The sequence below is a fragment of the Lacerta agilis genome, chromosome 5 (genome assembly GCF_009819535.1).
Source record: "Lacerta agilis isolate rLacAgi1 chromosome 5, rLacAgi1.pri, whole genome shotgun sequence".
Taxonomy (NCBI): domain Eukaryota; kingdom Metazoa; phylum Chordata; class Lepidosauria; order Squamata; family Lacertidae; genus Lacerta; species Lacerta agilis.
This window is the reverse complement of record NC_046316.1, coordinates 32703391-32764338: the sequence shown is the minus strand read 5'-3', so window position 1 is coordinate 32764338 and position 60948 is coordinate 32703391. Positions and strand designations below refer to the sequence as shown.

At 42.8% G+C, this 60948-nt stretch overlaps 2 protein-coding genes and 1 long non-coding RNA gene across 4 annotated transcripts in view; all 3 read left to right on the top strand.

The window, feature by feature from the left end:
- The first annotated feature begins 1120 nt into the window (after positions 1-1120).
- LOC117046300 lies at positions 1121-6177 on the top strand. Its single transcript, XR_004426558.1, has 5 exons — positions 1121-1236; positions 2442-2550; positions 3253-3366; positions 3674-3740; positions 5778-6177. It is a non-coding gene; the product is annotated as an uncharacterized LOC117046300 (long non-coding RNA).
- Positions 6178-13416: 7239 nt separating this feature from the next.
- LOC117046811 (putative lysosomal acid lipase/cholesteryl ester hydrolase) lies at positions 13417-38755 on the top strand. The gene is made up of 9 exons (XM_033149223.1): positions 13417-13611; positions 14593-14710; positions 19141-19339; positions 20701-20810; positions 22214-22353; positions 23819-23965; positions 25900-25971; positions 34504-34575; positions 37366-38755. Exons 1-9 carry the CDS (start codon positions 13483-13485, stop codon positions 37597-37599), a joined length of 1221 nt encoding a protein of 406 aa, XP_033005114.1. The 5' UTR covers positions 13417-13482; the 3' UTR covers positions 37600-38755.
- Positions 38756-49947: 11192 nt separating this feature from the next.
- Positions 49948-60948, top strand: part of LOC117046807 (putative lysosomal acid lipase/cholesteryl ester hydrolase) — a 19391-nt gene continuing 8390 nt past the window's right edge. The window contains exons 1-6 of one of the 2 annotated variants that reach the window (XM_033149218.1): positions 49948-50138; positions 50898-51015; positions 51862-52060; positions 54223-54332; positions 55647-55786; positions 58942-59088. In XM_033149218.1, the coding sequence (XP_033005109.1) occupies positions 50010-50138; positions 50898-51015; positions 51862-52060; positions 54223-54332; positions 55647-55786; positions 58942-59088 (843 nt within the window). In that variant the 5' untranslated portion in view covers positions 49948-50009. Of the gene's footprint in view, positions 50139-50897; positions 51016-51855; positions 52061-54222; positions 54333-55646; positions 55787-58941; positions 59089-60948 lie in introns of both variants that reach the window. The other variant, XM_033149217.1, reaches the window with a different exon arrangement.

Below are 60948 nucleotides of genomic sequence, written 5' to 3'. Positions count from 1 at the left end.
TGTTTTAAGTAGCTACTGAGAGGTACATAGTGAAAGTGCCTTCCTTAGGTCAAAAGGCAGGGAGTTCCAGAGTCTAGGTGCTGCTACACTCAAATATATATTTCTTACAAGTACAATTTTACGGTTCCATACATGCAGACTGGTATTATGTGGTACATGAAAAGTGCAACAGGGCTGGTTCAATAGATCAAACTGTTGGAGTGGGTATATACCGTATGGGGAAAGGCAATCCTGGAAGTATACTGCTCCCTAGCTGTGACGGGCTTTATATAAAGTACAGTACTAATAGTGACACATTGAGCTTGGCCTCGTAGCAAATGTTGAAGCAGCGCTGATCTTTCGCCACAGGTGTTCTATGCTGACAGCATCTCATTCATGAACGCAGCACGTTGTAATACTACACAATCCAATGCAAACTTGGCGGGGAATAAGGGTCATCGAAAGCCACGGGACTTACTTCCAAGTCAGCGTGCAAGGGATTGCAGTACTGGCGGACTTGGCGGTGGGGGGGTGGTTGCTGGAGCCTCGTCTGTCCTTTCACCCCCGCACCCCCCCTTCCTATGCCACTGGTAGCTAGGTGAGGCGGGGGGGGGGGGCACTGGGCGCCACACCTCGGCGCCTGCAGCGTGCCTGAGCCATGCGTCGCGGGCGAACTGCCTGCAAGCTCCGCGCTGCTTTTTCGACCAACGCGCGGCTCGCCTCTGCCCACTGCCTCCAGAGAGGCTCCACGCAGCGCGCCCTGCCTTGGCAGCTCGCCCTGCCCGTGGCTGCAGCAGGACGCGCGCCCCGCCCCAGGCACTCGAGCGGCTACCTACTACGCCGCTGCGCGGAGGTGCTCGTGAGAGGCCGTCTCCCGGGGCGCATGGAAAATCCACCCGCCCCCTGCCTGCCTGCCTGCCTCTTTGCATGAAGGAGCCCGAGTGGCAGCGCCGCCTCTCCCTGCCTGCGCCGCGAGCAGCTTTCCTTTCCCCATGGGCAGCTTGAGTCTGCCTTTTGAGCGGCAGCTGCCAACGGGAAATGCGCTCCGACGGGGCGTGTCGGTCAGCAGCTCCTGTTCCCTCGAGCAGCGGGACTCAAGTGGCTTCTCTCTCTCTCTTCTCCCGAGCGGAGGAGCCGAGCGGGAGGAGCTTCTCGGGCAGGAGGGCTCGGAGGGAGCGTTGCTTGCTGAGGAGGCGAGAAACCGAAGGGGGAGAGCGAGCGAGCTTCTGAGGGCTCCCGCGGCAATTTTGACCAGAAGTAAGTCCCCTTCGGTTTCATGGGCTTGGGGTTGCCTTAGAAACGTGCCAGTGTACTGCCAAGGCAGGAGGCAAATAACGGGGTCGGGGGTGGGTGGGGAGGATTTCCAAATTTCGCACTACAACCCATACCATGTCTAATCCGAAGTGAATCCCATTCCCTGCAATGGGATTTACTGCTGGGTAGGTGGGGTGAAGTTGTAACCATGTTCAGTCAGAAGCCATCCCCACTCAGTTTGTAATGTGGCATGTAATTGCAGCCTTGTAGAAATGATAGGCCTAATCTCACCACTTTAAGGGGAAACTTAATTTTATAGCAACTGATTTTATTTTTAAGCGTTTGACGTTTCATTATGTTTTTATGTGTTGGAAGCCGCTCCGAGTTGCTGGGGCAACCCAGCCAGATGGGTGGGGTATAAATAGTAAAATAATAATAATAATAATAATAATAATTATTATTATTATTATTATTATTATTATTTATTTTATTATGTCTACTCAGAAGTGAGTCCCTCTGTGTCTTAATGGGGCCTATTCCTGAATAATTGAGCATAGAATTACATCCATAAAAACATATTGGAAGCTTTGGGCTTTGCTGGGCAATACTTACTGCTTAAAGTTGAAACGTGTCTCAACAGGTTTGCTCAAAAGTAACTTTTATCATTCAGCAGAGCTTGCTCTCAAGTAAATGTGCATATGATTGTAGCCTTATTTTTTATTCTTTCCTTTTTATCACACCTTTCCTAGAAAGAGCTCAAGACATCATACGTGCCCCTCCCCACCACATTCCAAATTAAGTCACATATCCATGCAATGTGAGCTCCAGTTTCCAAAAGCTGAAGCTATCACATTTGTTACTAAACCTATGCAATTTCAGCCACTATTGAATGCTTAACAACACAGGGGACGGGGGACGGGGGGACGGGAACAAGTATTTGGTCCTCCAGATGCTGCTGGAAATTGGGTAATGCCAAACTAATCATATTAATTGGAGAGAACTGGCTGGAGTTTCCCCCACCCCATCCAGGAAAGTGCTGTCTGTTCTTGACAAACAGTTGCAAGCTATGTAAGCCATGTTATCTGCCATTTCTTTCTGTGAAATATAATATAGCTTTCCGTGCATCTTTTTGACAGTTGGTTTAATCTAGCTGTGTGGAGGACCAGTCTTGTATATTTGTGCTGAAAGATGGATTTGTTTCCACGCAGATTAAGGATGTGGTTCCTCATAAGAGGGGCAGGTTTCGTCCAAGCCCTTGTTACTTCAAGAACACTTCCAAGAAGAAAATACCTGGATCCAGAAGCTGCTATGAATATTGTAAGCTATTTATCTTTTTGTGTGTTGTATTTGCTTTAGTTGAAGGCATATTTGGCAACAAGTGCTGGATTCTACAACTATTCACTCTATCTATCTATCTATCTATCTATCTGTCTGTCTGTCTCATTTCAAAATACTTTCCCTGCCCTCCAAATACAAATGCTCAAGACAGCTTACAGCATGTTTTCTTCTTTTTTCTAAGCAAGTCCAAAAGGGTTACCAATCTGTGTTCTAGTATGGTATATTGCAATTATTCAACAAAAGGCAGAAAAGTAATTTTGTAGTCCACACCGAGACCCTGAGCAATATTCAAGTGGTCAGGGGTTGGGAACCACTGCCAGCACAACAACACAACAGCAGAAATAGGCTGGGCTACAACAGAAGGCTCCTAATTCCAGCAGGGGGAGACAGGTGCCAGGAAAGGTCTCTGCCCTTGAATACCACACTGCCTTCTCTTTTGCTTCTGTCACCTGGCATTCGCAAAGACTGCTGATTTGACCACCACAATAGACTCCTAGACTTAGTTGTAACTGACAAATATTTTCACAGGGTTTTCACAGGTAGGTAGCCGTGTTGGTCTGCCATAGTTGAAACAAAATAAAACTGGAAGGAATTTTTTAATTTTGTTTCGATTAGGGTTTTCACAGTCACTTTCTAACTTACCCAATTGAACTCTGCCCATTGTTTTCTGTTCCCCTCCAGAGCGAAATTATTTCATTCAGAGGATATCCCAGTGAGGAATATGAAGTGGGAACAAATGATTGGTATATCCTGAGTATTAACAGAATCCCGATGGGAGAAAGAAGTGGAACAGGGGTGAGTGTGTGAGGTATAATTTCTGTGTACACGTATATACAAATGTCCAATACTGCAGGGATTTTTTTCTGCTAGGAAAAACGATGATTTCTTGCTTTGGAAAAGTTTGAGATGCCATCAGAATATGGGCAATTTGTTTGGTAACATATAGTTATTGTATCTCTTAAGTAATAGACAAGGTCAAGTGTGTTTTAGTTCCTTTTTGAACTAAGGGATTCCAGGTACTACAATTTAACTGCAACACTGTTTGAGTAGGAATATTTTATATAACAATAACAATAGCTAATCGTTTTCCTCTTTCTTACAGAGTTGATGTATATTTCTCTCACAGTCCAGCTGGGTTATCAGTCCAGACCATGCTTCACTGGGCTCAGGTAGCACCTAAATTCTCAGATACGTTAAAATAAGTTTTATGTATGTATTTCAGCTTTAAATGACTGATCATATTCATGAGAACAGGCTGATAAAAGAGGTGGAGGACTTCTTTGACCACATATGGCAAATTTCATGGACTTGTAGCAGTGAAGGATATGGATCTGTATTTCCTCTGCCCATGAGAATTTGAGTGTTTTTGTGGAGAGGTATTGGAAATTGGCTTGATTCTTTGGGCCACCTGGAGTTGTCTCTTCCTAAATGCTGCTTGCCATGAACCTCCTCTCTGTTTTGGATCAATTGTGGTGCTGTAGGATGATCCTTAGGGCTCTGGTTGGCTGCAGTAGGGCTTGAAGGAGTTGGTTTTTTCTGACTCTGATTCTGTGACTTGGGCTGCAATCTTAGACATGCTTCTCTGGGAGTAAGTCCCATTGAACTGTTTGGAATAGGCACGGAGAGATTTGTGCTAGTGGGGCTTATCCGCACCTCTGTTTGCTTCACCGCTTTCCCCCAGGGAAACCTGATCTTTAGAGCTGAATCAGAACAAACAGCAATCAGGTGTTTTGCAGATTGTCATTTGTTGTGATTTATAGCTAAAGAGCAGGTTTTCCTGTACCTAGAATGTGCAGGATAAACAGAAAACCTATTTTCTGTGCACGGGACAAGAGGAAGTGTGGACAGCCTTAGATTACAGTCCTAAATACACTTTGAAATGGCTCTGTTTAAGATTGTTATTCCTGTATGTCAGGATTGGGTACAGGGGCGTACCCAGGATCAAAACTAGGGGGGGGGCAAGCCATGGTCGTTCAGGTTGTGACATTTCAGCACGGAAAGGCAAATGAAACCAAAATTTTAGGAAAATTATATATAATTATAGCAGTGCTTTATTACGGTAGTTATTACAATTATTTGCTTGATTTTTTAAATTTTTTTTAATTCAAGTTACACGTCTTATACCAGGGGTGGCCAACTCCCAAGAGATTGTGATCTACTTTCAGCAGTGATCTACCCCCGTTTTTTGGGGTTCAGCTCAAAGTTGTTGACCTTTTTTGGGGATGAGGAATGCCCCGCTTTTTAGGGGTTCGGTTCATTTTTAGATTACTGACCACATTATGTAAACAGCAAACAAAAACAGCTTCAAAAAACAGAAAAACATTCCCTCCCCCCAAACAGAAAGCCCCAAATGGCTGAAAAACTCAGTTTCCCAGGATCCTCAGCCCTTGCAAAGGAACTACTCACCATGCAAGGTAACTCCGTTTCCAAAGCTCCCTTGCAAGGATCAGCTGGCACAAAACACACACACACACACACACACACACACAGTGTCGGCCAAGAGCTCAATTGTTATTGAGATTTTGGGAGGGGTAAAAGACCAGTAGTTGAGCTTTTTTAGGAGAGCTTTTTTTTACTTTTAGGCTGTCGATAACCATATAATTTTTTTATTTCATTTTTTGCTTCTGGTGGGGGGGGCAGTTGCCCCCCTGCCCCCCCCGGGTACGCCCATGATTGGGTAACATGTTTAGCTCCATACGCCAGATTCTTATCAAGATAAGTTTCATAGGCCAAAATTAAGAGTGGGGCAGGGCCACCCACTTGTCAGTAACCTGATGTAACAACGAATGACTTCAAAACACTTTGCACAATGCTCTTGAAATAATTCCCTCTTTGTTTTAGTTGGGGATTCCAATGCAAACCTCTTCCTGATTCATCTGAATGAAAACTCGTTACTCATTCAGGATCTGATTTACATGGGATCCCATTCATCAGCTTGCCTATCCTTAAGTATCCCTTAGTAAAATGGGGGACATAGGTGAATGAGCAATATAGAAGAACAACAAAAGCTTTACTAAGATCTGCTGCTTTCAGGTGGTTTTGTGCATCTTTGGGTGGTTAAAGCACCAACCTTTGTTTTCCTAAAGGGAAGAAGTTAATACATTATTGCATAACCTTATTTATAGCTTGAACATGGAAGTATCCACTGTCCTTGTAACAATTTGTTTGTTTGTTTGTTTTTAAAATTCAACACATCTCTTTTTCAGGGTGTGAAGACTGGGAAGTTCAATGCCTTTGACTTGGGGTAGCAAGGGAGAAAATCTGGCTCACTACAACCAGGTAAGAATTTATCAGTAATTGCTCATGTTCCTCCCTCTGTTTACATAATAGTAAAAAATGGAAATGTATCACAATAGCTACTGGTGACAAAGACTGCTGTCCAAACTTAAATTAATGTTATAATCAGGCTAAATACTAAATATTTAGTTGACTATAGAAACCTCTATAATACAGTAATGGAAATAGATGAAGCCATGAACTGAACACACACAATAGAGCCACAATGTGTGAGGAACCATGCAATAATCTGAATAAAAAGAAACAGCACATGGGATTCTCTCAATGTTCTTCAGTTAGATTTCCTAGATAACTGAAATGCAAAATGTATTTCAGCTCACAAGCCTTTTTCAGTGCGCTATTATTTTATGTAGCATCCTCTATGCATGAGCTCAGTCTGTCACAAATTTGTTTTATTTATTTTTAATATGTGTAATTAAAATCCAAATAAACCAATTGCTTAAACTAAAAATCACCTTAATCAGATCCAACTAGCTGCTTTGAGTCCAGGTCAAAAGGCAGTATCTCCAGTTCATACAGGTTTGCAGCAATTTGTAATCTGTGGAGGGAGCTGAAGGTTCAAGTAGCTACACATCAGCCTCAAAATCTTACTGACTTGGAGAGGATCTGCAAAGAGGAGTGGGACAAAATACCTCCTGAGTTGTGTGCAAACCTGGTGGCCACCTACAAGAAATGTCTGACCTCTGTAATTGCCAACAAGGGTTTTGCTACCAAGTACTAAGTCATCCTTTGCAAAGGGATCAAATGCTTATTTCACTCATTATAATGCACATCAATCTCTGACTTTTGTCTTCTGGGTTTCTGGGGTTTTTCCTGTTGTTATTTTGTCTCTCACAGCTACAATAAACCTACCATTAAAATTATGGACTGGTCATTTCTTCATCGGGGGCAAACGGGCAAATTTAGCAGGAGATCAAATACTTTCCCCCCTCACTGTAGAACTGTAACTGAAAAAAATGTAAAGATATCTGGCTGGGATGTGAAAATCTTTTAATTATTTGCAATTTCTGCAGAGTCTTAGCATTTAAAGATATGGGTGATTCCTTTTTTAAAAAAATGTCTAGGATGAGAAATATCATATTGCAAATAATAATTGGCATCTTTAGGTTTTCTATAGGAATTGGTCTCCAAATTCCCTTGATCATATCTAATTTCTATATCCAAAAAATATATATCTCGGATTTAAACTGGGATTTAAATTGTTGACATATCTGCTGAATTCCCAAAATCTGTCTTCAGGGCCCTGCCATATAATGAAGATACTGTCTAGATCTTTTTTTATATAGTAAGATGTTATGCCTATGAGGATTGCCTGCATTCAGCATGTATGTTCTTTCAAATTTTTCTATACATCGATTAGCTGACTCAGATGTAAATGTGATACTTGCCACAACAATGTTATTTAAACTGAAATTTTGTTTGGCTAGTGCTACTTCCGCTAAAGCACAAATGAAACTGGTGTGTATGTGTGTGATACACTATGTCAGGGGTCAGCAAACTTTTTAAGCAGGGGGCCTGTCCACTGTCCCTCAGACATTGTGGGGGGCCGGACTATATTTTGAAAAAAAAAAGGAATGATGCAAGAGCACCATGAGCCCCGGTGGCTGCTTACCTGTGTCTTGCGAGCAGCACGGGCTGGCGGTGGCAGGATGATGATCGGCACACGAAAGGGCTCCAGAGAGGTGCTGCTTAAAATGGCGGCTGCTCAAGTGCTGCTGCTGCTGCTGACACCAACAAAGCCCAGCCCCCTTCCTCCTCTAGGCAGGGAGTGGAAAAGCTAGGAGGAGGGAGGGAGGAGGTGCTGCTGCCACCGCCGTGTGATGGAGAGGGGGGGAGAGGGACAGAACGCATGCGCTGGTGATCCATGCAGTGATTCCCGGACCATCCGTGGGCCGGATCCAGAAGTCAATTGGGCCTGATCCGGCCCACGGGCCTTAGTTTGCCTCCCCATGCACTATGCAAACCCTGACAACCAGCTGACTGCGAGGGCTTCCAAAGAGCTGTGGACAAGGCTCTGTAGGTGTTAATGGCTGGCTGATTGGCAGAGTCTGCAACTACCTTTGGTCTAGTCCTTTCTTTACCTTCCCCACACTTGAGGCATATGGCAGGCTTTGCTAATCTGGCCCCACGGGTCAGATAGGGAGAATTGGCAGGCCTTATTAGGCATGAAGGCTGGAGACTCCCCACTGCTGATGTAGACAGTATGGAGTGAGGTGGACTAATTCTTACAATCCAAATCTCAGTGAGAATTCCCTAAGTGCTACTTTGATATATCTGACCCTGTGCACATCTTGAGGCTTTTACTATATTAGAGGACTGGGCTCTAATTGGAGATGATGTAAATAGTTTTCCTTCAAATGTTTTTCAGAACTAACTTATGAGAACCAGCTTTTTGTAAGGCATACCTGTTCTTTTCCCTGCATTGATAAACGGAGGTGCAGTGTAGAGACCTGCTGACTGCCAAAGATGCTCTATCAATTGTATTGTACCTATGCTCTGATTTTCTCATTTTTACAACTACTGCACTGAAATGAAATTCACAGCTGGAAATGGAGAACATGCAAGTTAGAATTTTTCATAATGCATAATTAAAATAGCACTTTAAAACCATTTTATTCTGGGGTATTTTTGTTTTCAAAAATCATTCTAACCACTTACCCTAAATGTAACCACTTACCCTTGAATCTATGTGCCCTTTTGTATTACCATGGAAAGCCATCTTCTGTCCAGGTGAATATAACATACCTTATCAAAGACTCCTAAGTAAGCCTAGGAGCCATAGAATAAGAGTTAAGGTCCTCGTAGTAACCATTGAGAAATGGGAAGTAGACAGTAGGGATAAATGAACACATGTTTTGGAGTGCTGTGTCAGAAAAAGCACTTTTTGTTGAGGAGAGGGAGACACAGTGCAAAATTGCACAAGATCATGGCAACCCAAACAGGCACCATGCTCTTGCGATTAAAAATACAGGAAGATGGCGTCCAGGAGGATAGCATCATGGAATTTGGCTTCAGAGTTTTGGAAGGTATGCTGTTGCCCTCTACAAGGACACTTGCATGTGTGTAAAGAGTTGGGGGTCACATACGAGAACTATTGCCTGCATGTACTACAAATCCTAATGTCCAGCTCCTCCTTGCCCTGGGATCAAGCCGAATGATAGATGCACTTTATTTTTTCTTACATGGGGATAACGATCGGGTTATATTTCTCCTGAACCTCTCCTCCAAATTCTACCCTTCTTCTGGAAGCGCTTATTTTTCCTTCCTTGGTCTCAGGCTCACGGGTCTTCAGGTTGTGGCCTGCTGCTGGCCTTCTCCACTACTCACTGAGAAAGCACGCTTGCTTAGGGAATGGTTAGAAAGCATTTTATTTGGCAAATTAAATTGGTAACATATCAGAATTTGGCGAAAAAAGCAGGAGAAAGCAAGGGGCTATCGGACCAAAAAACAGATAAAGATTGAAAATTGTTTAAATAATATTTAGCAAATTTTATATAAAAAGCTGATCTTCTGGCAGACAGGTGAAGGGCTCAAGCAAATAAACAAAAGGAATAGAGAACTTATAATACATGGAATCAGGATATAGAAACTGCAATATAGAAAAGGCTGAAAGTCAACACAAGGTGGTGGGGGTGAGGGGGTGGAAATTGGGTTTTTCTTCTCTTTGTATTTATGTATTTCTTTTCTTTCCTGTGTATTGTGTTTTGTATGTTTTTTTTGTAATTTTGAAAATGAAAATAATAAAAATTAAAATTAAAAAAAGAAAGAAAGCCCGCTTGCTTGGGGAATGGTTAGAAAGCATTTTATCTTCTCTTTCATTAGGGACCTATGTGAAGTCCCCACCCAGGAAGACCACTCCTTCCTGGGCTGAAAATAGTTGTCTAAAGACTCTAAAAACCGTTTGTGCTTATGTTACCTTTCATGCCTAGCAATGTGATATCCTGAAGCATAATTACAACTGGGGAAAATTCTTTTATATGTCTAGCCATGTGGGATGTGCAAGTGTACCTCAACCCTCTCTTTACAGTCATACCTTGGTTGACGAACGCCTTGCGACTCAAACGTTTTGGCTCCCGAACGCCCCAGTGAGTGTTCCTGGTTTGCGAACATTCTTTGGAACCCAAACGTCTGATGCAGCTTACGCGGCTTCCTATTGAGTGCAGGAAGGTCCTGCAGCCAATCGGAAGCCATGCCTTGGTTTTCGAACATTTTCAGAAGTTGAACGGAGTTCTGGAACGGATTCCGTTTGTCAACCAAGGTTTTGTAGTTGCAAAAGAGACTTTTTGCATGAAAGAGAGAGAGAGATGCACTTCTGTCATTTAGATTGAGTCACTGCTTGATTTTTTTTAAAAAAAATGAGAGAGAAATCAGGGCTGTGTGGAACTGGAACCTCCTACCATTGGACAGAACTGAGTTGCCCAATGTCTTTGTGTTGTATGCAGCTTTTTCTTGTGTGAGGGTGGTAGGACAGCCTGAGGGTATTGCATTTGTGAAATCTGAGCAAAGCATGATCCCAAAAGTGAGGTGCCAAGGCAGTGCAATTAAGGAAGGGCAGATGAAATGAGCCTACTACTTCCAGTGCCATTATATGATTTAAGGAGGGAGTAACACTGAGCAGATAAGTCTTTTACTTTAATGAAGTTTAACAAGCACTGCAATCTAAGACTGGCCTACATAGTTGGTCTGTTCACATGATACCAAAGGAATGAAAGCAATTGTTTATTATTTTAAGGCTGCTGTTCTGATTCCTCATACGTGTAGATGAAAGGAGAGAAACACTGAATTGATGATACGTTAGTTCTTCAAAATACCTTGCATTCAGAAGATACTCATTCCAGACATGTGAAATTGCTGGCTCTGTGCCCCAAGTTTATAGTAGGTGATATGCAGAAGGGGCCAGTGAGTCAGCACATAAGGGGCATCATTGCTCTCCTGGCTTCACAACATGGGTCATTGCTGCTTATTTGGAGGGACAAGGGAGGTGCAAGGTTGGGGGAGCTTCGCCTAGTGAGACTGTACTGGGCAAAAGTGCCAGTGTCGAAGCAATGATTCTTCAACATCAATGTCGATGGACTGGTCATGTTGTGTGGATGCCTGATTATCATCTTCCAAAGCAACTACTCTCTTCCCAACTTAAGAATTGTAAGCGTAACGCTGGTGGTCAACAAAAGAGGTTCAAAGACTCTCTCAAGGCAACATTTTAAAAATGTAGTATAAACACCAACAACTTGGAAACACTGGCCTGCGAGTGCTCCAAATGGAGAACAGCCTTTACCAAAGGTGTCATGGGTTTTAAAGATACTCGAACTCAGGACAAAAGGGAGAGACACGCTAAGAGGAAGGCACGCTTGGCAAACCTTCACCATGATCAACTCCCGCCCAGAAACCTATGTCCCCACTGTGAAAGGATGTGCGGATCCAGAATCAGCCTCCACAGTCACTTATGGACTCATTGTTAAAATGGTGTTTATGGAAGACAATCTTACTCGGCTACAAGTGATTGCCAAAGAAGAGGAAAGGAGTGGAGTAGTGGTCAACATACTGTGGTTCTTCACATCCTGCAGTCCCTTTCTATTTGTGATGACTCTTGGCACAATTTATTTGTGAATAGATTATTATTAATTTTAATCACATGAAAATATTTAAAAAAGAAAAGGGAACCTTTTATTCCTTAAATTCCTGCTTTATTCAGAAAATGTTTATATGTGTATCACTGCCGAAACACAACACTCAAACTATGACAGATGCACTCCTTTGTTTTTTAAATGAAACACAATAGGAAGTGCAATCCAAACCCCAGTTCCCTGGGAATTAGCGCAACAGAATTCAGTGGGACGTCTAGTCATCTAGTCATCACATAAACAGTTATAGAGCGAGGTATGCTTTTCTTCCTTTCGCAATATTAATTGCAAGTAACTTTTTATAAACATTTCTTTCGGGTATGATTGAGGCAGTGCTTCGTCATACCTATGGGTCGAGAAGCCATCTGTCCCATATTCAGGGCCGGCACGTCTATTAAGGCGAACTAGGCAATTGCCTAGGGCGCCAAAATGGAGGGGGCGCTGGCCAGCCTGCCCCGCCACTGCTCCGCAAGCGGCAGAGTGGCAGGGGAGGGGGGAGCAGCCCGAAATCGGGCTTCTCCGCCCCCTCCACCAGTGGCAGAGTGGTGGGGGGGCGCCAGAAGGTGATCTGCCTAGGGCGCAAAAAACCCAACACTGGCCCTGCCCATATTGCCAGCTGGTCACTGCAGAGATGAATCCACCCCCTCTTAACCCGGAGGTGAAAAGCTCCCCCTCGAAACCAAACTCCATGAAATTCCCCTCTGAGACAAATATTGCCACAACATCTGTTTGGGATAAAATGAGAGAGCTTAATGAGCATGAATTGGGTTCCCCATATAAAGACCTGGTTATGGATGCTCCTGTATACAATTCCACCAACCCAATTCCCTCTAATGTGAGTAAGCTGAACATGTCCTTAGACATCATTGAACGTGTAGCAGAACCAGTCGAACTCCTAAATTGGGCAAATGGAAATAGCCAAAGAAAGGCCGACAGACCTCTGGAAGGTACCAGGCAAATTCCATCGATGCCCCTGAGCCCAAAGGAAGCGACCCTTACCCCATCTTCTGCTAGTGTTTCTCTTCCGTCACCAGAGTGCTTTGTCATAGTAGTTGCTGTATTGATTACAGTCATGCAGAGAACCGGTGGATTCCACAGTTCGTTCATTCAGGAAGCAGATTCATCTGAGTGATTGGGTGACAACCACCTCTCTGTGTTTTTTTGCAGTTATCATGCCACCCGTTTTCTCAGAAAATGTCACAATGAAGAACGTCCATTGTGGCGGTTAACCAAACAGGAATATTCAAAGTGTCCCTTTTCATTGACCCAATATGTTGGCCAATATAAACTTCAGATGGCTGTGATCAGAAGGATAACAATGTGCCTAGGTGAGTGCAAACAGGTTCAGTTGCACTGGGCACTGAGCTTCTGGGGTGCTGCAACAACATCCAATGGAAGGCAAGACACGCACTGAAACTTGAGATGCCAAGGTCTTCCACCACAGCTGCTGACTGATTGATGCTTGGTACTCTCAGCTAAACTAGTTTTTACACCTTGACTCACCTATTTTTAAAAACTGAGCTTGCAGTCCTATCTATGCTTGCTTGCATAGGAGTCCACTCCTAGAGGGCCAAGGTCCCTTTGTCCCCCATAAAATATTTGAGGGAGCTGGGCCCCTCCAAAGTTGATGGCCATGGCCATTCAAATGATATGTATGTGTTGCATCTTGCGATAAATTATGTGGGCTGGGGCTTACATGGGCCCCCCAATATCCCCCCCAGGTTGGCACCTCAGCTTGCCTGGAGGAATGTCAAATGGAATTCAATGGTTGCATAGGCTTATACTGGGAGCTGGGCAAGGCCAAGCCAAGCCAACCATATCATTATATTGGATTTGCATCTCCCCCTTCCTGGTAGGTGTTGACAAACAATGGCAAGCTATTTAAGCCATGTTATCTGCCATTTCCTTCTGTGGAATATGAAGTGGCTTTCAGTACACTGATTGCTGCTTTAATCTAGTTTTGTGGAGTAGTCTTGTACAGCTGTGCTGAAAGATGGATTTGCTTCCATGCAAATCAAGGATGTGGCTCCTCATAATGGGGGCAAGCTTGGTCCAAGCCCTTGTTACATCAGGAATATTTTTGAAAAGAAGAAAAGTAAATCCAGAAGCTACTATGAATATTGTAAGCCATTAACCGTTTCTTTCCTATCTTCTTACCTCAAGGAATCTTTGACAATAAGTGATGCTTAATGCTGCTACACTCCATATAACTGAAGTTCATTTTTAATGGGCTGCTGGGATTTTAGGGGGCAAGAAATTTTTATTACTATTTTGTTTTAAATACACACTTTGTCCTGCCAATGCATCATTGCTCAGCATAGCTTACACGTAGGACCAGTCTGGTTATTTGGCCTTGGTGAAGTTTTGGCGTTTTCTTCCAAAAACAGTTCTTGATTTGAGTTCCTACTGAAATGAAGCTGCATTTTAATGTTGTATTTTAATCTTGTTTTTAAGTTGTATTTTAATCAATTGTTTTTATACCTGGTGTTAGCCGCCCTGAGCCCGGTCTTGGCTGGGGAGGGCGGGGTATAAACTTTATTATTATTATTATTATTATTTTATTGCAACATTTTCTTTAAAAGAATAAGCAGCCTAGAGTAGTTCCCAGCATGTGTTTCATGGAACGCCAATGCTCTGTGAGCTTCATTTAGTTGCTCCAACAGTGGCAACTTTAGCATCTTGCATAAAGGTAAAGGGACCCCTGACCATCAGGTCCAGTTGTGTCCGACTCTGGGGTTGCAGTGCTCATCTCGCTCTATAGGCCGAGGGAGCTGGCGTTTGTCCGCAGACAGCTTCTTGCATAGTTCATTATAATTGCTTAACAGCAAGAAGAAAAATATTTAAGTGGTCCACCAAGACCCTCAGCAAGAGAAGGCTCCTTTCATTTCTAATTATGCCAGAGGGAGGCAGGAAATCAATTCTTAGATTTCTTTTGAACTGCCAAACAACTGATTGTGTTTGGCACACTCATAATATTACTACTTTAACTGGCTTTTCACCTATCTGTGTACTCTAGTTATCAATCGTTTTCTGTGAAAATAAGTGTTTAGGCATTTTACAGTCACTTTATAACCTTCCCAACCAAACCCTCTCGGCCCTGCAGAGCGAAATTATTTCTTTCAGAGGATATCCCAGTGAGGAATATGAAGTGGTGACAGATGATGGGTATATCCTGAGTATTAACAGAATTCCTCATGGGAAAAGAAATCAGTCAAACAAGGGTGAGTGTGTGTTTTGAGTTTGTGTGTATGCATATATACAAATGTTCAATAGTGTGGGGGGTTTTCTTTATAATTATAATATGATAATTTCTTGCTTTGCAAAAGTTTGATTTATTGCAAGAACACAAAGTGAGTTTGCTTGGTAATGTGTGACTATTATTATGAAATCTGAGTGTGTTCTTGTTCTATTTTCTCTATAAGTTTGAAAGAGGCCATATAAATTGATGAGGTCAAGCATATTTTACTCTTTTCCTACCTATTAGAGAAATGGAAAAGTATGGTGGCAAGGAGAAGAGTAAGCTAGAATAAGTGGTTCGCAGTCCATGTTGACTGAAAGTCATATGAATTGTTTGTGATATTTTTTATTTATTTTAGTTTTTTGTGGGAGGAATTTGATTTAGTTTCAAAATAGTGTTTTTGTATTCATCACGGATATATCTGCTTCAGCCATTCATAGAGGGTCACTGTTTTATTTTTTTAAAAAGGAGAGAGAACCTAGTTCACTGTGGAGATGGAGGCACTGCCAGTTTGATTGCCCAATGCCTTTGTGTGTGTTGTACTCAGCTTTTCTTGAGGATTAAGGAGTGAAATGTGATAGACAACCTGAGGCTGAGTACAGGGTGACTTGATACCTGAGGAGGAAAGGTGGTGCATTGAAGGACGGGCATGTGGACTGAGACTCTTGCTTCCAGTGTCAAGGATCAATTATAAGATTAAAGAGGGAGTGAAGCTGAACAAATAATCAATACTCTCATGAACCTTAACATCCACTGCAATGTAAAATTGCCCTACATATTTGGTCTGCTCTAATTAAGAAGCAGTAAATGGTACCAAAGGGAGGAAAGAAAAAGTGTATGATTTCAAGGCTGGTGCTCTGGTTCCTCACACTTCTAATCAAATGAGAGGAGCATTGAATTGATGTTATATGTTGATTCTTAAAAATACCCCTCTTGCTACTGTCTACTTATAATCCATTAGGTAAAGACCTTGTTTCTCAAATCTATAAAGTATTAAAATCTCAAATGCTGCCACCCCTCATAACTCTAATGGCACGATGCAAAAAAGATTTCGGTGAGCAATTAGATGATACTTCATGTAACAGAATCTGGATAAAGCTCCCTTTAAAGCTGTCTATGTAAGATTCCAGGAAAATGCACTCAAATTTATACCCATTATTATTGGGTAAAATGACTAAAAACATATTAGTTATGTGTTTAAGAATTTGTATTGCCACTGGCTGATTTATGCACATGTGGTGGCAATACTCCCAAGGTTTGTTTTGTTTGGGAAAGAAGTTTTTCATGAAGCAAACCTCATCACAAAACAACATATTACTTTGAATCCTAAAATAGCACTTCTATCATATTAGTCAGAAACCGTTCAACAACTTTCCCACAGATATCTCATTAGTAATCTGATGATCACAGCATGGCTTGCTATTGCAAGGTATTGGAAGTCTCTAAAGGCAGACTTGCTTTGAGATCTGGATCTCAACACTTAGACAAGAAAACAACAATGTTTCAATCAGCTTGGTATAGTTTTAATTAAATACGCAACATTGATAGAACATGGTTATAGGCATCAGAGAACACATGACTGTTTGTGTAATGATACATTAGTTGAAAAAGTGGAAATAACTTAATGTTGTTTAGTCATTAGTCATGTCCAACTCTTCATGGCTCTTCGGACCAGAGTACGCCAGGCACTCCTGTCTTCCACTGCCTCCCACAGTTTGGTCAAACTCATGTTGGTAGCTTTGAGAACACTGTCCAACCATCTCATCCTCTGTCATCCCCTTCTCCTTGTGCCCTCAATCTTTCCCAACATCAGGGTCTTTTCCAGGGAGTCTTGTCTTCTCATGAGGTGGCCAAAGTATTGGAGCCTCAGCTTCAGGATCTGTTTTCCAGTGAGCACTAAGGGCTGATTTCCTTCAGAATGGATGGGTTTGATCTTCTTGCAGTCCATGGGACTCTCAAGATTCTCCTCCAGCACCATAATTCAAAAGCATCAATTCTTCGGCGATCAGCCTTCTTTATGGTCCAGCTCTCACTTCCATACATCACTACTATTAATTCTTTAATATCTGCATTGGGGTCCAGTTCAACCACCGACTGGTAGTGTCATTTGAGGTAGTCCTTTTTTGTTAGTTGTCATACTTGCTTCTCTATATACACAACTGTGCCAGACTTTGGCCCAGCCTTTTACTATCCTTTATCTGCAATTCCAAACTAGAATTTCCAGTTTTCCAATTATGTTCCTGGGGATGGGGGTATACAAGATTTAACTCAATAGCATTTAATATTATCTAGCACTTCTAATTAATTTTTCTAGAGGGGGGAAATTATTATGTAAAATTAAACTGTAAATATTCCCTGAGTTTCTTTCTATTTTTCCACAATTTGAAGCTTAATTAAATCATATTACTCAGATACGATTAAATAATTGTACATCTGTAAATAACCCCTTTAATTTCTTCTTATTAATTCCCTCCACCAACTGAAGCTTATATTTTCCCCTAATTCAACAATTAATAAAAATAGAAATTTCTATCACCAATACATTCAATAGGAATTCAGTAGGAATATCACAGCTGCAAGTGCTTGCAATTTTCTTTCTCAACACTAAATGTCAGTGTGCCCTTACTGACTAAGGAAGTCTCTATCACTAGTCTCTATGGTTCTTTGAGTTTCAGTTTTTGGCGGAAGATGACTCAACACTTACCCATCACCATTTTTCTAATATTCCCCCTTTTCTTTATTCCAACCTCCTTGTCCAAATCCCTTTTTGCTTATAACCCCCTACCTACAGTAACCTTAATCCTAATTCGTTTCCCTTCTCTCAGTTATGCTCCAATCTTCCTCTCCTTCCCTCTCCCCTCCTTTCCGTCTCCCCTCTCCCATTCTCCGCTGTTCCTTCTCCTCCAACTTCTTCCGACGCTCTATTCCTCCATCCATGGTCTCTCCGTCTTTCTCCTCTGTGCATTCCCACGAATTCCTGTTTCCTCCTCCTCTCCTTCCTTCCTTCCTTCCTTCCTTCCTTCCTTCCTTCCTTCTCCTCTGTCATCTTATTTTCCTTATCCCTCTCACATCCTCTCCATCTCACCGTCTTGCCGTCTCCCTCTCTTCCCCCCCTCCACCTTCCTCTTCTCAATTCCTTTCATATTTCTGTCCTTTTGTGTCCTTACACTTCTTATTTGTCAATCTCACCTGGAAACTTCTGGATATATGGATCTTTGTCATGGTAGCTCGTGTATGAGAAAGGGGGCTGCAGCGTCACCCCCTTCCCTCCACCTTGCTCCGCAGCCACAGTAAGCGATATTCAGTCAATTTGTTTAATCAGCTTAGCTTTATAAGTTCCTGCCAATATGCCCCAATCCTCTAAAGGCTTCAATGTGAAGTCCCTCCGTTGCAAATTTCCTTATTGAGCTAGTGCGAATCTCCGGTATTTATTTCGATTATTATCGGCCCTCTCTCTCTTTCATTTACGTATTTCACCCTGACCCTTTAATCTTGCTTTCCAAATTGTATAGCCTTTGCAATTTTAGAGCACTCACCTCTTGATTGGGGCTTCTTTCAAGTCCTTAATTACTTTGCTTTTGGGTCAGGGACTAGCAGCTCTTAAAAACTGGAGGATTTAGCACAACTCACCAGGTCACCATGGCATCTCACGGCTGGGATGGCCCTTTTTTTGACGCTGGGGTCCTCTTCCGTCTTCTTTTCACGTTTGTGCCAGAAGCTCCAGAGACCCTTTTTTAGTGCAGCTTGGTGCCTTTTAGGTCTGATCTATCCTCTCAGACCTTTCACGAGGAGTCATTTCGCTGTCCTGCTCCCCCTTTCCTTTGCCGTGATCGGTCATGCCCGAGTGACTCAGAGCAATTTCTCTGACCTGCTTGTGAGTGTGCCTCACCGGAAGCCCCCCTCTGACTTGATTTTCATATTGCATTCTGGAGTAATTTATTCCAGATTCAAATTTCAGGCATGTGAAATTGCTGGCCATGCATGCTCTGTGTCCCTGTGCCCCAGGTTTATAGTAGGTGATATGCAGTAGCTTCCAGTGAAGTGGCATGTGTGGGATAACATTGATCTCCTGATTTCCCAACACTTCACTTCACTGGAGCTTATTGAGAGGAAGAGGGGAGGTGCAAAATTGGGGGATCTTGTCCTGGTATGGCATGCAGAGATGGGAGAATTGGATTGGCTGTGCCGATATGCACTGCTTCCTTCCCTCTCCCTCTCAGTAAGCACCAGCAACCCAGTTTGTTGGGAAGTCACGAGAGTAACATTGCCCCACCTGCACCACCTCACTGGCTGCTACTTGAAATATGGAATGACAACAATGCCGTTCAAGGTTCTGATGGATCACTGTCTTGTTGGAAAAAGATGCTGAAGTTACTTCTTAGGGTAACTATACTTAAAACAGTTCTGTTTCAGATCTGAAGCCCGTAGTGTTTGTGCAACATGGCTTGTTTTGCTCTGGCAGTAACTGGGTGGCCAATCTGGAGAACAACAGCCTGGGCTTCATACTGGCTGATGTTGGCTATGATGTTTGGCTAGGAAACAGTAGAGGAAATACCTGGTCCATGAAACACATCAACTATACTGTGGAGCAAGAAGAATTCTGGCGATTCAGGTAGAGTGAGCTTTCTAAACTTCATTATGTGTTTCTGGTTCCTAGTCTTCCTTTTAGGATGATTAATCTGCTACCCTCTTTCTCTTCTGTTTCAACATTGAACAGTGCCCTGAAAATACAAGATATGGAGGTATAAAATTTAATTTCCAAATAAATATAATTGGTAGTTGTTTCTTCAAACAAACAAACAAACAAATAGCATTCATTATTCATGCGGGGAATTATATGCTCTGATAAAGAATGGAAGATGGCAGGATTCCCAAAAGATGTGTTCTACATGTAGTTGGCTTCAGGCGCCAGGCCCATTGGTAGACCAACTCTGCATTACAAAGTTGCCTGCAAATGTGACAATGAAGGCTGGTGGTGTTAAACCCACTTGTGGGCTTGGAGACAGTCATTCAGGTCATGCATTCACAGCAATGACTAGAGGAGGAATGACCACTGAAGGAGCATAGAAAGAAGAAGCACCATGGTACAGCTGCATCAGTACAACCTGATGCCCCAGCTGCAACAAGATATATGTATCAGATTCTACATCCACAGCAGGCATTGTAACTCTTTGACTTCACAGCGCAAGGCACACTCTTTCGTTGTCTTCTGAGACAGATGGGTGTCAACAGCAAGATGATGCTGGATAACCCCACTTAAACGGATGAAATATGCAGACATTAGCAGATCAGCTTGACTTTGGGTGCCATTAGATTCTATGTGGGAGGACCAAGTGTGATTCCTGCTGATTCCCAGTAAACTTACTAGGCCAGAATTTAAAGCTCCCCAGATTTTTTTTTTTTTTTGGGGGGGGGAGGAAGCTCACAGCATAAATACTGTTTTGTTGTTTCTCCCATTGCTCCCACTATTAGAGTCCTGCAGGGAGCAACGTGGTTTTTTTCACAAGGAATACTGTCAGCAACAGAAGCAGTTGTTTCCCCATTCTAATCTGTGTTGCATTTTTATACCGCCCAGCTGATTTATAGGCACTCTGGTGGCAGCCCCTATTCTGTGCAGGGGTGTTGTGCAGGCTTGCCTTATTTGGCTCTCTAGGTGCTGATATTTGCTCTTAGCTATGTAGTGAGCTTTTTTAGTTTGCAGTGAACAGCTCATAGTGCGGCACAGACTAATAGTGAGCAGCGACAGTAGAAATTTCTAATAAGGATGAGTAATTGCTTAATCATAATTACTATGTTTCACAAATGTCTATGGAATTGGTAGTTGATGAGTATATGGAGGAGGTGACCTCTGCTCTGCCAGATCCAAATCTGTTCTTGTATTGCACTGGGTGGAGAGCATGGCATGCTCGGCTTACACAATATGTACACTGCATATTCAAGTCTGTAAATACCGGTATTCCGTTTCCTTTGCAGTTATGATGAAATGGCTAAATACGACCTTCCAGCTTCTATAAATTTTATCCTGAACAAAACCGGACAGGAGAAATTATTTTATATTGGTCATTCCCAGGGCACCACAATGGGTAGGTTAGAAGGCTTCTTTAAACACACGTTGGCCATTCTAATAGCTACACATTTATTTATATGGTTGGTGTAGTATATTAATTTCAATACAGATCTTGTTTATGGTACGGAGATTTCACTTGGAGCCTATGGAAACCTATGGAGAAACATCATGAATAACAATCTCTGTGCAGGTTTCCTACATTTTCCTACTTAGTAATGTTTCCCATAAAAGTAATGTTTCAAAGCTGCTATGGACTGACAAAAAGTGGTATATGGAGTATAATAATCCCTACACACCTTAACTGTGTTTTGTGTATGCTTTGGTTTACCTGAGTTTCCCAGTCTGGGTGTAACAGGAAGCTGTAGTTTAACAACCCCTGGAAGTATTGCATTAAGACCCCCCAAGAGAAGGGGAAAAGAGTGTGGGCTGAGTGTGGGTACCTGTTTTGAGGGGTCCAGGAGGTTGAAGTCCACGGGGGGACTTATGGGCCAATACAATTCTCCCAAGCCTGTACTGGGTTGTGGAACCCAGTCCATGTCAGGGGTGACTCAGCACAAGGTCCACCTGACCAGGTTCCTATAAGATAGCGGGCAGGCTGCCTTTATGCTGGATACATGCCCAGTGCCTTGGCCATACCTACTGTTTCCTGTAATTAATAATGCTGTGGTTTAATTCAACCCACTACTAGGCTCAGTGCCCATTCTTTAGGCTGTCCCTGCACTAGTCATGGCCATCATGTGCCTGCGATGGCGAACACTTCTTCACAGGCAGGGGCGTAGCAAGCCTCTGTGCTGCCGGGGGCGGCGGCGGCGAGGCACCCCTGGGTTTCCCCCCCCTTTCCACGGTTTTTTTTGGCACAAGGGGGGGGCCAGTGAGGAGGGGGCATCACGCTTGTCCCTGGCATGATGCCCCCTCCTCGCTGGCCCACCCCCCGCCGAAAAAAACAGCGGAATAGGGAAAAAAAGGGAAGCAGAGCAGGCGCTTGAACGCGCCTGCTCTGCTTCCCTCCCCCCTCCCAGCGGCTTTTTTCTATGCGAGGGGCGGGCCAGCGAGGAGGGGATGTCATGCCAGCGACAAGCATGACGCCCTCTCCTCGCTGGCCCGCCCCTCACGCCGAAAAATAGCCGCTGGAAGGGGAAAAGGCGACCTGCCCCGGTTTGGGGCCCGCCCGCCCGGTGAGGTGGGGTGGGGTGGAGGGGCTGGCCAAAGTGTCACCCCCTTCCCCTGGAACTCGGGGTGGCCCGCCTCCCGCCACCCTTGCTACGCCCCTGTTCACAGGCCTTACAACACTGTGGACTTTACTGTTTTTGTGTTAAGAGAAAAGTGAGCTAATTTTGTATTCTTCAGTATTTATCAAGACTGCATTGGTTGCTATATTCATTTCTCTTCTATTTCTATTTCTTCCATCCTGTTTCTTAGCATTCATTGCATTTTCAACCATGCCACAACTCGCCCAGAAGATAAAAATATTCTTTGGATTGGCACCACTAATCACCGTGAATTATTTTACCAAGTCAGTAGCAACTAAGCTCCTTCGGATTCCTGACCACACTTTCAAAGTATGCATTTTGTACCCATCATTTGATCTGAGACCATTTGTCATTCTCCTAGACAACTAAACTGGCCAATGTTGTTTTAACTACTCTGTACCCAGGACTAATTTTGGGGGGGGGGGAAATGGGGTGCCCATTTTCCCATCTTGCTGTGTCCTGGGTGCCAGCAGAAAGCATCTGCTGTGGGTAGCAAACAAAGAGGTGCTGGTATAAGAACAATCCTCATACCTGTGTTTGCATTCAGGGCTCATATTAAAGGGTTTGGTACAGGCAACTCCGCATTTATGCATGCTCTATTTGAGTGTGGCCATGCACCCAAGGAACCTGCAAGTGGATTCCAGAAATGGGGAGCACCCCAAGAGTCGTCCTCCTGGCTTGCGACTAGACCCTTCCCAGCATCTGAAAGGATATCCTCTTCAGGCTCTGGGGAGGGTATCCTTGAGAGCAGGAGGCCTCCCTGCTTAACAGCTGGCATGTGGGGTAGCTCAGCAGCAGCCAGGCTGACAGGCAGGGAAAGTTCTTCCCCATGCTCAGCTGATCTGATACAGATGACTCCCCATTTTATGCAATTTCACTGATGTGTGCAGGGGTTCATAATGTAACCCCCTCATAAATAGAGAGTCACCTGTACAAGCTTACAGTTCCTGCTGATGGGGAAGATCCATGAGGATCTTGACAGTATGATGGCATTTAACCCATTTTCCTGCACTCAAAAATACTTGCTGATCATGTTGGAGGCTGTTTGTTTGGGGTACTGAGTTGGCCAGTGCTCCCCTCCTCCTGCTTTGAGCTCAGTGACCCATTCTGCAACATTGTAACATGGTCAGTTTTATTTCCCAATTAGAATCCTGTTTGTGGGAAGATTGAGAATGAGCGATTTTGGGTTGTTTAAAGCCCCCTGGTGGCTCAGGGGATATTTGATCACCTTGGAGGTTTTATGATTCACAACTCAACCTTGGCTGTTATGCTACACTACTTCTACCCTTGGCAAAAGCAGACTGAATGCTCCATTCAGATTCCTTGGAAGGGCACCAGTTGCACATTGCATACATGTCAAGATGCACTTTAACTCTTAGACAGCTGTAATTAGTTTCTATACTGCCCTTCAGGTAGAGAACAGGGTGGTTTACAATATAAAAACCACAAAAATACATTGCATAATAACAAACAAAAACAAAACACCATTTAAAGGCCATAGATGGTTTAATGGGTATTCTGGCATCAACAAGCCAACCCACATAAATGATACATCCAGAATCAATAAGGTTTTGGCCAATTTCTAAAATTCCAAAATTTTGTCTTTTCCAGTTTGTTCCCCTTTGGGGCTGAAGCCTTGCTTTGGGGGGGGGGGTGTTAGTCACCATGAGTGGGCAATATTTTTGTGGTATTTTGTTGCTACTTGATATTATTAGACGTATCTCTAGGAAAACAGGCTTGAATAACAAAATGACCTATGTTTTTGTTTTGGCAGGGAATATTTGGAACTAAACAGATGTTACCTCAAGGCAAAATTTCTAAATGGTTTGCTACTCATGTGTGTAACCATTTCTTAATTGATTATCTCTGTAGCAGTCTTATCTGCCTCTCAACTGGTTTTAATATGAAAAACATAAATATGGTAAGATTTCTGATTACTTAATAGGAGGTACAGAGTGTGATCTAAAGAAAGTAAGTGTGTGGAGGCATCTCTGAAACAATAGCCACTTACGACATCTGTAACTTAATTACTCCTGGACAAAATGAGCTTGAGGTAGCTCACAGATGACTGCTTTATTGAGCACTAGTACTGTACTGCTCAAGAATTTGAAGAAACTAATTTAAAAATGTCATTTTCAAATGGATAGTGTAATTTGTGATGCGGGGCTGTGTGCACACACAGACACTAAACTAAGGCTACCACTGAAGTTGGGGAGGGCCTGAACTGGCCCAGATTATTTTCTTGGGTGGGTTAAATTGGGCTGCCTTCTTGATTCAAGATGGTGCCTTGAATCCAAACAAAGATGAAGACATATCAACCTCAGGAATCCTCATACCAAGTTTGGTGAGGATATCTTGGGAGGCGCTCACTGGAAGGACAGATCCTGAAGTTGAGGCTCCAGTACTTTGGCCACCTCGTGAGAAGAGAAGACTCCCTAGAAAGGACCCTGATGTTGGGAAAGATGGAGGACACAAGGAGAAGGGGACGACAGAGGACGAGATGGTTGGACAGTGTTCTCGAAGCGACTAGCATGAGTTTGGCCAAACTGCGGGAGGCAGTGGAGGATAGGGGTGCCTGGTGTGCTCTGGTCCATGGGGTCACGAAGAGTCGGACACAACTGAACGACTGAACAACAACATCTTGGGAGGCAACCTGATTAGTGCAGGTTGGAGCTGTCCCACATATTGGGCAAAGATATATTGGCATAAGTCCAAGTTGGTGCAGGTTGACACTGTCACACCAAATTTAACAAATGGATGACAATATCTTTACTGGTGTCCAAATCAGCATAGTTTGGGTGAAGTCAGCCATTCTGATTAAAAACGGTACCTGCATTCAAACATTAAACATTCAAACATTAATGAAGCATTCAAACATTAATGAAGACCCCCACCCCCACATGGGAACCCTTAAGGCAAGTTGGCAACGATATCTCGAGAGATGACCAAACCTGTAACCAAAAAATGGGTGGTCTCCGTAGAGGGTCTGTGTATGATGACTATAAATTAAAACATGGATTCATTGATGGTGTCCCATTCGCTGGGTGCAACTTGCAAGGGATGGGTAGTCTTCGCTACAACTTGTAGTTTTGATTTATACATTTGCTCCTTTGAGATTTTTGTTTTGTCCCTAGTTGGGGGTCGCAATGCTTCCCCTGCAGGTGTCCTAGCTTTGCTGAGATCCATTAACGTGCAATGGGGCCATTAAGGGTTACAAGAAGGCTGTGACATCCTTGCCACAATGATGCAACATGTCCATTGCTAACAGCATTCCTGAGTTCGTAGTTCCCGATTAGTCCTGGAATGCACCTTAACTATGCTTGGTAACACGATTGGACATGACATTGGAGCAGGGAGTGGTGAATTCATGCCACACAGGAGGAATGTACACAATGCAGTGGCCCATTGCAGCAATGGATCTTATTTGTCATGTCTGAATTGGCCCTAGTTGTACCATATAATGAAAAGTTTTATAGTTAGGGCTGTAATCCTGTGCATAGTTACCTGGGAGTAACTCTGGCTGAACACAGTACAATTTACTTCTTAGTAAATGTGCATAGGATTGCACTGTAAGTATTTTGGTATGTACAAAGTAAAAATGAATTTATTTTGTGGATCAGTTACATGCTTTGCTCTAAGCGATTTTCTCTCTTGTTTGGTAACACAATATTGGGAATGGCAGCTAGTTTAGAGTAGTTTAGAGGTTCATGTAACTACTACTTAAACAATGATACTTGCATGATATCCAGATGTTGAGCTCTGGTGCACTGCTTTTGTTCAAACAAACCAAATGGAAGTGAAGTGGCTGTTGCAATTTGTGATAAATTCAGCTTAGTGTTTTGCTCTTTCATACAGAGTCGAGGCGACGTATACATGTCTCACTGGCCAGCTGGGACATCGGTTCAAAACATGCTTCACTGGAGTCAGGTAGAATATTTAACAAATGTATTTAACAAATATATTTTGCTTTTATGCTAAAGGATTTAAAGCTGAATGTGCTTTTGTGTTTTTAAAGTTACCAAACAGCGGTATTTCACCAGCAACAGATATAATCATTCCCTCAGTGGATTTGTGTTTTTTTATTGAAAATATATTCCCTCTGTATGTAGATGAACAAATATTAATTTTCTGTGGTATTTTGTTGACATGTGTTTTAATAAATAACCCAGGTGTGCTACTGCAATCTTTGCCAACCTGCTTGGACTACAACTCCCATCAGCCATGCCATGCTGGCTAGGCTTGATGAGAATTGTAGTCCAGAACATCTGGAGGACTCCAGGCTAGTGAAGGCTATGTGTTGTACCATAAGGCAGGCCAATAAGTGCTATGATTTGGGAATACATGGTCTTGAATGTAGCCACTGGTAACTTTTGCTTGGCCCTGTGGAAAGAACAGGGTTGGGGAATCCTTTTGACATCACAGGACAGTTTTTTAAAAATCAGGATTAGTGTCATAGGTCACATTTAACAGCAGGGTGGGGCCGCCTACCTGTCCATAACCTGATGTAACAATGGAGAATTTCAAAGCATGTTGCAAGTTGCAGCAATCCCTTAGTGTTAGTTGGGGATTCTGATGCAAACCTCTTGCTGATTTGTTTCCCCAAGTCTTTCAATGAAAACGCCTCTCTGAACTGCAATCTCAGCCTGATAGTAGGTGGAAGTCTTTGGAGAAAGTGTGTGGGCCAAACTGGGTCCCCTGGCAGAATAAGATTGTCTTGTGGAGTGAAAATTCCTGATCCCTGCAAAATATTTCACTTCTGCACAAGGGATTACCCAAGCTACTTATCCACGTAATCTAGCTGCCGGGAGCAGAAAGGAAAATTCAGATTATATGACAAAAGAAATTTGCAGCCCATCAGTTAAATGGGCTAAGTTAAGTGTAAATTAGATAACTCCTAAGTGTTAGTACATCTCTCCCTCATTCTCATGATAGCAAGTCAGTTAAGAATGAATAGTCTAGAAAAACTGCAAAAGCTGAAATGATACCAGTGGCTTTCGATGGCTTTGCATACCGGTATCTTTCTTTGGACATTTACAACATTGTTCTGCTCCCTAAAAGGAGGAGGTTAGATATTATTGCATAGCCTGAATTACAGCATGACTATTGATTCATTCACTAATCCCTGTTTATGCCCCAAGCCATGATCTCTTTACATGGTACACTTCTATATCACGTCTAGGCAGTCTTGAAAGAAGTGGATTTTTTAGATCCACTTCAGTTGGGGTTTAGTCCCAGTTTTGGCACAGAAGCTGCTTTGGTTGCCTGATAGGATGACATCTGTTGGAGCTAGACAGGGGGAAACGTGTCCCAATTAATTCTCCTGGACCTCTCAATGACTTTCAATACCATTGACCATGGTATTTTTTTGAAGCAGCTGTCTGAGTTGGTGCTGAGCAGCACTGCTTTGCAGTGGTTCTGGTCCTACTTGCATGGCGATGCTTGGGAAGTGCTATTTGGTCCTGTGGATCCTTCAATGTGGGGTTCCTTAAGGTTCGATTTTATCCCCCATGGGATACATTCCCACTGAAGGAGAAGGTACATCACTTAGGGGTACTTCTGGATCCTTTGCTGTCACATGAGGCTCCGGTAGTCTTGGTGGTGAGGAGTGTCTTCCATCAGCTAAACTGATGGCCTAGCTGTGCCCCTATCTGGGCAGGGATAGCCTAACTTCAGTTGTCTATGCTCTGGTCTTCTTCCATCTGCCTTGCCCACCCTCCAGTCTCTTCTTCTCAATTTTGTATTGTATTATTTTATGCACTATGGCTTGCCGTTGTTTTATTGATTGTAGTTTAGAAATTATTTATTGTAATTGTTAAGAGTGGATTTCTGTTTAATTTTAATATGCTGATATTTAATATTATTCTATACTATTCTAAGAATATTGAATGTTACTTTATTTGACGTAGGTTGCATATTTTAAAGTTATGTTTTATTATCACATTTTTGTATTGCATTAGATTGTTATAAGGTGCATGTAGATTCTTTGTTTCTTCAGCTTGTAAACCGGTATACAAATTAAAAGATGATGATGAAGGTAACCCATAGGTTACAATACTGCAACATTTACAGGTGGGTAGCCGTGTTGGTCTGCCATAGTCGAAACAAAATAGGAAACAAAATAGGAAATTCTTTCCAGTAGCACCTTAGAGACCAACTGAGTTCGTTCTTGGTATGAGCTTTCGTGTGCATGCACACTTCTTCAGATACACTGAAACAGAAGTCACCAGATCCTTAAATATAGTGAGGGAGTGGGGAGGGGTATTACTCAGAAGGGTGGTGGGAATGGGTGATCAGCTGATAGGTATGGAAAACCTGTTGACGACTCTTAATGGCTGCAATTAGTCTTGCAGGGAAAGGCAAGCGGTGAGATGGCTAAAGATAGCTTTGTTATGTATAATGAGATAAGAATCCAATGTCTTTGTTCAAACCAGGTTTCTCCATGGTTTTAAGTTTGGTGATTAGTTGCAATTCAGCCACTTCTCTTTCCAGTCTATTTCTGAAATTTCTTTGTATTAAGACAGCTACTTTGAGATCTTTTATAGAATGTCCTGGGAGATTGAAGTGTTTTCCTACTGGAGCCTTATTTGCCCCTACGGGTTCCCATTGTTGCGCCCGGTGAGAAAACATGGAAGCAGAAAACACCTGAGGCTTCTGGCTTCAGAGAGAGAAAGATTTATTATTCTGCATGCAGAGGTACTTGCGGTGTTCAGACATCCAAGCAAGTACAAAACTAGTCAATTTTCAGACAGTTCTTATAGACAGTTCTCTGGCTCTCTTCCCACCCCAGAAAACTTCCTCTTGTCCATATAAGGAACATTTCCTGTTGTACATATAAGGCAAATGACATTTAGCCAGAGTTGGTTCATGCGCACTCCAGCAAGGCCACCCTATCTCTTGACCTAGGCAACAGTTCCTCTCTGCAAGGACAGTTCTACTCTCTGTGTAAGGTCTACTGTTATCTCCAGACACTTTAGTCATCATTTGCCAGTGCAATGTAGATCAGAGTTCACAGCTTTACAGAGCAATTTCATACAGAAAAGCTTAAGAAGTTCTTTACTTAATACACTCACTGGACTAACAATACATTCAGGTGAATATATATAGGTTAGCTAATTAACCCCTTCCATTCCCTCCTGTTCTCTTGGACCGCTGGAATTCTTTCTCCAGTGCGTCCCTGGGAAATGACTGATATTCTCTAGCAAGGGCAATGAGCTAAAGAATCCATGACACAACTTTATAAATCACCATATGCATGCATTGCATTAAACAGAAAATACAAATGCAAAATAACAATGGGGGACACAATATCAACAGATACAACAAATACAACTAAGGATCTTTTACTTCAAATATTCCTAACACTAATTACAGAAACTGTTCAACTGGTCACATTATCTGGTAACTGGTCAACACAAATTAAGGCAATATGATCACTCAGTCCTCCCATTCAGTGTTCTTTTCCTTCCCTTTCTTCTATTGGCGTGCGCAGGGCCAATGGCATTGGCAGCAGGTTTGTTGCTTCTTGGCCTTTGTTGCTTCCCTGGATCTCCAACTTCAAGGGATGTTTCAGCACGCTGTGGCAGGTTCTGTCTCTACATGAGGAGGCGGACACCAGCCACTTTCACCACTGGCAGTGTTGTCATAAAGACTGTGTAGGATCTTTGCCACTTAGGTTTCAGAGCCTCTGCATAGGGATAAAACTGGCTTAGCAAAGCTACATGGCATTAGGGCACCTGCTAAAAGAATAGGAGATAGTTACAGAGATTATATCTGCCCTTGGAGGGTGGTGTCTTGGGCCCCTCCAGCCTTTCTTTTGCCTCACAGATTAACCACAATGGAAGGAGGTATCGATATTGATCACACCTCAGTCCTCCTACCTGTTAACCCAACCAAATAAGGACAGCCTCCCATACACTCACAAGATATTACTGACCATGCCGGATCACTATCTCCTCGAAATACAATATTCTTCCGCAATGATTATCCCATAGCTTCTTGGTCTACTCTTTGGCCCAGAGTAATAATTTAGTTCATTTTTCCAATCCATGCAAACACTCTAAACTTAGAATACACACAAATATAAACAAATACACAATACAATCATACACAATATTATCATTACCATCACCACAATTTCAGACCAATTTATCATAAAACTCTGCTAATGTCAGGGAACAGAAAGATACAATTTTTCCCCAAATAAGATTTTATCTTCAACATCACCTTCAGACACACTACTAGAGCCATTGCAATTCTCACTATCTTGACATCCTTCAGAACATTCTCCTTAAAAAAAAAACTTTTTATATAGCAACTAATCCACTCCAATATAACATTGTACAAGTGATCTAGGGTGTTTGGGTATAGCTATTTTCTCCTTACTGTCTTCTTCTCTTTTCTAATGTTCCATTTCTCCATCCCAATTATATTACCAGCCATATCAAAAACTAACTTTCCCTCCTCTTCTGTTTTCCTGCATCCAAGCACCAGCCATTGATCCTTAGTACCTAATTTTCTACTTACCACCTCACCAAGCCTATCAGGACCTTGTGTCCAAGAATTAACTCACCACCACCAACCTATTTTTGACCCTCAGGAGGACTTAGGGTGGAAACAGGGCAGTAGGGAACAAATTCTAACAGAGTTGGGTTGTCAGACAGAATAGAACTTGGCCTATTTATCTCGCTTCAGAGCCATCGGTAGGTCACTCTCATCATCTCACACGTGGCGGCCAGCTTAGCAAAATTGCTAACTCCTCACAACGGTGTTTCATTAGGACAATGGAGTTGAACCCTTGATGTGCTCATTCAAATAGTGACAATTTTCAGGTTTCTTTTAGGTAACAACAAATTATGGACAGGGCAATAGGGAAAAGCTCCTGTCTTTTTTTTTAAACAATCTTTGAAGGGCTTACTATATATACCACCTCTGAAGCAGAGCCATCTTCAGGCCTCTCTCATTGTCTCATGCTTCCATGGCAACAACCTGGTGGTCCTCTCCATGGTTTGGACAATGGATTCACCCCCCTAGATGTGCTCTGCAACCTTGGCATGGAGGGTGGTGTATTGCCTTCAATATTGTTTCCTGCTTGGCAGGGGGTTGGACTAGATGACCCTTGGGGTCCCTTCCAACTCTATGATTCTATGATATGTATACCTTCACTTTATCATCAATTTTTCTTCCAATCATTCCAAAATTTCTGCCCCCTTTTCCTCCTGAGGTTCAAACTTACTCCAAATCCTAACTTACACTGTCAGGGCTACACTGTCAGTTGCTAACCATGAGCCCCTTCCCATTCTACTTCAACATTCTCTTCTCCTTCATTCTACATCCCACAAACCTACATCTACATTCCCAAATACATTCTACTAAGAAGCCATTTCTTCTGTTTCAAAACCTTCCCTGAAAAACTTAAAACCTGGGATATAAAATAAAACTTTCCCCTCTAATCAACTTCTGTTGGAAACAATCAAACTGCTCAGAAGACATAATCTTCTTCCCCCCCCCTTGTGGGTGGCAAATTCCCTTCTTTTGCAAGATTCACTGCTGCAAAGAGAAAAATCCTTGCTGTTTAAACTAAGGCTTCTCTCTGTTTCTGTCCATCTCCCCACTCTCATTGCTTTACCAAAGGTCAATTAAGAAACAAAATAAGACTGTACCAGCTTTAAAAACAAACTAACAAACATTCCTGATTGCAAGAGCGGCCCTCCTTTCAATGCTTCAGACACACTTTTACATTCACCTTAACATTGCAGAGAAATACTTTTACAGCCCATTCTATTGAAGGCACATACCTTGGCACACAAACAATTTCCAAAACACACTTACCTAACCCTGGGGTTCAAACAGATTCCTTGAAGGGACAACAAAACAAAACAACAAATACAAATTGTGCAGCCACATATACAAGGGAAAAAACAGACTTCCCAGACTTCATTGGCAATGCAGCAAGAAATGAAACAATTTTGGGAACACAGAGTTTGGGAACACACAGATTAGAGCTGCTTTCTGCACCACCTTTCCAGAATGAATGCAAGCCTCAAACGGGGACCAACACACACACACAGGCACTGCAGACACAGAACTCATACAACACACACACATACTGAAGGGAAAATATTCAACAGGTTCATAAAATTATTACAAGCCATAAATTTTTACACAGCAACAAAAATTTCAATTCCCCATCTCAGCTAGCTCAGGTTCAACCTGGGACACTCCTTCCACCTAACATTTACACGTGCACACGCCTTTCTTCGCAGCCAGTTGGTGACTTAGACGGAGTTGCCTCGCTAAGAAATGCACCAAAAGGGCCACAAATCACTTCGCTTAGGGGTTCTAAACCCCCGCGTCTCATTCACTCAGCACCATTCAATGGAGTGTCCACATACACCATTCACCATGCACAGAGTAAAATCACAGAAAAATTCTTAACCCCCTTTTCTCTCAGAGAGGGCACCCCCCTTCTTTTTCCCCACAGCCAACGGCACTCTTTTTGCTCTCTGCTGGCTCCTCCCTGGCGGCCCTCTGTGGCTCACAGCCAGGCTCCGGTGGCAACTCTACTTGCACACTACCGGATTTTAACGGCGGCCCTATGGCTCACTGCCGTTGCAGGAGATCGATCACATCCTGCGCTTCCCCTTCCCTGGGAAGCTGCTCCCCCTGTGGAGCTTACCTGTCCTCTGCAGATCTTACTTCCCTTCCCCCCTGCGGCCGCTTGTCTCTTTCTCCCGTCGCCTGTGGTTCAGTTTGGCTCTCCAGCCAGGTGAGCAGGTCCCTTCCCACAAACAGGCAGGAAGCATGCTTGGGGCCAGCAAACGCCAGACCAGGAGAGCCTTTTCGCTGTGCAGCGACGCCTCGGACTCCCTGTTTTCTCAATCCCGGGGAACAGCGAAGGATTCCCGGCCAATGCACCACGTAATGGAGCCTTATTTGCCCCTATGGGTTCCCATTGTTGCGCCCGGTGAGAAAACATGGAAGCAGAAAACACCTGAGGCTTCTGGCTTCAGAGAGAGAAAGATTTATTATTCTGCATGCAGAGGTACTTGCGGTGTTCAGACATCCAAGCAAGTACAAAACTAGTCAATTTTCAGACAGTTCTTATAGACAGTTCTCTGGCTCTCTTCCCACCCCAGAAAACTTCCTCTTGTCCATATAAGGAACATTTCCTGTTGTACATATAAGGCAAATGACATTTAGCCAGAGTTGGTTCATGCGCACTCCAGCAAGGCCACCCTATCTCTTGACCTAGGCAACAGTTCCTCTCTGCAAGGACAGTTCTACTCTCTGTGTAAGGTCTACTGTTATCTCCAGACACTTTAGTCATCATTTGCCAGTGCAATGTAGATCAGAGTTCACAGCTTTACAGAGCAATTTCATACAGAAAAGCTTAAGAAGTTCTTTTATACTTAATACATTCACTGGACTAACAATACATTCAGGTGAATGTATATAGGTTAGCTAATTAACCCTTTCCACTACTGGTTTCTCTGTCTTGTGATTCCTGATATCAGATTTATGTCCATTTATCCTTTGGCGTAGGGTTTGGCCTGTTTGTCCAATATAGAGAGCTGAAGGGCACTGTTGGCATTTGATTGCATACACAATGTTGGAAGATGAGCAATTAAATAGTCCTGAGATGGTATGTTTGATGTTGTTGGGACCAGTAATGGTGTTGTCCGGGTTTATGTGGCAGCAAAGTTGGCATCTGGGTTTATTGCAGGCTCTGGTACCAGTGTCCATGTTGAGTCCTGTTGTTGTATTATTGTGGGTGAGGAGCTGTTTGAGATTGGGTGGCTGTTTGTAGGCGATGAAGGGTCTTCCTCCCTTCATACTGCAACATGTTACACCTGGGGATGCCTTTGAAGACTGTTCAGAAACTTCAATGGGTGCAGAATTTACCAGCCAGTTTGCACACTGGGGCAAGACAGTTTGGGCAGATAACAGCAATCCTGGCCCAACTGCAATGGCTGCCAGTCAGTTTCTGGACCTAATTCATAGTACAGTCCTGGTTTTGACCTATAAGGCCTTGATGTGACTCAGTACCACTATACTCAAGGATTGCCTCTCCCCATAGGAACTGACCCAGACCTTGCAGCCATCATCTGAGACCTTTCTTCATCTGCCCCCTACACAAAAAGCCTGGAGGATGGCAACATGAGAACAGGCCTTTTTTGTGTGATGAATCCACACTTGTTGAATGCTCTCTCCTGGGTGGCTCATTACGTATCTTTAGGCACCAGGCAAAAACTTTCTTCTTCTCCCAGGCTTTTGGCTAATTACATCACCGATGGCCTTTTAAACTGGGATGGGTGGTTCATTTGTTTTTATGTTATGTGTTTTTGTGCTTTTATATTGTAAACTGAACTGTGTTCCTTGGATGAAGGGTGGTATAGAAATATCACCATCACCATCATTTTCCCATTTGATTTTTCAAAATATGGTACACCTCTTTTTCAGGGTATGAAGACTGGGAAGTTCAAAGGCTTTGACTGGGGAAGCAAGGAAGAAAACATGGCTCACCACAATCGGGTAAGAATTTCTCACTAATTGCATTTCTCTCATACTGGTAAGGCTTGACCATAGCTACTGGTGGAAAAAGCTGCTGTTCATATAACACATGGTGGATAATATGAAGTTCCAATGTAAATCAAAAAAGTCAAGAGTGATAAACTTAAATGAAGTTTATAACCAGGCTGTATATATGTACATACAGAAAACATAATGGTTGTGATGCCCATAAATATGTTAGCAAAATCTACCATATTTTTCGCTCCATAACGCGCACCGGACCATAACACGCACTTAATTTTTTAGGAAGGAAAACAAGAAAAAAATTCTGAAACAAATGTACTTAACTACCATATTTAATAAACAACTGGTATATCAGCATAATATTTCAACCATGTAAAGTGAACAGCAGTCAACAGTGGCATTAAGAACCATCATCACTGTCATTAACAAATGAAGAGAGACTAGTCTTCACTTCCTTTTGGCCGTGCCCAAATGGAACCCTGTGCATTCCTCATTAAACTACCAATAGATCTCCTAATGCCTCATTAACAACTGATAACACAACAATAGGGTGTCAAATCTTGCCTGAAAGGGGATACAAATGTACCATAATAAAACTCTGAACCTCAAGGAAAACCTGTTACGCTTGGGTTATAAACTTGAAAACTATATCTCCAAAAAGTATCCCTTTATTCCACTTTTTCTCTCCCAGTGTTTCTCTCCCACTGGAGCCAACACAGTTTCTTTACATAAGAACTCACAGATCCATCTGATACAGGAAAGGGGATTTTATTGATGAACAAATAAAGCTATAGAAGTCGAGAGAATGGCAAATGTACATGCAAATGTTTAGTTCCACCACCCGCCCAAAATCCTGTAAGGCGACAACCACTGGGGAAAAACATCTTTTTAAAATCTAAACACAACAACGACACCCTATTCATTCGCTATAATCCCCTCACAGCTCCTATAGCTCCCCCCCCCCCGAGGAAGCGGAGCCCAGTGCCCACGGGCGGGCGGGTGGGAGGAGGGCAGCTGAGAGGAACTTTTGACAGCTCCTCTGTGAGGGAAAGTGCAGGGGAGGGAGGGAGGGAGGGAGCCAAAAGAAAAGCGGCTGCCGATCGCTGCTCTGGCGAAGAAGCGGCTCCCAGTGCCTTCGCTCCATAACGCGCACAGACTTTCCCCCTTCCTTTTTAGGAAGAAAAAAGTATGCGTTATGGAGCGAAAAATACGGTATATTTAATTCCATAAACTGAACATATATCAAAAGAATATAACCACAGCATGTGAAAAACTATGTAGTAATCTGAATAAAAAGAAACTTTTTGTACGGTGCATGAGGTGTTCTTATACTTCTTCCATCATATTCTTTACATAATTGAAATGCCTGCATAAGATGTTCTTAATGTCCTTCAATCAGACTTTCTGGATAACTGAAATGCAAAATGCATTTTGGTGTTCTATGCTTCTCCAGTGGACTATTTTGTTATGCATCATCATTTATGGATAAGTTCAGTGTGGTGTAGTGGTTAAGAGCAGTAGACTCGTAATCTGGGGGACCGGGTTTGCGTCTCCACTCCTCCACATGCAGCTGCTAGGTGACCTTGGGCTAGTCACACTTCTCTGAAGTCTCTCAGCCCCACTCACCTCACAGAGTGTTTGTTGTATGGGAGGAAGGGAAAGGAGAATGTTAGCCACTTTGAGACTCCTTCGGGTAGTGATAAAGCGGGATATCAAATCCAAACTCTTCTTCAGTCTCTCATTTTATTTTATTTTTATAAAAAGAATGTACAGTGGTACCTTGGTTTAAGAGCAGCTTAGTTTATGAACAACTTGGATTAAGAACACTGCAAACCTGGAAGTAGGTGTTTTGGTTTGTAAACTTTGCATTGGAAGCTTGCTTCCTGTTGAGTGTGTTTGATTTGTAAATTGAGTCCCCTGCTGCTATAGGAAAGCACACCTTGGTGTAAGAACACTTTGGTTTAAGAATGGACTTCTGGAACAGATTAAGTTCGTAAACCAAGGTACCACTGTAATTAAATTCCAAATACAGGAAATGACCAATTTAAGGACATTTCATTGACTCGTGACTGTGCACATGGACATTGCGCCAAACCTGGACATCACTAAAAAAAGTGCAAAAATGGCCCTAAAGAGCCCAGAAAATAAAAAAGGCACAAAACAATGCCTAGCAATCCCAGGAGCCCTTGCACTGACCGTCAAGGCCTCTGGAGAGTTTGAGTTTGAGCAAGGAGGTTTAGAGGGAACAATTATGGTGGAATTTGGCAGTGTTTGGAGATTATGCATAATGGCCACACAATGTACAAAGGTCAGTCAATCTATGCACATTCCTCCAGTCTTGCTGGAGACTATATATATTAACCAGGAAATGTGCACAATTTCCTCTTCATGGATTATGTGCACATTCTCTATGATGCCTTGTAAATCTGCACAATTGTCCAGTTGTTATGCACATTAACTGCTCAATTTATAGGTAGGTAGCTGTGTTGGTCTGCCGTATTCAAAACAAAATAAATTTTTTTTAAAAAATCCTTCCAGTAGCACCTTAGAGAACAACTAAGTTTGTTCTTGGTATGAGCTTTCGTGTATCTGAAAAAGTGTGCATGCATATGAAAGCTCATACTAAGAACAAACTTAGTTGGTCTCTAAGGTGCTACTGGAAGGATTTTTTTTTATTTTGCTTAATTTATATTCCCCTTATATGTGTGTTTGTTTTGATCAGGAAGTTTTTGCAGAGTCCTAAGCTACAAACTATTTTTTAAATGGTTATTTCCCCCTCTCTTTTAGGAAACCGCACCTTTCTATGAAATTAAACAAATGACTGTTCCAACAGCTCTCTGGAGTGGTGGAAATGACTGGCTTTCAACCCCAAAGAATGTTGCCCAGTTGCTGCCTCAGGTCTCAAATTTAGTTTACCACAAGTTTATTCCTGACTGGGAACACATGGATTTCTTCTTGGGCCTTGATGCCCCACAGCGCTTGTATGAAGAGATAATTGAGTTTATGCAGTATTATCAGTGAGTTTGTGATCCTGAAATAGTCTTCCAAGAAACCAGCATTATGAATCTGTGATGATGAGTGAAACTGCTACTACTTTGAAAAATTCACCATGGAAAGAAATCCCTATGCTTATAAATACAAATGCTATTGGTGGGGAAGTGGATGTGATCAGCAGGCTTGGGCCTTATCTTCCCCAACTGTCAATTACCTGAAGTCACATGATGTGAGGTGATCCAGCTGATTGTCATGGCTTGCAAAGCTCTGTGTGTAGTACTATGTCAATTCCAGTAATCAGCTGATGGCGAGGCTTCCCAAAGAGTGCCAATCTCTGCCAGTCTCTTTGTTCTAGCACTGTCTGAACCTGTGTACATCTTAGGGTGTTAACTTTATTAGAGTAATATTCTCAAGACTGAAATGGTGTAAATAGTTTTCCTTTACTTGTACTGCAGAACTAACTCATGGGAAGCCACTTTTTGTAACTTCACAGATCTACATGTTTGCAACTTGTACTTTATTCTTTAAAGGCATACCTGTTTCTTCCTGCGCTTGATGAACTATTTTAATGAAGCTTCTCAAAAACATGATTTGGATGGTATTGAACTAAGTTGAAATTAATTACCATGACTAAATTGAATGCCACCCACTCTAGATTCAGAGTGTTCCAGTACAATAAAGCTGAAATCTGAAAGCAACCTTATGTGTCACACTGACTTAAAGGCTTGCACCTTCATGTTCACCTTCATGTTCACATGTTCATTGGGAGCCAAGCTTTCCCCTTTCGTCCCTCTTTCTCAGATTGTTACACAATATGTGACAAAATAGAAACTAGAAATGAGAAAAACTGCACTACAGGTGCAACTGGTTTCAAAGTCAAAGCTGCAAGCTGCAAGCGGCAAGGTGTGCAGGTAACAAGAAGCCTTTCGGAGCCTTTGTCTCGGAGGGCTCCAATCCATGCTTCCTGACAACTTATGGAGGGGAAAATATAAAATCTACAGTGATACAATCAGCACAGAGTTATAGTAAGTATCCAACACAATATGCACAGTGGGGGAAAAGAAAATTTTCCCAGAATAAAGCTATTAAACAAACACATACATAAACATACACATCACATATCCAATACAACATGAGAGAACAATCCTAAAACTTTCTTCTGCCATTTATTTCTTTTAATGACCTGAAATAATTCTCTGCACCTCCCCATTATTCCCTTGTTCACAAATCCCACCCCCAAGGGCATGTATGAATGGGGTGAACCTGTGACCTGGATTCAAGTGCTAAGCATTTTGCATCAAAGGAATGCCCAATTAATGCAATCAGTGACCGTTATTGGGTATCCTGGTGGACAGAAAAGAAGCAATACACCCAAATTTCTGCTGTAAATCGCTCCTTCAAAGATGTGGTGCTGCGAAGTAGTTTCCTTTTTCTGACACCATTATTCCATAGACCTACTTAATAACACATAACAATAAAAAAAACTTATATACTTCCATACAGGGGACAGGAGATAGGTGAATGGAATTATATAATAAAAAAATGACATGATATGCAATTGCACTGTACAGGGTACCTAAATCTTTGTTCCGTTTTGGCATCCACCATCCTCAACTCAAAATGCTGTACAGCAAGGCATATTTATTTTCAGGTACTACAGAGATTAAAATAAACTCAATCCAGAGGATCCTCCCCTTTTCTTTGATGCTGCTTTGTCAGCAAACTGGCAATGAATGACAGCTATGGCCTATTGGAGGGAGAAACAGAAATAAACAACCAACAATAAAACAGCATGTAATGAGAAAACAAGGTAACATTAAACCAGTAAAATTCCAATTAAAACCAGTATAGGATGAAACCAGCAAGTTTAATGCAATCAACCTTTTATTAGTGGAAATCTATCAGCCTGCTTGAAAGACATAACACCTTTCCCCTAGCTGGTGGGAGAGCCCAAGAGCCTGACACAGCTCCAGCCAGGGAGGGGCATCAGTGGCCCAAGAGAAGAGTCCCCTCCCGCAAGCTGTGGAGTCAGGCTTTTAACCTGGCGGTGGGGCAATGGCGCCTCCCAGGCCGCCCAGTAAAAAGCCTCGCTCTGCGGCTTGCTCACGGTTTGCCGGCAGTGCCAGGATCCTCTGCTCGCGGCTGCAGCCACATGTACAGGATCCTTCGTTTGTGGCTGCAGCTGCGAGCAGAGGATCCTGGCACCGTCCATATGGCGCTGGAGTGGCGCTGCCGGCAACCTGCTACATAGCGACACTGCACATGCGCGCCACGTAATGACGTCCTGCCCCCGGGTGCACGTCATGTTTGCCGCTCCAGGTGCCCGAGCAGATTCCTACTCCTCTGAATGGATGGTGTTCTAAATAATAAATTATTATTATTATTATTATTTATAGCAGTGGTGGAAGTGGATCTGATCAGCAGGCTGGAATCTTATCTCCTCCAATTTTCAATCACCTGATGTCACAATGATGTGAGGTGATCCTTTTTTCTTTTTCTGCACATCTGCACATCTTAGGGCATTAACTATATTTGAGTAGTGGTCTCAAGACTGAAATGGTGTGAATAGTTGTGTTTTGTTTTTTACTAACTTGTGGGAAGTCACTTTTTGTAACTGCAGAACTCTACATATTTGCATCTTGTACTCTGTTCAAATGATTGTACCAGGTTTTTTATTTTTTTAACTTGCATTGATGAACTGAAGTGCATTTTCCCAACTGCTGCACAGAGATGAAATTCACAGCTGAAAATGGGGAACATACAAGTGAGAATGCTTCATAATCCATTAATAAAATAGCATTTAAAACCGGTTTAGTATGTGGTTTGATTTTTAAATCATTCTAACTACGTACCTTATGAAACGCTTTCCTTAAATCTATGCACACTTTTAAATCTCCATTGCAATTCATCTTCTGACCTAGTGAGTAAATCACACCATGCCAAAGGCTTCCTGGTAAGAATAGCTAATTACAAAGCATCCCTTATAAGGGCCACTGCTCTATCTTGTGACAGCTGATAGCATCAACTTGCTTGATATGATAGCTTGCTCCAGAAAGGTATGTGGAGTTAAGCAGAAACTGGCAACATTGTTAGATTCATTGTTAGATTCAAAAGGCAATAGGAACTCCCCATTCTAGGATCTTTCTAACTACAGGTTTTGCACATTACATTGTCTCTCAAGACAGATGGATGCTCACAACCCTTCTCCCAACATGCTGAGCTGGCAATTTCTCTGCCAGTTTCCCACAATACAAGGATGTTGACTTTTCAGGTCTAAATTTTCTGCTGATGAGGGACCTGCTCATAAGGAGTCATTAGGTAGCCTAAGCCCTCTGGAATGGAGAAAACAAACAAACACCCCACTAGGCTCCCACTTTCACTTAGAATGAACCATCTTCCTTAATTGCAAACTTCTCTGCTTTGCAAATACACACTGGTACATAAGTTAACTTCCATGCATACAAACATCACATTTTATGCACATCAAACCTTTAACTTGAGCACTTTAAAAGAAAATGTATATCTCAGATTTCAAAGGCCAGGGCAAAAAGACATGTCTTCACCATATGATGGAAACCATACAATTAAGATGGCAGATGCACTTTTGTGAGGAATAGAAGCTGCCAGGGAGGTTTCCTCTCCTAGGCACTCACCACTCCGAACCTCTGCTACCAAGCAGGCCTCATCTGCTGAGATTAACATTTGCAAGGATCTGTAGGGGAGGACGTGGTATTTCAGATATTCTGGGGCCTAATTCATTTTGTGCTTTAAACACTAATGTGGGCACCTTGAATTGGGCCCAGATGCCTGTAGCCATGTATTTTAAAACAGGTTGTATACGCAGTCTTAGCCAATATCCTGACTGCTTCATTTCGTAAAGTTGAAGCTTCTGAATCATCTTCAAGGGCAGCCTATGTAACACAGATTGAAATAATCCAGGAGAAACCCTAAACAACAAGTCTATTCCTTTCAGGAGACTGCAACTCCATCTTGAACAGTCCATCTTCACACTTCCCAGATTGGAGAACTTGAAACACATAGCACTTATGTTCTTTCAGAATTCAGTTTTTTAAAAAATTGATCCACATCCTGCCTGTCACTGTCTCCAAGCACTGGCCTAACACCTCAACGGGTTCTTGGATCATAATGCCATTATGATATTGGGAGCTTTATCTACAGCCCCTTTCCTAATGATCTCCAGCATGAAATCCACCCCCCCCTCCAGAGCAGCCACAATATATAAAATTTTGATTTTATTTGCCTCAGGGTGTATCAGTTTACACTTGCTTGGATTGAACTACATTTGTTATTTACTGCTGGTATGGAGAGATACTTTTGGATCCACTTATTCCTGCTCTCTACTTCCTGTTTCTTAGCAGTTTCCAATCCACAGGAGGATCTCTTCTCCTACTCCGTGACTGCTCAGCTTACTTGGGAGACTTTGGTGTGGTTTTTCTGTTTGTTTTTTTACTCATCAGGTCAGAAGATGAATTGCAATGGCAATTGAAAAGAGAGCATAGCTCCAAGGAAAGAGTTTTGTAAGATTCGTACAACTGTTGAGTTGGAAGGGACCATGGAGTTCAACTGGTCAAACCACCTGCAGTGCAGGGATCTTTTTGCCCAATATAGGGCTCAAAGGCATGGTCCTGAGATTAAGAGTCCCATGATCTAATCACTGAGCTAAGCAGTTAGAATGATTAAAAAACAACACCCCAGGGTAAAATAGTTTTAAAAGGCTTTTTTATTCATAGATTTTGAAGCATTCTCACTTGTATGTTCCCCATTTCCAGCTGTGAATTTCATCTCAGTGCAGTATTGGGGGGGGGAAGAGAGAATAAGAACATGAGCACAATATCATTGATAGCATTTGGTGGGAATCAGTCTGTCTATACACATTACCTTAGTTCATCAATGCGAGAAAGAAAGAAAACCCCCAGATATGCCTTTAAAGAACAGAGTACAAGATGCAAATACCATATATACTTGAGTATAAGCCTAGTTTTTCAGCACATTTTTTGTGCTGAAAAAGCTGCCCTCGGCTTATACTCAAGTGAGGCGGGTGGTGGGGGTGGCGAGAAAGAAGCCCTTTCTCTCCACTCGTGCCGCCACCCACTCTCCCCAGTCAACCATTCCTTAAGAAGTGTACAAGAACACCGGTTCTTTACACTCCCCAGGCAGCTTGTTCCATTCCTGAACTGCTCGCATAAATGCAAACTTGGCAAAGGAAGAAGAGGAAGGAGCAGCCCAAAGGGTTGCTTTCGGACTGCTCGTTCCTCCCCCTCCTCCACAGCGGCAAAGGTGAACCGGCTTATACTCGAGTCAATAAGCTTTCCCAGGTTTTTGTAGGAAAATTAGGTGCCTCGGTTTATATTCGGGTCGGCTTATACTCGGGTATATACGGTATGTAGATTTGTGAAGTTACAAAAAGTGGCTTCCCATAAGTTAGTTCTGCAATGTAAGTAAAGGAAAACTATTCAAACCATTAAAATTTTCAGACCATTACTCTATAGTTAATGCTCTAAGATCTGCACAGGTTCAGAGATGTTAACGTGGAAGTAAGGGAATTCTCACTCAAAATACTGAGAATTGAGTAGTAATACTTACATAGAGTCATCTTATTAGTCCACCTAATTCAACATTGTATACATTAGGGTATGCTAAGGTTCCCCATTTGGCCTGTGGGGCTGTATCAGCAAAGGCACACACACCTCCCCTACACCTAAACTCAAGTGTAGGGTAAGTACAGTGGAGGAGCGTCATGCTCCGGCACCAGGGGTGGGGAGCAGGTGGGGGCGGGGCTGGCACGGATCCCGGGAGTGGGGCATGCCACCCAAAGGGGTGGGGCACGTGTTTTGGGGGTGGGATGTGCAGCCTGCAGGGGTGGGGCGCCCAGTGCAGTTGGGGGGGCAGCCGTGATGGAACCCCACCGGGATCACACTGCCCGGGGCGGTGCGCTCCCATCGCCCCCCTTCCTCCGCCCCTGGGTAAGTAAAGACAGTGCTGGGACAAATAAATTTGCAGCTGATCATTGGCACTCTTTGGAAACTCTCACAATCAGCTGATTGCCAAGGCTTGCATATTCCTACACATGGAGTCACCACAATCAGCTATAAAAATAAAAATGGATCACCTCACATCATTGTGACATCTGGTGATTGAAAGTTGGAGGAGATAACATTCCAGCCTGCTGATCAGATCCACTTCCTCCCACTGCTCTACACTGACGGGCAGAAGTTCTCCAGGGTTTCCAAACTGTCTCTTTCCTGCCCCTCCCTGGAGATACTACAAGCAAAACATGGAACCTCCTTGAGGTGAAGCAAGTGCCCTACTACAGAGCTGAGGTCCACCAAGGACAGTCATCTAATACATGCTGAGAATTTGCATTCCAGCAACTAGGGGTTGACACCAGTGCAGGTATTGAAAGTCATTTCCAATTGTGCTTGGTCTCAAAGTGCCAGTCTTTCAGTAAGTGTGACATACCAGGTTGCTTTCAGCATGCATATTTACTGTTTTGGGACACTCTGAATGAAGAGCTGGTCATCCTGTATTATGGGCAGTGGGGTGGCATTCAATACAAGCGAGAATGCTTCACAATCTATGGATAGAAAAGCCTTTAAAAACCATTGAAGTCTGTGGTGCGATTTTAAATCATTCTAACTGCTTACCTTATAAAACCTCTTCTCTGAATGTATGCACTCTTTTCAATCTCCATTGCAATTTATCTTCTGACCTAGTTAGGCTCTGAGATGGGCTGCAGGGAAGCCCCAAAATCTGCCTCATAAATTTATTTTGTAGGACCTCTATTTCAGATTTGACACCAATTCCCCATATCTCAGCCCCGAAGCGTTTGAGCAATGATTTTAGAGACAAAAATTTTAAAAGCTAGGTTGATTAACTGTCTGCCCTTTGAATGGAATAACATATATAGCTGCCTAGTAGCACGGCCAGATATTAATTGCTTCTGTGATGACTTCCCATCAATAAGTTATCCTAGATATTTAAATCTGGGTACTTGATCAAGGGTGTGACTGACTAGAGTCCACCTGGAATTGGTAGTCCTCTTGGCAAATCCAGTGACCTTGTTTTTATTGTAGCTAATTTTTTTTACACAGCTGTCCAAATTTAACAAGCATCCTTCTAAGTCCGATTTTATTCTGGGAAAGCAAAACTAAGTCATCGGCACAGAGCAGGACAGGCACTTTATGATTACCGAGGTTGGGGGCAAAGAAGGATGGGGATGCCATATCAGGAATGAGATTGTTTATATAGTAATTAAATAGGAAGGGTGCAAGTATACAACCTTGCTTGACACCTCTGTTAATTGTATTTGCCTGTGAGAGGTTGCCTTGGAGGCCCAGTCTCACTTGCACGAGGGTCCCTCGATGTAGTTATTTGATGAGCCAGGGAAGTCTTTTATTGGTATTTAAATGGGCCAGTTTGTTCCACAGCTGTTTCCTGCCTATTAAATCAAAGGCTGAGGAGAAGTCAATGAATGCAGCATAGACCGTTTTATGTGGGCTTTTGGTGAATTTACAGATTAGGTGGTATAGGAATAGGAATAAGAATAATTTATTATTGGCCAAGTACATTTTCCAACATACTTGGAATTTGTTTCGGCTACATTGCAATGTAAACATACAGACACTGTTCCGCTCACAATACAAAGAAGCAAAGAAACCCCACCCATATTTTACCTCCCCTTAAGCTATACAACTATGAATTTAACAATTTAATGGCACAAGGGAAAAAACTATTCTTGTGCCTGGCCGATTTTGTATATGAAGTCCTGTAGCGACGTCCAGATGGAAGTAAATCAAGCAGATGATGACCGGGATACAAAGGATCTGCTACAATTCTCTCTGCTCTCTTCCTAACTCGGGTAGCATAAATTGTCTCTATTGAAGGCAAGCTAACACCAATTACCCTTTCTGCAATTCTTACAGCTCGTTGGAGCTTTTTCTTGTCTCTCTTGGAGGCTGTACCGTATGAAACAAATACTTGGTCTGTGGTGCATCTGCCCTTCTTAAATCCTGCTTGTTCTTCATGGATGATGGCTTTTTTGCTGTCCCATTCCAGAATTTTATTTAGTAGATATTGTAAGTCACATCCAGGAGACTAATCCACCCCCCCCCCCTTTAGGGAGATTGGCACAACTATGCTGGTGCGCCACCCTGCAGGGATGTCTCCAGTCATGTTTATCTGAGTAAATAGTTGGGCCAAAATTGGGGCCCACCTATTTACCATCAGAGGAGAATATCACAGGAGGGATCATATCTTCACCTGGTGCTTTCCCAGGATGCTGCGACATAATCAGTTCTCCAATCTCCATAGTGGAAACAGGTGGCCAGCCAGGGCGGTTCAAAGAGTTTTCTGGCCTGTAAGGGACTAAGTTCATTTCACTGCCATAGATATCACTAAAGTGGGTCACCCATATGAGGGGTACAAGCCCAAAGGGTTTGTCTGATAGGCCTCCTTAAACTAGGCTCCAAAACTTAGCTTCATTCCCATCAATGAGAGCAAGGCTCAGAGATTTCCAGCTATTTTCACAGTATGCCCCTTTCCCCTCCCCTATCAGAGATTTGTACTCTTGTCGTCTCTGTTGTATTTTTTTTAATTATAATAATATTTATTGGAATTTTCCAAAAACACAACAGAAACATACAAAAGAGAAAGAAAAAAAAATACAAAACTACAAAAATCAAAACCTTGAGCAAAAATAAAAATAACAATATTCTATTATTAAGAATCTCAACTTTCTTAACATCTTTAACTGGACTTCCCCCTGTTTCCCCTTATTGTGTCCATTAAAAAATATTTTACGTAACTTCCCAATTCAAATCGCTCACATCTTATAAAAACTAGTCCTCTACTAGAAAAAAAAACTTTTTCAAAATCTAATTCTAGATTCTATATCATTTAATTCAAATTATATAAATGACAGCCTATCCTTTTTCTTCAAAACATCTATTTTAAATCTTACAATATTCTTTTAAATACAATTTAAATTTTCCCCATTCTTTCTCCACCGCTTCGTCTCTCTCGTCACGGATTCTCCCGGTCATTTCTGCAGGCTCCATGTACTCCAACATCTTCATCTGCCATTGTTCAATAGTAGGTAGTTCTTCCAATTTCCAGTTCTTGGCTATTAAAACTCTTGCTGCTATTGTGGCATACAATACTAAATTTCTATCACATTTCAAAATGTCTTTACCTAAAATGCCTAACAAAAAGGCCTCAGGTTTTTTCTTGAAGGTATATTTGAGAATTTTTTTGAGTTCATTATAAACATTTTCTCAAAAGTCTCTCACCTTAGGGCACACCCACCACATATGAAAAAAGTTCCTTCTGATTGCTTACATCTCCAACACTTATTACTTAAACCATGATAAATTTTTGCCAATTTAACAGGGGTCAAATACCACCTGTAAATCATCTTCATAAAGTTCTCACTTAGTAAGCTACATGCTGTGAATTTAATATTTTGATTCCACAGCCGCTCCCAATCCTCCATCATTATGTTGTGCCCTAGGTCTTTTGCCCAGTCAATCATTGCCGATTTTACCAACTCGTCTTGCGTATGCCACCCCAATAATAAATTGTACATTCTGGAAAGATTTTTACTTTTCGGTTCTAATAATTCTGTCTCCAACTTGGATTTTCCTATCTGAAAACCAACTTTCTTATCTGCTTTAAATATTTCATTGATCTGATGATATTGTAACCAGTTTGTAACTTGATCTTTCAATTGTTCATAAGTTTTTATGTTAAAGCTCTGACCTTCTTGTATCAAAATGTCTTTATATTTCGGCCATTGTCTGTCCATATTCACTCTTTTATGGGCTTTAGCTTCCAAAGGTGATAACCATCTGGGTGTTTTACTTTCTAGAAAAACCTTGTATTTCATCCAAATTTTAAACAGAGAGTTTCTAATTATATGCTTCTTAAATCCGCTATGCAGTTTGCTTTTATCATACCATAAATAAGCATGCCAACCAAAAACATTGTCGTGACCTTCTAGATCTAATACATCCGCATTATCTAACTTAAACCATTCTTTCAACCAGCAAAAAGCAGCTGCTTCATAATAAATTCTTAAATCTGGCAGGGAAAATCCCCCTCTATTGTTTGCATCTATTAGAATCTTGTATTTAATCCTGGGTTTCTTCCCCTCCCAGATAAATTTCGTTAGATCTTTCTGCCATCTTTTAAAACATTCCATCTTATCAATAATTGGCAATGACTGAAATAGGAATAAGTTGTCGTCTCTGTTGTAGGAGAGTAATGGCCTCGTCTGATCGAACAGACTGGACTTGTTGGGTCAATTTGGTCAGTTCTTTCTTCTTGGACCTACAGTCCCTGTCAAACCAGCTCCAGGAGGTTTAAGTTGGGAGATGGAAATCAGGAGTGGTCTGAATTTCTTAATTATCTCCTGATACAGCTCACAAATGTTCCTGGTCTCTTCTAGGGCTTGGAGGCATAGGCTTTGGAGTTTTTCCATGGCCATTCTCTGTTTGATGTTACAATCAATTTGGTGGGACCATTTAAGCCTCCTCTCTCCATATAAGTGGCCCACCATTTTAGTTTCTGTTAAGGCTTATGATCGAATGTGATTCATTTGGAGAGTCAACCTTAAAGGGACGTGGTCACTGTCTAAATAGAGTCTATCAACAGAGTTTCCACGTAGGGGAAAATGGAGTGTGATGCTTGGATGTAGTTGACAATGCTTGCTCCCTTGTCTGTTATGTACAGTAGTCCTCCGAGAGGTCAAAAGGGGTACCATTGAGACATACCAGGTGGCTCTAATGAAATTGAACAAGCACTGCAACCAAAGACTGGCCTACATTTTGTTACCTGGCCTACTTTGTTATCTATTCACATGATAACAAATTGATGTAAGCAATTGTTCATGATTTTAAGGTGGCTGGTCTAATTCCTAATCCCTGTAAAACAAATGAGAGTAGCACTGAATTAATGATATATGTTAGTTCTTAAAAATACCCAGACCAAACTGCCGGTGCCTGACCCTTCTATCTCCCTCTCAGTAAGCACCAGCAAATAAGTCTGTTGGGGCTGGGACTGGGAGAGCAATTATGCCCCACCTGCTTCACCTCACTGGCTGCTGATGGCAATGTGGAATGACAATAGTGACTAGCGTTGAAGTTTCTGATTGATCACCTTGTGCTTGGAAGGAAACATTGAACTTACTTCTTGTAATTATGTTTAAAGCTATTTACTCTCAGGTCCAAAGACTGCAGTATTTCAGCAGCAGTCTCCACCCCCATCAATCAGCCCGGACACTGAGATCCAGCGCCGAGGGCCTTCTGTCGGTTCCCTCTCTGCGAGAAGCAAAACTACAGGGAACCAGGCAGAGGGCCTTCTCGGTAGTGGCACCCGCCCTGTGGAACGCCCTCCCATCAGAAGTCAAGGGAATAAACAACTACCTGACATTCAGAAAACACCTGAAGGCAGCCCTGTTTAGGGAAGTTTTTAAACTGTGATATTTTAAATGTATTTTAATGTTTGGTGGAAGCCGCCCAGAGTGGCTGGGGAGACCCAGCCAGATGGGCGGGGTACAAATAATAAATTATTATTATTATTATTATTATTATTATTATTATTATTATTATTATTATTATTATTATTATTATTATTCTAACTGAGTGTCAAATATTGGCTGATGTTGGTTATGATGCTTGGTTAGGAGACAGCAGAGGTAACACCTGGTCCAGCAAACACATGAGATATAACGTGGAACAGCAAGAATTCTGGCTATTCAGGTAGAGTGAGCTTTCTAAACTATATTGCTTGGTTCTGGCTCCTAGTTTTCCCTTTGGAGTGTTTAATCGGCCATGCTCTTCCTCTTGGAACCATGCTCTTCCCAATCCATTTGTGCTTAAGGAATGCAGAAAATCCATTGTGGATGTTAACCAAAATGATTCAGTTGCACTGAGTGCTGAGTTTCTGGGGTGCTACAATAACAACATCCAACAGAAGGCAAGAGATGGTAGGTGGGTGTGCTGGGCTTTGATGAAATTTGAGGTGCCAAGGTTCGCCACTGCAGCTACCTGTTGGTTGGTGGTTTGTACTCTCAGCTGTTATGCTAAACTGGTTTTTGCGTCTTGACCAACCTTTAAAAAAACAAACCTGAGACAGCAGTCTTATCTATGCTCACTTGTGTGGAGTAATGTTATATTAACCTCAATGGAAATGACTTCGGAGTAGGTTGGTAGTTGAGCAAGGGATAATCCAATCACATAATTACTTGGCATTTCCCCCTCCTTCCTGGTAGGTGTGGCTTGTAATTGACAAACAATGGCAAGCTATTTAAGCCATCGGTCATTTCTTTCTGTGGAATATGACGAAGCTTAAAGTACATCTCATCGGCAGTTGCTTTAATTTAGCTCTGTGGAGCAGGAGTTATATATCTGTGCTGGAATATGGATTTGTTTCCATGCAGGTCAAGGATGTGGCTCTTCATAATGGGGGCAGGCATTTTCCTAGCACTTCTTACTTCAGAAACATTTTTTAAAAGAAGAAAAATAAATCCAGAAGCTACTATGAATATTGTAAGCCATTAACCTTTTCTTTCCTGTCTTCTTACCTCAAGGGATTTTTGACAATAAGTGATGCTTAATGGTGCTATACTCCATATAACTGAAGTTCATTTTTAATGGGCTGCTGGGATTTTAGGGGGCAAGAAAATATTTATTGTTTTATTTTGAATACATACTTTGTCTTGCCAATGCATCATTGCTCAGGGTAGCTTACAACATTTTCTTTAAAAGAATAAGCAGCCTAAAGTAGTTCCCAGCATGTGCTTCATGGAACGCCAGTGCTCTGTGAGCTTCATTTAGTTGCTCCAACAGTGGCAACTTTAGCATCTTGCAGAGTTCATTATAATTGCTCAACTGCAAGAAGAAAAATATTTAAGTGGTCCACCAAGACCCTCAGCTCTTTTAAAGTGGTCCAAAGGAGGGAGGCTGACATTTGGGAACCACTGTAGAATGGCGGCGGCAGCAGCAGCAGCAGCAGCAGCAGCAGCAGGCTTGACAGATAAAAACATCCTGAAATGAAGGTGTCATGCCAGCATCAGAAGGCCTCCTTCATTTCTAATTGCAGCAGAAGGATGCAGGAAAGCAATTCTTAGATTTCTTTTGAACTGCCAAACAACTGATTGTGTTTGGCACACTCATAATATTACTACTTGAACTGGCTTCTCACCTATCTGCGTACTCTAGTAATCAATCGTTTTCTGTGAAAATAAGCGTTTAGCCATTTTACAGTCACCTTATAACCTTCCAAACCAAACCCTCTCGGCCCTGCAGAGCGAAATTATTTCTTTCAGAGGATATCCCAGTGAGGAATATGAAGTGGTGACAGATGATGGGTATATCCTGAGTATTAACAGAATTCCTCATGGGAAAAGAAATCAGTCAAACAAGGGTGAGTGTGTGTTTTGAGTTATAATTTGTGTGTATGCATATATACAAATGTTCAATAGTGTGGGGATTTTTCATTATAATTATAATATGATAATTTCTTGCTTTGCAAAAGTTTGATTTATTGCAAGAACACAAAGTGAGTTTGCTTGGTAATGTGTGACTATTATTATGAAATCTGAGTGTGTTCTTGTTCTATTTTCTCTATAAGTTTGAAAGAGGCCATATAAATTGATGAGGTCAAGCATATTTTACTCTTTTCCTCCCTATTAGAGAAATGGTTGCTGGAATGATTCAGATTTCTGGAATGATTCAATATTGACTGTTACGTCTTGTAAAAATAAGTGAAAACAATAAAACATTTATTTGGAGGGAGGGACCTCTAATTTTTCATATTGCATTCAGGAGTGATTTATTCCAGGCATGTGAAATTGATGGCCATGCACGCTCTGTGCCCCAAGTTTATAGTAGTTGATATGCAGAAGCTTCCAGTGAAGTGGCATCTGTGGGATACCATTGGTCTCCTGATTTCCCAACACTTCACTTCACTGGAGCTCATTGAGAGGAAGAGAGGAGATGCAAGGTTGGCGGATCTTGTCCTGGTATGGCATGCAGAGATGGGGGAATTGGATTGGCTGTGCCAATATGCACTGCCTCCTTCCCTCTCCCTCTCAGTAAGCACCTGCAACCCTGTTTGTTGGGAAGCCACAAGAATAACGTTGACCCACCTGCCCACCTCACTGGCTGAAATATGAATGACAACAATGCCATTCAAGGTTCTGATGGATCACTGTCTTGCTGGAAAAAGACACTGAAGTTACTTTTTATATTTAAAACACTTCAGTTTCAGATCCAAAGCCCGTAGTATTTCTGCAACATGGGATGCTTTGCAGTGGTAGTAATTGGGTGGCAAATCTGGAGAACAACAGCCTGGGCTTCATACTGGCTGATGCTGGCTATGATGTTTGGCTAGGAAACAGTAGAGGAAGCACCTGGTCCATGAAACACATCAACTATACTGTGGAGCAAGAAGAATTCTGGCGATTCAGGTAGAGTGAGCTTTCTAAACTTCATTATGTGTTTCTGGTTCCTAGTCTTCCATTTAGGATGATTAATCTGCCACCCTCTTTCTCTTCTGTTTCAACATTGAACAGTGCCCTGAAAAACAAGATATGGAGGAGTAGAAATGTTTGTGTGTGTTTGTATACACATTTCCAAATATATGTAATTGGTGGTTGTTTCTTTAAACAAATCTCATACATTATTCATTTGGGGAATTACATACATTGATCAAGAATGGAAGTTGGCAGGATTCCCAAAAGATGTGCTGTATGAAGAGCTGACCAACTCTGTGTTACAAAGTTGTCTGGAAATCTGGCAGAAAGGCTGGCAATGCTAATGCTGCTGTGGGGGCCTCCCTTGAAGATGGCTGTAGTGCCTGGAGACAGTCATTCCAGTCATGCATCCACAGCAGAGGAGGAGTGCAGAAAGAAGGAGCACTATGGTGCACTTGCATCAACACATCCAGACGCCTTCATTTGCCCCAGCTGCCACAATATATCTGTATGGGATTCTACAGCCACAGCAGGAATCCTAACTCTTTAATGGTTTGACTTCACCCCACAATGCACACCCTTCCATTGTCTCCTGACACAGGCGGTTGCCAACAACAATATGACTCGCACAGTTGGCATAACTCAAGCACCAAAGGATGAAGTCTACAGATGTTAGCAAATCAGCTGCACTTTGGGTATAATTAGATTGGGTGTGGATGGACTTACTGTGGGTCCTGCGAATTCCCAGTACAGTTACTGGGCCAGAATTTGAAGGTCCTCGGACCTGGGGGGAGGTGAAGCAAAGCAATTGGCTTCCCACAGGAAAAATATTTTTCCTCCTGAAACTCCATTTAAAAAAAAAAAAAAAGATGGTTTTTTCTCTTTTTTTCTTCTGGCATTAGAGTCATGCTACATGTTTTTTCATGAAGAAAAGTGTCAGCAACAGATGGACTCATTTCCCTCTTCTAATCTGTTTGTGCTGCATTTTTATACCGCACAGCTGATTTATAGGCACTCTGGTGGCAGCCCCTATTCTGTGCAGGGGTGTTCTGCAGGCTTGCCTTATTTGGCTCTCTAGGTGCTGATATTTGCTCTTAACTATGTAGTGAGCTTTTTTAGTTTGCAGTGAACAGCTCATAGTGCAGAAAGTGAGGAGGAATTAAAGAACCTTTTAATGAGGGTGAAAGAGGAGAGCGCAAAATATGGTCTGAAGCTCAACATCAAAAAAACTAAGATCATGGCCACTGGTCCCATCACCTCCTGGCAAATAGAAGGGGAAGAAATGGAGGCAGTGAGAGATTTCACTTTCTTGGGTTCCATGATCACTGCAGATGGTGACAGCAGTCACGAAATCAGAAGACGCCTGCTTCTTGGGAGAAAAGCAATGACAAACCTAGACAGTATCTTAAAAAGCAAAGACATCACCTTGCCGACAAAGGTCCGTATAGTTAAAGCTATGGTTTTCCCAGTAGTAATGTACGGAAGTGAGAGCTGGACCATCAAGAAGGCTGATCGCCGAAGAATTGATGCTTTTGAATTATGGTGCTGGAGGAGACTCTTGAGAGTCCCATGGACTGCAAGAAGATCAAACCTATCCATTCTCAAAGAAATCAGCCCTGAGTGCTCACTAGAAGGACAGATCCTGAAGTTGAGGCTCCAGTACTTTGGCCACCTCATGAGAAGAGAAGACTCCCTAGAAAAGACCCTGATGTTGGGAAAGATGGAGGGCACAAGGAGAAGGGGACGACAGAGGATGAGATGGTTGGACAGTGTTCTCGAAGCTACTAACATGAGTTTGGCCAAACTACGAGAGGCAGTGAAGGATAGGCGTGCCTGGCGTGCTCTGGTCCATGGGGTCACGAAGAGTCGGACACGACTGAACGACTGAACAACAACAACAACAACAAAGGTGCTGATATTTGCTCTTAACTATGTAGTGAGCTTTTTTAGTTTGCAGTGAACAGCTCATAGTGCGGCACAGACTAATAGTGAGCAGCGACAGTTGAAATTTCTAATAAGGATGAGTAATTGCTTAATCATAATTACTTATGTTTCACAATGTTTATAGAATTAGTCTGGAGAACATCGGCTTCCACAATGTAGATCTTGCTGCATATTCAAGTATGTAAAACATAGTCTGTCCTTTTCCTTTGCAGTTATGATGAAATGGCTAAATATGACCTTCCAGCTTCCATAAATTTTATCCTGAACAAAACCGGACAGGAGAAATTATTTTATATTGGTCATTCCCAGGGCACCACAATGGGTAGGTTAGAAGGCTTCTTTAAACACACGTTGGCCATTCTAATAGCTACACATTTATTTGTATGGTTGGTGTTGTATATTAATTTCAATACAGATCTTGTCTATGGTACAGAGATTTCACTTGGAGACCATGGATACCTATGGAGAAGCATCGTGAATAACTATCTCTGTGTAGATTTCCTACATTTTCCTACTTAGTAATATTTCCCATACAAGTAATGTTTCATAGCTGCTATGGATTGACAAAAAGTGGTGTGTGGAGTATAATAATCCCTACACACCTTGTTAACTGTGTATTTGTTTGCTTTGGTTTACTTGAGCTGACAAACTGTTGTTCAATGTCATTAAAATCCTGGATTTGAAGTGAGGATCAAACAGGTTTGTAGTTGCAATTTAAATAAAAGTTTCCCAGTCTGGATATAACAAGAAGCTGTAGTCTAACAACCCCTGAAGTATTGCATTAAGGCCCACAAGAGAAGGGGATATGAGTGCGGGCTGAATACTCTTTCCATAGTTTATTTTGGCCTGAAGAGTGTGACCATAATATCTGCTCATGTGGGGCACTAGCTTTTGCCACATGGCACAGCTGTGGTAGATCCAGGGAGGCTGCGATCTTTGGCAAAGCTGGGGGAAAGGACGGTCACCTGGTGCCACTCCCTCTGGCATTATCAGATGACCAAGTGTGGGTGGGCAACACCCCAAGGCCAATCAGGGGCAGGGGCTTGGAGGCTGTGCTCAGCCCACCCGTGGCCTATTTAAGGGGACAGCCAGGTACAGGCTGCCCGCTTGACTGACTGTTGTGATTTCCCACCCACCCATTGGGCTAGATTCTTAGTTTCAGGGGCACCCTGTTAGGGGGGTGTCTCTGTTCGGGACTTCACAGGGGGACTGATGGGCCAATACACTTCTCCCAAGCCTGCGCTGGGTTGTGGGACCCAATCCATGGCAGGGGTGACTCCCCAGGCCAAAGTCTACCCTACCAGGTTCCTATCAGATAGCAGGTGGGCTGCCTTTATGCTGGATACATGCCCAGTGCTTTGGCCATACCTACTCTTTCCTGTAATTAATAATGCTGTGGTTTAATTCAACCCAATACCAGTCTCAGTGTCCATTCTTTAGGCTGTCCCTGCACTAGTCATGGCCATCATGTGCCTGTGATGGCAAACACTTCTTCACAAGTCTTACAATACACAATATAAAAGCAATAATGTTGTGAGAAAAGTGGGATAATCACTTGTTCTTGGATTTTGATCAAGACTGCATTGGTTGCCATATTCATTTCTCTTCTATTTCTATTTCCCATTCTGTTTCTTAGCATTCATTGCATTTTCAATCATGCCACAGCTCGCTCAGAAGATAAATATATTCTTTGGATTGGCACCACAAGTCACCGTGCATGATTTCCCCAACCCTATATTGACGATGCTCCTTGGGATATCTGATCACAATCTCAAAGTATGCTTTTTGGTCAAAATACTTGTTTAAACTACAGTGTGCAAATATCTATGGCTGTAGCTAAGAACTTGGGAATGTACCCATCATTTGACCTGAGGCCATTTGCCATTCTCTTAGAATCTAAGCTAGGGTTACCAGACGTCTCCGGTCCCCAGGGATAGTCCCTGGATTCACCAATCTGTCCCCAGACAAAATCTGTTCTCGGAATGTCCCCGGATTTATGCCTGGGGACTTCCGTCGAGGCAACATGGTGGGCGCCATGGCAGTGAGCAGCACTGGAGGTCCCGGCCAAGTCAAAGTTCCAACCAGCCAATCCACTGGCTGGGGGGGGGGGCTATTTAAACTGAGGCTTGAGCCAGAGAGCTTCCTTCTGACTCGCTTCCTCAATCAACGCTCGCCCTGAACTCTGCTGAACTTTGGGGGGCAAGTGAGGCACTGAGGCAGTGAAGCAGGAGGAGGAGAAGCCTAGAAAAGAGCTGTGCTGCGTTGCGAGACAGACAGACAGACAGACAGAGAGAGACAGAGCACAGCAGCGGCTTCTCACAAGAACAAAGAGGCACAAAAGCGAAGGCTGAGGGGGAAACGGGGGGGGGGGAGGAAGGCAGGCAGGCAGGCAGGTGGGCAGTCTCCTTTGCTTTCTCTCCCTCCTCTCCCTCCAGTGACCACTGCGGAGATGGGGAGTTTAACGGGTGTGTGTGTGTGAGGAAGGCACTGCAGTGCCCTTGTCCCTGGCGGTGCTGCGCTGCCTTCCTGCTGGGAGTGGGGCCTGGGGTTTGTGGCTTGACAGAGCCTCCCTCCCTCCCTCCCTCCGCGCCTCCTCTGGCACCAGCAGCCTCTCTTGTGAGGAGGGCTGTGTGCGAGTCCGCTGTTTGTCCACCTCTGGTAACGAGACACCACCACCACCAGTTTAATCTCCATAGAGACTGCCCTCGCCCTTCAGCGGTCTCCCTGTTATGGGAAGCCGGTGCCTTGTGTGTGTGTTTTAATGCGTGTTTTCCTAAGACCCTCGAGCACCTTTACTTGATCTCCCCCCCCCACCTCTTTTTTTGGCATTTGTGTGTTTGTAGATGGGCTTCTCTGCCTGCCTTGTGTCGAGGTGCGTGCCCAACAACTTTGGGGTTCCCCCCAAAAAAGGTCAAGAACACTGGGCAACCCTTTCTTAAAATAAACCATGAAATCCCCCCCTCAAAAAAGTGTCCCTGGATTCCTTGAAAAAAAAATGGTAACCATAATCTAAGCTGCTCAATCTGGCCAATGCTGCAGAATGTTGCTTTAGCTACTCTATACCTAGGACTATTTTTGAGTAAAAAAAGGGGGCGTGTCATGGGTGCCAGCACAAAATGTCTGACCTGGACAGTAAAAAGAGGTGCCGGTGTGAGGACGATCCTCATACCTTTGTTTGTATCAAGTGCCCATATTAAAGGGTTTGGTACAGGTAACTCCCCATTATGCATGCTCTATTTGCGCCCAACCATGCGTATAAGCGGGGCCAGTAAATGAATCCTGGAAATGGGGAACACCCTGGAGAGTTCTCCTGCATCATGAAGAGACCCTCCCCAGCCTTTGGGGAGGGTCTCCTCACAAGCAGGAGGCCTCCCCACCTAACAGTTGAAATGTGGGGTGGCTCAGCAGCAGCCGCTTTTCCACCAATCAGCCGGGAGCTGGAGGAACAGCAGAGCTTGCATAGTTGACAGGCTGAGGAGGTTCTTCCCTGCACTCAGCTGAGCTGAGACAGGTGACTCCCCATTTTATGTGATTTCACTAATGCACAAAGGACTTTGGAACGCACCTATTTCTACCCTTGGTAAAAGCAGACTGAGTGCCCCTTTCAGATTGGAAGAAGAGCCACTCCTCGCATTCTCAACCTGGGAATGAAGACGAGAGGCACGACACTAAATTCATTCTCCCTAACACCACCATGCCAACTATAGAGAAGTAAAGCACTTTTGTTGAAATTAGTGTGGAATTAAGCAATATATAGCACAACTATTTGGCAAAATGGCAAGCGGATTAGAAAGCAGTGCCCTTGGAGGCTATGTTTGCATAACTACAAGTCGCTTGCATATTCAAGCTCCTACTGAAATGATGTTAATGTTATGGGAACCACTTCGGAAGGGTGCCAGTTGCTCATTGCATACATGTCAAAGTACATTTGACCTCTGTCATCTTGTCTCTTAGCTACAATTACAATGTCTGTGTCTTGAATATAGCAGGGTTTTTACCTGCCTGACTGTGCATGTGGTATTTGAATTATCAATTAATGAATTAATTAGATTTCTATACTACCATTCACACCAACATCACAGGGTGGTTTACAATATTAAAAACACAAAAAGACATACCATAATAACAAACAGAAGCAACACACAGTTTAAAGGGCCATAGATTGTTTAATGGGTAGTCTGGTGCCAAGAAGCCAGCCCACAAAATGGTGCCCTTGTGAATATTAATCAGGCACTGTGTCAAGCACTGTGATGGGTCTTGGGGGGCTGTGTTATCCAACACCTGGACACCCTGACAGAATGGAATTATTCAGGCCTGATGGCACACACCTTCCCCCTGGAGGAAATAAATGTTAGTTGAAGGATCTTTGATTGGTTGTAGTTGTAGGTTGGTTTGGCGGCGAGTTGGCAATTTCACTGTCTGGGGTGATGGATAAGGCCTGGGAGTGATGTGACATATCACCCCTAACCCAGAATTGTGCGATAACAGGGTACTAGAGGGGTCTAGTGGGAAGTCTCTGTCCAGAAGCTAAGGGGTGCAGCAGATGGACCATAGAGCTTCCTTCAGCAGCTTGGGAGGTTTATACATGCAGGCCTGCAGTTTGTGGATGACCCTTTAATCCTGGGCTTGACCCTGTCATGGCACAGCCCTCTACCAGGGGGGCTCTGAGTGATATACACACAATGCCTTAGCCAAATCCAACCTACATCTGGAACCAACAAAGTTGTGGCCAATGTCTAAAATCCCAGAACATTGTCTTCTCCAGTTTGTTCCCCTTTGGGGCTGAGGCCTTGCTTGCGGGGAGGGGAGTCACTGTGAATGGGCAATATTTTTGTGGTATTTTGTTGCTACTTGATATTATTAGACGTATCTCTAGGAAAACAGGCTTGAATAACAAAATGATCTATGTACTCGTGTTTTTCTTTCGACAGGGAATATTTGGAACTAAACAGATGTTTCCTCAAAGCAAATTTTTTAAATGGATTGCTACTCACGTGTGTAACCGTTTCTTAATTGATTATATCTGTAGCTTTATTATCCACCTAGGAACTGGATTTAATATGAAAAATCAAAATATGGTAAGATTTCTGACTACTTACGGGAGTGTGTGGAGGCATCTCTGAAATGATAGCCACTTATGACTTCTGTAACTTAATTACCCCTGGGCAAAATGAGCTTGAGGCAGCTCCCCAATAAGCTTTATTGAGCACTAGTGCTGTACTGCTCATGAATTTGAAGGAACTAATTTAAAAATGTGATTTTCAAATGGATAGGGTAATTTGTGATATTTTGGGCAATGTGCACACACAGACATCAACCCAGGGCTACCACTTAAGTCAGTCAGCGCCTGACCTGGCCCCAAATCATTTTCTTGGGTGGGCGAGGAATGTTTAATTTGGGTAAAATTGGCCTGCCATCCTGATTGAAAATGGTGTCATTGCCACCATGATGCAATAGGACCATAGCTAAGAGCATTTCTGAGGTCCAGTTCATATTTCCTGATGAGAGTCCAAGAGTGCCCCTTAACCATGGTTGGTCACACAAATGGACATGGCACCAAAGCAGGGTGGGGTGATTTCATGTCACACAGGAGGAATGTACACAAATGCCATGGCCCTCTGTATCAGTGGTGGTTATTTGTCATGTCTGAATTGGCCCTGGTTGTACTGTATAATGAAAAGAATTATAGTTAGGACTGCAATCCTGTGCATAGTTACCTGGGAGTAAGCCTTGCTGAACACAATGCAAGTTACTTCTTATTAAATATGCACAGGTCTCCAGTATAATTAGAAATGCATTTACACTGTGGGACAGCTAAAAGTGAAATTCCTTGCTCTATGCTAATTTCCCTTTTGTTTGGTAACATAATATTGGTAATGGCAGCTAGTTTAGAGTGTTAGTACAACCCGTATAGCACATAGGCAACAATTATTCGCACAATAAGTATTATTGTTCAAAAACAATTTTTCACCATTTATCAAGGCTAAGCTAAGCTATTCAGTTCTTTATGCTTAAGCCAAGAAATTGTTTCTATAACTACATTTAGCACTAATAGATACATTAATGGCTCGAGACTACTGAGGAAGCCCAGAAAACTGTGAGGGCGATCTGGCTGCGACATCTGTCACCCCATTGATCACCAGGGTTGATTCGGCTGATCTGGCTGGCTAGGCGGGTGTCCCCTTCCTCCCTCACCGCTCCATGTGCGTCCCTCCCGAAGCTGCGCGCTCGGTGGAAGAGGACGACCATCCCAGATAGAAGGAGCTCTTTAACTTTATGGACTGCTAGGGCGAAACGGGGATAGAATGCTGGCACCCTGTCTTCCACCTGCACTTCATAGCTTCCGGGAACATCGTTGAGCTTACCTACCTTCTTCTTGAACTTACTCAAAAAACAAGAAAAAACAAAAATTGAGTCAAGAAGTTGTGAGAACTTAGTAAAACCTGATATTGCAAGTTCACTTTATTTTAGATAGCTTATAAATTTTCATGGCACGTTGTAAGCAGTTGCCTTGCACACAAAAACTTGATAAATGGTGAAAAATTGTTTTTGAACAAGAATATTTATTTTGTGAATAATTGTTGCCTATGTGCTGTACGGGTTGTACTATCATTTTTAACGGCACAGGTTGTATTTCTTCAGTTTAGAGTGTTAAGCTGATCTCGATAAAGAGGTGCATGTAATTGCAGGCCCAGGCATCGAGCACCTCAGTCCCCAACCCCCTGGAGAATTAATGGACAACCAAGACTGCTTTGGGTTGAAACAGGCCACAATTTTATTGAATACAGATGAAGGGTTTGGCTTGGGCATGGGGAATCAAAATACTTCTGTCCCACCTGTTGGAAGTGACACCATAGGTCAATCCGTGCTGGGGTTCCTAATACTTACATCAAATAGGGTGACACCCACAGGGACTGCCATCTGGGAGAGAGCCCTGG

Bases quoted from the DNA above. Each gene is read 5' to 3' on its own strand.
- LOC117046811 (XM_033149223.1), top strand. From the start codon at position 13,483: ATGGATTTGCTTCCATGCAAATCAAGGATGTGGCTCCTCATAATGGGG. The intron at 19,340-20,700 runs GTAGAGTGAGCT...TTTCCTTTGCAG, and splicing joins GAAGAATTCTGGCGATTCAG to TTATGATGAAATGGCTAAAT. The intron at 23,966-25,899 runs GTAAGATTTCTG...TCTTTCATACAG, and splicing joins ATATGAAAAACATAAATATG to AGTCGAGGCGACGTATACAT.